This window comes from Megalobrama amblycephala, linkage group LG2 (genome assembly GCF_018812025.1).
Source record: "Megalobrama amblycephala isolate DHTTF-2021 linkage group LG2, ASM1881202v1, whole genome shotgun sequence".
Lineage (NCBI taxonomy): Eukaryota > Metazoa > Chordata > Actinopteri > Cypriniformes > Xenocyprididae > Megalobrama > Megalobrama amblycephala.
Genome location: NC_063045.1, coordinates 22704641 through 22776729, shown reverse-complemented (window position 1 = coordinate 22776729; position 72089 = coordinate 22704641). Strand labels below are relative to the sequence as shown.

The 72089-nt window shown below is 37.2% G+C and overlaps 1 protein-coding gene across 2 annotated transcripts; it reads left to right on the top strand.

Annotated features, from left to right (window-relative positions):
- The first annotated feature begins 24934 nt into the window (after positions 1–24934).
- dag1 (dystroglycan 1) lies at positions 24935–65208 on the top strand. Of its 2 annotated transcripts, none has more exons than XM_048167061.1 (3): positions 24935–25409; positions 51034–51564; positions 59336–65208. In XM_048167061.1, the coding sequence occupies exons 2-3, from the start codon at positions 51235–51237 to the stop codon at positions 61616–61618; spliced, it is 2613 nt and encodes an 870-aa protein (XP_048023018.1). In that variant the 5' UTR covers positions 24935–25409; positions 51034–51234; the 3' UTR covers positions 61619–65208. The 2 variants fall into 2 exon arrangements, with proteins under 2 accessions (XP_048023018.1, XP_048023008.1); XM_048167051.1 differs by lacking the exon at positions 24935–25409 and adding an exon at positions 25809–26258.
- The last annotated feature ends 6881 nt before the right edge of the window (positions 65209–72089 follow it).

Sequence of the window (72089 nt, the reverse complement as noted above, 5' to 3'; positions counted from 1 at the left end):
TTATGAAATGACATATGTGGCCAACAAATGTGAAAATTATCAGGCATAGGTAACTTTTATCACTTGTCACTTAGGTAATGTTAGGTCATGGTCAGTGTTGGGGAGTAACTAGTTATATGTAAAGGAATTACGTAATTTAATTACAAAATAAATGTAACTGTAATCTGTTGGTAAATGTGTCAGATTTTATTAATTTTTTTCCCAAATTGCATTGGCTGCTCTAAAATATGAGACATCAATTTTTCAGGAGTTTTTATTTCTTATTTGGATTTATGTATATGTTTTTGTCCCCCAAAGCATTTAGATGCCAGTATAGACCCCTTAATCACCTATGTCATTGTGACGTCACCGCTCTAGCTGGATGCAAAACATAAGGAAGAACTCATAGCAGCCGCGCTAAAAGTTTGAGGTTTTGACTTTAAAATGTCGTCTTGTTGTGTTTTTGGCTGCCAGAATAGAAGGAACAGCACTTTTGGTTCAAAACTTTTTGGTAAAGTTTTACCAGATCCCGGCAGACATTCCTTCACAGAAATCAAGTTGACAATTGTGGTTGAATGCAATACGACGTACAGACTGGACTGACACAATCATAATAAAATGCTCGTGTTTGCAGTGCACACTTCATATCAGGTAAAATAATCGATGCATATGTAATGGTGTATTGGTTTTATCTAGTACAAATCAGCAAGTTTCTGTTTTATTGGTGAAAATTCGCCAACCTTCAGCGCACTAGCTAGCTTAAATGTTAAACAAACATACAGCGATAGATGTGTGTGCCATCCTTTGAATGGTCTCTTAAAATAATCCAGATTGTTAGCCATAATCATAGTTAGCCCAGCGTTAGGTTACATTAGACAATAAGCCTTGACAAAATTCCCCGAACCACCCGAACGTAATTCATATGTTGTCTAGGAAATATCCAAAACTTAAGTTAATTTACAAAAATAGCTGTCACGGTCCCGCAGAGTCAGTGACTGTACATATTCGGACAGTTCTGAACCTTCTTCTGCATCCATGTTTAATAAATCCCTCCTAAAACATGCTAGCTTACGCTTGTCAACATTGCGTCCAGCGTCTCTTTTTGCCTCCAGCTAAGCCCCGCCCACCAGGAAATGTTGCTATGTTTACAAACTTTTAAGGGGTCTATTTCCTGTCGCAAAGATTTGATTTCAAAAACAGTATCATAGCTATTAAACTATATCCTGTTATGATTTTAAATCTGTATTTAACCTCAGAACTAAGTAAAAAGAGGTGCTAAAACCTTGCCTGGTTTAAATGTTTAAAAATGATTAACAGTTGAAAACATTCATTAGAAATTTAGAAAAGTAATCAAAAAGTAACCAAATGTAATCAGTTACATTACTTTAATAAAGTAATTGAAATAGTTACACTATTTATTACATTTTAAGTAGGGTAACTTGTAATCTGTAACCTATTACATTTCCAAAGTAACCTTCCCAACACTGGTCATGGTGTAAGGATTTTTTCGCCCATTTTATTGAATTGTAAACACGCAGTAGACGGACATCTTTAATCATTGTTTTTGCGTCATTTGCAGCATCTCATGCATAACATGGCATTCTAAAAACATGATGCTCAAGTTAAAAGAAGTTCAAAAATGTTTTAAAGGTGCCGAAGAACATGTTTTCAAAAGATGTAATATAAGTCTTAAGTGTCCCCTGAATGTGTCTGTGAAGTTTCAGCTCAAAATACCCCATAGTTTTTTTTTATTTTTATTTTTTATTAATTTTTTATAAATTTTTTTAACTGCCTATTTTTGGGCATCATTATAAATGCGCCGATTCAGGGTACGCGGCCCCTTTAAATCTCGTGCTCCATGCCCCAAGAGCTCGTGCTTGCCTTAAACACCATAAACAAAGTTCACACAGCTAATATAACCCTCAAAATGGATCTTTACAAAGTGTTCGTCATGCAACATGTCTAATGGCGTAAGTATAGTATTTATTTGGATGTTTACATTTGATTCTGAATGAGTTTGATAGTGCTCCGTGGCTAAAGCTAACATTACACACTGTTGGATTGATTTATAAAGAATGAAGTTGTGTTTATGAATTATACAGACTGCAAGTGTTTAAAAAATGAAAATCTCCGTGAATACAGTAAGAAACAATGGTAACTTTAACCACATTTAACAGTTCATTAGCAACATGCTAATGAAACATTTAGAAAGACAATTTACAAATATCACTAAAAATATCATGTAATCATGGATCATGTAAGTTATTATCGATCCATCTGCCATTTTTCGCTGTTGTCCTTGCTTGCTTACCTAGTCTGATGATTCAGCTGTGCACATCCAGACGTTAATACTGGCTTCCCTTGTGTAATGCCTCGATCATGGGCTGGCATATGCAAATATTGGGGGCGTACACCCCGACTGTTACGTAACAGTTGGTGTTATGTTGAGATTCGCCTGTTCCTCGGAGGTCGTTTAAACAAATGAGATTTATATAAGAAGGAGGAAACAATGGAGTTTGAGACTCACTGTATGTCATTTCCATGTACTGAACTCTTGTTATTCAACTATGCTGAGGTAAATTCATTTTTTGAATCTAGGGCACCTTTAAAAAAACTGGTTTTCAATTATTCCACTGACTTGCATCTTGTGTTTTTAACAACAAAAATGCGTTCTGTGTGAACCCCCCCCTAACTGATTGAAAGATTAAAATTACATTCTTATTTCAGTGTTATTATTTAAGCAGACAGTTTGCCTCATTCATTTTAAAATGCATCAACAGCAAGCCAAAGAGAGGAAGGTTTCAACTGAACTATGCATATGTATTTTAAACACTCACATAAACACTTACTCCGTCCATGCAATAAATTCAAGTTCTCAAATGAGCTAGGTTTTCTAATATATTTCAACTGCTCAGGTAATTGCAATGGTATAATCCATTTTAGTGGTGGCCAATGACATTTTAAAATGAGTCAAGAGTTATAGAAATGTATATAAGTAAATATGAAAATACATATTCATGAAGATGCATTAAACTCCCTGTAATTCACACCTTGATAGCACGCAACTATTTCTGCCCATTTTCGCTTGTGCTCTTTTCTCAGCCTCGGCTTTTCCGCTACAGACTGAAGCAACCTTGTGAGTGTATTACACGCCCCACCATTACTTTCAGCTAATAAAATTAAAATACAGCAATTACTGGCGTTGTTTTTTCATTTGTTGGGGCATTCTACAGCCCTTGATCAAATTTCTCAACACACAGCCAGCCTCATATTATTTTTAATCAATGTTTGAATCATAAAAAAAAAAAAAAGATTAACACTATCTGTGCCTAAATTCTGATTGGGTGGGCAAGATAGAGGATAGATGCCTAGATCCGGTCCCGATGTGCAGTAGCTTGTAAGCTGAGTCCATCTCTGAATGCCACACTGACAATGAAGTTTGAGGAACTCCAAGGTCAGGCTACAGACAAAAGAGGGATGTGTTTGTGTGTAAGTGAGAAGAGTAAATGCCACTTCAGCATGTGACAATTGCATTTCCAGCTGCTGCCCAGTGTTCAAATTAAGAAGGCTGGATCAGGTCTGACAACAAACCATTCATCTTAAAAGATGTAAAATTCACTCATTTAAAGTTCATTGTTTTCCTCTAAGCCGCAACAATTCATCACAATCTGGTTGATTCTATACCAATTAGCTTGTTGCAAGAGGTTCTCTGTGAAAATGGAAATCAATTAGTCCCTTTATTTGCACCTAATTCCAAACAGCTGGTTAGTGAGCCACGGGTGACAGTTTTCCCCTTTGCTGTAATATCCTGACTATTTGCACGGCTAAGTGGAGCGAAGCTACCTCTGTTTATCTTGCTCTCTCAGGTCGCATGCACTCATTCCCTCCCTTCCCTCCCAATGACCTTCCTACAGGTAGAGACTCTGGGCGAGAGTCAAAGCAAACACAGCAGGCTCCAGCTGTACCTGAGGAAAGAGCAAACTATTCATCGTGGAGTTTCAGCCTTAGCAGGATCTGGTGTTGCAGATTGACCTTTTTTATGTCTAGCAGAGGAAACATTGATTAACACTGTCTTGTTGCATCATACTTTATGTTGCTTGTTACCTTTTGTAATAGCTACTATAATTAGTATAACTGGTCATAAGTTTACATGCACCTACTTAATCTGCAAAATGTTAATAACAAACTGAAATAGCTTAATCAGAGCACTATCTGCTAAATAAAAAAGCAGCATGCAGATTCTGCAAGGTGTACGTAAATTTACTGTACTGTATGTATATATAGATTGTTTTAAAATAAATGAATATGCTTACATTTTTTAAACTGAGTGGTGACAAGTCACCAAAGATGAAGATATTTCAAATATATTTTTTTAGACATTTCATTATCACTGAACCTACGTCTAAACTCGCCAGTCCACCGCAATTTTGTCAATCTAGAAGAGCTACATTTAGCGGCCAGTTACACAGAATACATTCTTGTATCATATCTGATATATATTTTAATTATGTACTATATTAGTCATATAGTGTGATTAGTATGCTATACTTCTGAACTTGAAAGTAAATTAATTATTTGTCAGGTAAATGGAAGCAGAGAAAAAATTTGATCTTATTTTTTTATTTATTTCTTATCAATCCATGCTGCTGATAATTGCACAGAATGTAGTCGGCCTGATAGCGTGGAGTCATGGGAGTCTCACGGCGATATCATTGGTTAGCACCGTTAACAGAAAGCAATTGGCTCTTTGCATTTAGAGCCCACGGCGCCTAAATAGTTGATAATCTTTCCCCTCTGGACTCCTATGTCTCACGTTATCAGCCGTATTTGCATGTGATGATATATTTTCAGGCACACAGAGACCTGTTTTTCTCCCTCTAAATTTGTCTGTTGTGAGGCATAGAACAGATAGCTTCAGCTGACAGGAGCACTAACTAAGTAAGGATAAAACTGTTAGTGTCTGTGTGAGGAATATAAATAGGCCTTGTTAGTGAGTGGAGCTACAGTAACACACTGCTAATCTAATGGCATGTGCTTCAGGCCCAGCCTCGGTTTGGCTTTTTCCGAAGAAAAATGCCACAGTGACAATTGCCTCCAACGGAGACTTTTCCAGTTAAAAATGACTGTGATTTCATATTTGTCATTGCTGAATTGCAAAAACAAAGGCCATTTAATGTTTGCTAACAAGAAACCCAATGTATTATTGCAAGGACGGCATACAGAAAATTGAGACGCAGTTGCAATGCTTGCAACGTTTGATTGGTATTGGTATCAATTCATATATATTGTTCCCAGTGTAGATGGTCCTTGATTGGACCACCATAAATTGACCTGCACCCTAGATCAGCTGTTCTCAACTGGTTTTGCTTTAATATTAGCTTTTAGAATTGCTTTTTATTAAAAAAGGGCAACTGTGGTGGCCAGAACTTTACCGTAAAAATAGAGTAGCAACATATGACAGTATGGCACACAATACTAAAATATTGCAATAAACATTACTTTATCAACATAAAATTAACTTCAAATCCTAATGTACATAACTGTGAAGAGTCACGCAGAGAATTCTTGGAATGTCAATTTATGTTTTTTTTCACTGTATATTATACTGTAAGTTGATTTGTTTTGTTTTTTCACTTGCAAATACTGTACAATGTTTTACAGTAAAATTACATGAAATGTCCTATGAGATCTATTCCAGTTTTTCACCATGGAAGGTATCTTTAACAATCAACAGGCTTTTACTGTAGCATTTTAAAATTATGTTAAAATTACGATTGTGTTGTATCAGTGTATCAGAACAGATCTATGTCCCACTTTTATTTTGCAACCCACCAACTGAGAACCTGAAAGAACGCAATATGTGAAACCATTCAAAGAGAGATGCAGGAAATCGTACAAACCTCAAACATGTTTCATGATTAATTGATCCTCAGTGGAAAGATTAAAATCTGGGGAAATTAATAATGTTTTCGGCTTTTTAGATTAGCGAGACTGGAATAAGCGAGAAAGCTTTGGGACCAGGTCAGACTGTTTGGTGTTACAGGGCTTCTTATCAATCCGTAGGAGGTTTATAGTTATTTCATGAAGATTGCTGTGGTGGGCTCAGCGGGGCTTAACCTGAAAACACCTGTGAGGTAAGCTGGATTTCAGCCATGCATTCCTGAAATGGCCCACCTATACCTCAGTATTATCAAAACATATTTTGATTTCTCGGTTCCAGAAAGCTTAGATGAAAGGTACATGTACATTGTGCCATGCTTGTGAAGTTGAAGATTATTTGGGGTTTTTGTTTCATTACTTTAACTCGCCAACTTCAGAACTACTGCCGGTTTCTTTTTCCATAGAAATTTCATAACCTCAGTGAAAATTACTTGTGAGGTCTTGAATGAATCAACACAGAGCCTATTAATGTTCCACCAGACATTGTGTTTATTTTATTTTTTTTCCCATTGGCTGCTCACTGAAGCTAAAATCAATTGCCTCGTAGGGAATGCTTACACTGAGATACAAGGTTCAATAGACTTAAAGTGTGTCAGAGAAACTTCCCAACATATTGACGCCTTGGAGGAAGATATAACCCCTGTATGAAGAGACAATAGCAGAAGTATTTCCTGAAACAAAGATAAACGAAAGGCCTGCTCTCTGAAACAAGAGGATTACTGCAAACAACAGATTCAGATTCTAGAAAAGTAGATATTCCTCTTGATGCCCATATGGCTCTCAGCAAGCTTGAAAAACAGCCCAGATAAAAGGCATTGAAATTACACTGTATTTTTCCATGTCTAGCGTTCATGCCCAAAGATGTCAAACAAAGCAGCCTGCAACTGTCCACCTTTTTCTGTTTGTGTAAAGAGGCTTTCCTGAAGCTTTTTCCTATTGATTACTGTGTATGGAATTCATAAAAATTAACAAGGCATAAGTTTGCGTAGATTTTAGGAATTTAATATAATATAATGAATTATTTTATCTTTTAAGGATTTTTTTATTCCAATTAATTGCTCTAAATCATATGCTATGTTTGCTAAAAAAAATGATTATCCTGCTGTGCTTGCTCAGAATTAAAAAAAAAAAAAAAAAAGATATATTATAGAAAATTATATATTTACTACTTCACTATTTGTGATCTTGAAAGTTGTACATTTAAATATGTTAATATAATATCTGAAAAGAATACTTTTCTGCAGTGGCAGTGTGGTAAGTCTATTCTATGTTTTTTTTTTTGGGGGGGGGGGGGTCAAAATCATGTACAAAACTTTGTGTGTGTGTGTGTGCATATTTTTGTGACATATCAGGACACAAATGTGTATAATGACATGGGTATGACATAGGTATTACAAAAAAGAGGTGACTTATGAGGACATTACCCCATGTCCCCACTTTTCAAAAGGCTTATAAATCATACAGAATGAGTTTTTGTGAGAAAGTAAAAATGTGCACAGTTTCCTGTGATGGTTAGGTTTAGGGGTAGGGGTAGTGTGTGTGTGTGTGTGTGTGTGTGTGTGTGTGTGTGTGTGTGTGTGTGTGTGTGTGTTTGTGTGTGTTTATGTGCGTGTGTGAACTCACCAACATTCCAATCATGACAAAAGTGTGACATTGAATTCGGTTCTGAATAGTTTTGGTAAAAGAAATGAATATTTTTATACTTTCTAGTGTTTTAGTTGCATCTAATGTGAACGGGCTGTAAATAATGATGGTGCTATAGATAATCAGTGAACTAACTCAACAGTACATGTCACAGGCAGGTGAGAACAAATGAAAGGGTCAGTAAACATAGATGATTCACAAGGAAATAATATATTCCCCTGACTAGAAAAGAGAAGATTGTTTTGGCTATAGTGTTTACAGTTCTCCTTTCCACAAGAATTTCTTTGCAAAGTTGAATGACTCTAGTCTGTAATAAGGCAGGAAAATGAGAGCAGATCACACAGTAAGATATACATCATCTCCACAACCTTGTCACCGAACACCCCCAAGGGTCAGTGCATCTGGCGCTACACACTGAAGCCTCAATAATGAGACCGTGTCATCACTACTGAAGGGCTCGAATTTACTTAATGGTAGAAGTTCAAAGACTTATTTTACAGCAGAGATGACAATGAGACCCAGGAGATGACCTTAACAATGCTGCGGTAAGAGCAATACCAGGACTACCATTTGTACTGCTGACAACTGTTTCCTTGTTTTCAGTACAGAAGTTTTCAGAAGTGAGAATAATGAAACAAATAGCATAGAATAGCAGAAATCATTAAGAGGGGGAGTTACTTTGGTTTACTGTCAAGTCAGTGTTCTTTTTCATTCAGATTCATAGGAGCGTCTGTCCTACTGACATTGAAAGCTGTCCCTGCACACATTGGCAGCTCAGCACCTTCTTCTGTTAACACACTCACGTCTGTTGAATGAGCTGTTTGAAATGTTCTAAACAGAACACTTGGGTATTTAACCCTCTGGATTTGGAACTGGCATCATTAGAATGTTCTGCAGTGTTGTTTTAGAAAGGAATCACCAATGCTCCCTGTGCACCAAAGTAAAAAAAAAAACATAGAACCAAGGACTTTTCCCTCAAGGATGGGTGGAAATTCCATGCAAGTGGTGCTCCTGATGGATCAGACCCTTAAACGGGTGCTTAGGGTACTTGTTTTATTAAATTCATATTGCATGATAACGTGTACCATATGCCTGTCTAATCTAGTCAACCACTGCAGGCCTGCCACAGATACAAGCAATCATTCTGTACAGATTGGGCACTGATTTATCAGAGGTCCGGTCCACTTCCGCATCATTTATCCCTTGGAACGCCAGGTGAGATGAGCAAATGTCTTCTTCAGTGGTAATTAATACGTGCTACTCACCCCGCTTTGTGCGCCAAGTCTCAGCTTGGAGAGTGGTGAAAAAGCACAAGGGGCGTCATGACTAATGTCTCTCACTAGTAAAACGGGTACCTGTGAATGAGGACAGTGTGGTTCCAGCTTCTCTGTGCAAGACTTCCCTTTCCAGATCATTACAGCTTTAGGCATAGAGTCAAATCTGGCACCGGACCTGCATATTCAATTTTAACCAAAGCCAAGAAGTATGCCCAGATATTCTCAGTCAAATCATCAGAGTTCAATTAGCAAAAAGCAAAAAGGAAATTAACAAAATGTAGAGCCAAATATTTCATAGTAACCTGGTAGTCCTACTGTTCTGTATTTTGAGGAATACCACAGATGACCTGAATCAATTTTGGATCAATGTATGCAGGTTGTTTTCACGTTTTACAAATTTCATAATTTCTACGGACATATTGCTGATTTGTGGGTATAACAGGAATGTAACATGCTCAGTCTGACAAACCCTACATTTATGATTCATGAGTGGGGATCCATGTTGTACCCCAGGTTCTCACTGTAAACTGTAAAAGAATCTAAACAGACAGCAAACTCTGGTCAAACTGCTCTTTCTCTGTCTCTTGAAGGTGTTTTCAAAGCCCCATGCGAGTTGTTCTAGCTCGTGAAATTTCGAAATAACGCCTCTGTGTTTGGGTTGTAGATATCTTCCCTTTATACATCCCAAAACCAGCACTAAATTATTAAAGTGTATACTTTCTTCAGGGCCCAACCTTAGTCTTGTTGGTCCAACTTGTTCTCTTGTTAAAACAAGACCACCTATAAACAACACTCTGCCCAGCAACACCAAAATAGACTTGCTGGTCTTGCAGAGTTTAGCACAAACTCCAATTCATGTGAAAATGTATTGCTACATGTTCCCGTTCACTACTGCTGTTTAAAAGAAAGCTAAGGCTTGAAGCTGATTTGTAAGGCTTGCTTTAGCTAAGAAAGGGGTTGAAGGCATTGTTCTGGAAAAAAAATTAACTGCAGCTCAAGCGCATCTGTTTGGTCAAAGCAACACAATCGGGACTGTGGCATTAAAGGGTGGGGGAGCGCAAACCTGTCAGCACATCTAAATAACAATGACCAGCCAATAACAGTCTGGAACAGAGGTGGCCTGGTGGCGTAGGGCCAGTCTCTTCTCACTTTGCAATTACAAAGAGCAGAAGGTTTCGAGTAATCACACCATTGATCTACTTCAGAACATCCAAATTTCATTGATCTGGATTCTAAAAGAACACTTTGAGACGGTTGAGGCATGTTCATTTAGTATTCTACGTCTTTGTATCTCGTATGGAAGTCTGCAGTCTGTTCAAGGCCTTAGTCCCATACTTTGACTGTGGGACTATGTGGAATTCATTGGGTTGGATGGTAGGCGAGGTTTCAGTGGGGGTTGACCTTTTCTCCATGGTTCAATAAGTTTTAAGCAGCCGTGACTGAGTTACTTAGGCCTCAGCGCCATGGAGGGGGTGAACAGGTGGTCAATGGATTACTACAACCATGAAAATGTGCACAGATGCAATGTGAAATCAATGCATTTTTATCTTGAGCAGAAAATTACCCAAAAGCAAATCGTGCAAAAGGATTCATTTCTGAAAAATAGGTTCCTGCTCTTAGGCTTTTAAACATGACTGATGGGACAGAAGCAGTGAAAAGTGCCTTCTTAAGTGCTTTTAGAGACAGTATACTATATTTGTCTGTAATTCCCAATTACACAGTTGTTTAAGTTTCATTGGTTTCTTTCTTCACTAGCCGTGTTTAAAATGGGAATTAAGTACAACAGCATTAGCACATGTTGATTATTTCTGAATTTGATTATTTCATTTTGTTGATGTTTACACTGTCAAAACTGAATTGCAGTTGTTAACTTAAGGAACTATTTCCACCACATCTGACCCTTAAAATTAACTTTTTAGTGGTATAATCAAATGTAAACAGGTTTTTTTTTTTCAATGGTCATTTCTACGAACATTTTCATTAGTCATTTCTAATTATGGTTTTAATTTTGATGGTTGTAGTGCACAAGATTTGTTCATATAACTATACAGTGTAATGGTGTCTTTATTTAAATTATATATAATATTGTTTATATTTAAATTAGCTTTTATTTTTGTATTTCCAGTATTGTTTTAATTTTAGTTTAATTTTTAGTAATTTTGCTATGAGCTTTAAACATTATTTGTTTGTTTGTTTGCTTGATTTTTTTTATTAGTTTTAGGTTTTATTAATTTCCTGTTAGTATTTTAGTCCTTCAATTAAATTTTAGTTTACTTAAAAAAGTTTTCATTTAATATTTGTTTTATTTAAAAAAAAAAAAATGTTTTTAATTAATTGTTGGCGATAATAACCATGTTTTGCACAATAATAACTACACAAATAGGAAACATAGTGCTCACGTGATAAAAATGCCAGTACGCTTTCTATTGTTGGTGAAGTTGCATTTTATTTGGTTATGTGTATTTCAGAAGTGCAAACAATAATAAATCGATCACTAGATGTAGTTTTTTTTTTTTTTTTTTTTTTTTTTTTTTATCCACTTAGGCCAATCAATGAAATGTTCGAAAGACATTTTGCGCCCGTGTAACAAACAAAAATCTCCTACTGCTCTCTCCCATCCAACAGTATTATTGTACTGGTTTGGCAGTTATCCTCCATGACCCTCTTCATAAAACATGCACTTTTGGCCTCACATGATGCTGCGTTCACATGCACCAATTAAACATATAATTAGAATGTAGAACCATAATTTTGGGTAATGACATGCATGCAAGATAACAGAGCCAAATTATATGTTGCCTAGCAACATTCCATCATTTTAACCTCTAATGTTCACTTTTAGTCCTTCCCTTGACCTAGAGCAGTGTTGCTATCCCACAAAATTTGCATTGCAAATTAATTCCAGACATATTCAATTGAATTAAATTCAATTGAATCCCTCAAGTACAGCATGTACCTATAGTATTATGAGTCATATAAGCATCAGCATCCTGGAGGTCTTGAACAGGCATTTGGGAATCTTTGATAATAAGGTTGGAATTTAAAAAGTGATTTTGTATAATTAAATTGAACATGTATTTATTATTCATAATAACGTACAAGTGTACGACAAGAAATAGCCCTTAATGCAGGGCTAGATTTAATAACAGCGAAACAGCATTACGCTACCATCTCATAATGTGATTCATCTAATTCATTTAAATTATCACAATCTAATGTAATTACTGTACTACAAAATCATCACCATAGAAACAGAGACGTTACTCTCGGCTTGTGTACACGCATGACTGTAGTCTGGGCAAACTTGACATTCCCAGACAGCCGGTTTCAGCATTTTGCGTCATCTGTAGGGCTCCGGTGCAGCTAGAGCTTGGGCTTTATTGTGGTCTCAGGCAAGTAATAAGTCCTTTCCTATTGAGTGGAACTATGATTTGGGAATTGATCAGAAGCTTGATACGCACAAACAGCCCCGGGCTTCACTAAAATGTCATCGTGAGATAGCCGAGATCCAAGGCAACTGATTTTTGCCTTGCCTTTGGACAGGACTGCTGGGAGTGAGGCTGCAAATGTTGGTTTAACAAAATGTAAATTATGGCTCTGAGATGCTCTTGTTTACTCTCAAATCGATGGATCATACGCTTGCATTCAAAGAAGTGTATCTGCCACACTCCTCTCAAAGTAGCTCGTTCACAATCTGGTTGAAAAATGCATTTATGGCCAAGAATTCCCATAAAGGATTCAAAAGAGCCAATTACTTACTATTTACTTTATGGCTCATTGAATACGCCCAACACCCAGAGAGTCCCCCGAGTGTCTTTTTTCTGCTTTACAAAGATAGTGACATCACATAACGCAGAACAGAGTTAAGGGCTTTGCTTTTGCAACCCACTCCAGTGCACAATGACAGTAATTTTCAGGCTGAATAATGATATGCGCAGCTACAAAAACTCTAACCCCTTTCAGATGTGTCTCAGGGAGGTGACTATATTTTGCAACACCGTCTGGGATTGAATTTGCTGTGGAATGCCTCCATGGCTCGAAGGCTTTAGGGTGCTGTTTTTGAGGTTTCCCTTAAGGGATCTCTTGGCACTAAGCAAGCATTCCCTTGGTCTCTACTAAACACAGGGGAATGTTTGGGGATAAACAAGCTTCTTAATGAAAGAACAACTGATAAGCAAGGTGAGACGCTTCTAGTTTTGGTGCCCTGTGGACGTACATGCTTCTCTCAAAAGAAAGGCCTCAGGTGACTACAAAAGGCTGGAATTCCACAGATTGGCTGAAAATACCAATGTCAGGTCCGGGCTTTTGAAGGAATCTCCAAAACAAAAGATCAATGGCTTGGCTCCACATGTCGCCCCACTTAGAAACTTTAGTGACCCGTCCTTGTGCCCCAAGGGAACGAAGAGGAGAAGATCGATGGGTGTTACATGTAGGATAATGAGGGTCTTACCAATTTTCCCATTGCAGAAGGTACACAAGTTAGGGCTGATCCTGTTACCTCCAGGTATTTACAGGTACAGATGCATTTCAATAGGCACTAATAGTGTTAAGAAGGATCATACGAAACAGACCTTTGAAAAGAAAGATCATCAATAAAATCTTTGATATCTCATTTGTTTCCTCTGTCTCCTACTTCTCAGATTTGTCTCCTGGGAAACAGACCCTAGGTACCAACATACTGTAGACTTTAAGAAGTCTCCAATCACAAGATCTCAATATCAACTCCAACATTCTTGTTCTCCATGATCTAAGCTATACTACCTACATTCATTTTCTAGCTCTTACTGTATTTTATTTAGGGTCATGAACATGCCTGCAAATTTTGACCATCTGAGGTGTTGTGTAATGCATGTATAAAATTTCTGATGATTTTGACGTTCACGGGTCAATTTGACCCCCAATTTCATGGTTAACCACAGCTGCACAGACCCAAAATAAAAAAATAAAAAAATGATGTATTTTTTAATTTCAGTTTCTCAGCTACCCTCTGAGGGTATTTAAATCTATATTTATGCATTTTGCAGAAACTTTTATCCCAAGAAATGTACACTGCATTGAGGGCATACATTTTTGTCAGTTCAAGAATGTTAATTTTGCTGGTAGTTGAGATCACAGTTTGAGCTTCAAGAAAGCACATGCAAACACAAACATTTAAAGAAATAAAAAATACATTATAAATAAAAAATCGTTACAATACTGTTTGTAATATTCATACTTTAAAAAAAAAATTGTAAAAACGGTTGTTAAATAGTTTGTTTTTTTTAATTTTTTTTTTTTTTTATTGTTTTTGTTGTAATGTGTGACAAGTATTAATATTAAAGGTTTACAATTTTACCAGATTTTTTTTTTTTTCCTCATAGTGATTTTTCGTTAATTGTATTAAATCCAATTTGACCCACAACATAAAAATCGTACCCAGAATTCCAACATAATACAAAGGTTAAACTGACATTTTCACCCAAAAAATGGAAATTCTGTCATTATCTATGAAAATCAGTGGGGTCCAAAACACTGATTTTCAGTGTATGTTGTTAAATTCTATGATGCTCCACAGAAGATAGTCAAATAGGTTTGGAACAACATGATGACAGAATTTTCACTCCTGAGCAATAAAAATGTCCTCAAACCCACAAGTCTTTAATTTGCTAAGGAGACAGGTGCTGCCCCTTTAAAACCTTCTTCCAAACCTCCATTTCTTTTACAAGTCAACATGTCCAACTCAGATGTTTATCTTGGCCCCTTGTCATATGATATCAGAGCCTTCCAGCTACCTGAGGGTGACCCTCCCATTAGATGTCGTCTTTTGTGCGCTCAGGTTGCACTGGAAGAAACGTGAGGAACGTGGGTGTGAAAGTGGGTTTTTGTACGTGAGCGTCTGCACAGGCATAATCAGAGTGATTAGTTCTCATTGTTCCCTTGTTGTTTGCTCAGCTGCTCGAATGTATGTCTGGCAATGCATTTTCTGAACCCAACTGCTAATGTCTACAACTTGCTGAATGATATTAACACCTTTTTTTTTAAGAATGAGAAAACAGTTAAAAGCAAATTAAATCAAAAACAAATTTGTCTGAAGATTTTAAGGCCATGTATAAAAAGATATAATTTTAGCATTAGTGTTTAAAGCAACTTGAAGATCAATTGTTTGAAATACTCATTTAACAGTTAGTTCTAGTCCTCTACCAGCATGTTCTGATGTAGAACCTGGAAGCGCTGCACTGTCTATACAATGTAAACAGTGTAGGAGGGAAAAGAAGAAATTGTTGAATAAAGTCGTTATTTCTGTTTTGTTTTTGCAAGTATTCTTGTTGCTTCATAACATTAAGGTTGAACCACTGCAGTCACGTTGACTGTTTTAATGATGTCTTTTCTGGACCTTGGATGTGGTAATTACGTTGCATTCTCTTGGGGATCAGAAACATCTTGGATTTCATCAAAACTATCTTAATTTGTGTTCCAAAGATGAAAAAAGGACAGAAGTACTTAAGGACAGAAATTTCATTTTTGGGTGAACTAACCATTTAGGGAACACGTAAATTCTTTATGATTTTTAGTTTGGTCAATTCCCATTTTAATCTTCTCAGTTCTCACTTAACAACCGACAAAGAAAAGAAAAAAAGAAAAAAGTGCATATAGCTAAAACCAGTCTGTTTTTTGTATGATTCAGGAATATGGTTTAACCAATGATTTTTTTCTTTTTTTTTTTTTTCTCTCTTTCATTTAGGATTATAAACATAAATGCAAAATAAAATAAAAATAAATAAATACATTTTTGATGTATTTTGTTATGTCCATTTCTCAACTACCCTCTAAAGGGTTTATTTATACATTTGGCTGATGCTTTTATCTGAAGAAATTTACACAGCCTTGATGCCATATTTTTATCAGTTCATGCGTTTTAATTTTGCTGGAAATTCTACTGTTTGAGCTTCAGGAAAGCATACAGAATAAGTGCCACGCTTCAGTTTAAAATGTTAAAATGTTTTTAAACATTTTAAACATCACACCCAGATTTTAACATAATCCACATTCAACACATCCACATTGCCTGCATCTGTTTGACTAAATTTTCATGTCACAACAACACATTCTGATTCCTATGAGTGGTAACAAACAAAGTGCTTTTAAGTGTTTTTAACTAGATGAGTGATGGATTATGACAGCGTTTGTCTTTAAATATGAGTTAATGATGTAGCTTCTCTAACAGTAGGTGTGCGGTCTAATAGGATATATAACACAGAGATTACATATTTATGTGATTCGCTGGCCTCTGACGCACCATTTAGATGCTAATGTGATTCAATCTGTCATTTCCAACAGTGTGTGTGTTTTGAAAGTACCTGCTCTATCAAAGCAGTCATTAAATAAATGACATTGTTTTTTGTTACAATTGTTTTATGTATGTATGTTGAAATATTTTTTTATCAATGCAGTGTTAGTGTTTTAAAATAATTTTAAAAATCATTTAAATAAATGACTTACTTACCTCAGGCTGAATGTTTTTCCAAGGCAGTGTTAGTGTTTTAAAAGAATAGATCAATATGACATATATATGATAGCTAGGTTAAGAAATAATAACTTCAGGCGCCACATTGTTTATGTTCTAAACTGATATTATCAGGGTTATAATTGATGCCGAGTGCTACATTTTCGCAATTGCATGTGGAATATATTGCATGTCAGGACAGGCCACCCACAAAGCTATGATAATTTCATTTATGAATCTGAATGTGTTTTTGTTTTTTTTGTGTGATGCATCCGACTAAACTGTAAGAGGGAAGCCGCACAGATTGACGCTATATGCATTATGGGCTTGCCACATTGCATATGTCAGCATTCATATTTTGCAGCTGTTTTTTCTTTTTCAGACATGGATGAACAAAGCCATGTCCTCCCATGCTTCACTGAACTCATTTAACCTAGTAATTGAGACATTTTTGGCTACTCTACAAATAAATTGACCAACAGAGGCGCCTTTAAAAAAAAAAAAAACAGATGCCATCCTGATGACCGTAAAAGATGTGCAAATGTCCTAATTGGAACAGTTGCTATAGAGCAATGATGCCAAGTTTTTGGGGTGTTCAGCTGTCTTCTTTGTCTGTCTACTAGCTCTCCTCATACAGCATAGAGCCCATTTGTAGTGGCAATAAATTATTAATCAGAAAGACATCATGTTCATCGAGATGTCCTAGTGTGACTGGGTTAATCGCCTCTGGAGCGGAAAACAAAGCAGTCCGTCGCAGGTAGGCATGCGCAAAATGAATGCAGACTTCTTGCCCATCTGCATCTAGGTGTGTGCTCAGCTGTGCAGCCAAAACTAAAGCAGACACACGCATTATGAGCAAACGTTCATGCGTCAAAGCATGTAGATGTCATTTTCTAGCCAACGCATTTAAACATAACCTGAGCAGTAAACATATCCTCTGTATTAAATATTCATGGCACTCTATATCCCAGGCAAGCAGATGCTTAATGCTGAGTGCTGCTGCTTTCTGATTTCAAGAACTACTGTGAACAAACTAAATCCTTTGGCAGTGTAGAAACGTTCAGAATCCCATACAGCCAAACTAAAGATGTGAACAGCTGAGACCCAGTCTGATGGCTGGCTTTTATGATACAGTATGATCCGCATAACTAAATCGCAATGGGCATGTTTGTTTGTCGCAAATCTGATGTTTCACAGTATTCAATTGTTTATTATAGATGGATAGAATTGTGTGAGCTACAATTGCAGTAATTTTTTATCTAACGATATTGAAATAAAGTGGGTGAATCTCAGGGTCATATTTCACACACAGTACAATAAAGGTAAAATAAATTATATATTGCACAAAAGCTCCTTTTTTTAGGAGGATTTATATATTTTGTATATATCATTTTGAAAATAAAGATGTCATATAATTATTTTCATAAAACAATTATTTTGATAATTAAGCCCATTTTATCCAACCATTCTTATTACTGAAGAGTTTTCGGTTGGTTTACTTTAGAGTTTGCTTCTTAATTATTTGCTTTGATGATTCTCATTACTGATGATTCTCATTATGATATATTTTTTACTAGTGGGTACAGGACACTATAGTTCATTTATGTAAGTGAGGATAGCAAAATAAAGTAAACTGTGACATATTATACCCAAACATTCTTCATACAGTGGACTACCAGAAAAATTGATAAAAAAAATTTGGGACCAAAAATTATTCAGACACTTTGACCTGAGCATGAGCATGTTTTGCTTAAGTGTTATCTGACATAATTAAGATTTTTTTTTTTTTTTTTTTTTTTTTTCTGACACAGTTTTACTCTGAGATCTTGTCATATTTTCTCACCATTTTTTCAAACTATAGTGAATAAACTGTATTAATAAATGAAATGTTCAAGGTGTCTGAATAAATTTTGGTTTGACTGTATGTGTATATATATATATATATATATATATATATATATATATATATATATATATATATATATATATATATATATATATATGGCTAATGTTTTTTCCAAAGTTACTACCCCTCAGCATTTTCACTGGCCACAATTTTGCTGTTGGGAAATTACATTTTATATGATTAAAGTTGACTTTGGCATGCTTAAATTACTTGATTTTGAGTCATTTTACTTGATTCAGAAGATTTAAAACCCTTTCAAACTTTCAAATGCAGATTGACCACCCAAATCAAGACTATATTGTATATCAGTTGGTATGCACTATGTGGGCAAGGGGTGGGCAAAATGAGCATAATATGAGAAAGTTATTTTTGTTAGGCTATATAAAAAAGAACAAAGAAGCAAATTAGCAAATTACAAATACAATAGTAAATAAAAAAAAAAAAAAAATCAGATACAGTAGGTTTCTTTTAACATGTAGCCTATACATTTATTTAACATCTTGTTTAACATCTTGTTTAACAAATGTTTGATTAACATTTATGACAGACAGGTATTCAGTTGGGCTGCTGAATGCATGGACGTAATATATACTACTGACACATAACCAGTTTTTACCCACCTGTTTACGTCCACTTAAACCATAACCAACTGTATTCACGCGAGATACTCCGCACGATGGGCGTTTTGACATCTGTGTGCGCGTGTATTTGAGTAGGCTATTCGAGTATTCAGACGCAAGGAGAACAGAACCGATGGCGCACGCGAGAGAGCGCTTATGTTGTGTGCCATTCAATGCGATTCCACCTGTCCTGCCTTCACTAACTGCAAGTTAATCGATAAAGAATTGTGATTGAAATGTAATTTTGTGATAAGACGAGCTTGGCTACCTTTCATTTGGTTGTAGGCTGAAATTATATTCAACCCGCCAAAGTGGCTAGTGGGAGTGGCTGTCTTACCTGCCACATCTGAAATCTACCCGCATTTGGCGGGTGTTAATGTCAAGCCCTGTAAATATATATATATATATATATAATGTATGAATGATCATACTACAACATGTATACGGATTTAGGATTTAGAGTTATGTTTGGTTTCATTGTGTTTTTGTTCATGTGTTTCAGTTTCCTCTATATCCTTTAAGTTTAGTGTTCTCCTCACCTTTGTTAGTTTCCTTGGTTTCTCATGAAGGAATGATTACTTTCACTTGTCATCTAATTAGTTACCTTGTTACTCGTCTAAGTACCCCCTGTTTTGTTCAGTTCTTTGTCAGTGCTTTGTTAACATTGTTAACATGTGTGGAAAGAGTATATGTTTCTCCTGAAATTCTTCTACATATTTCTCTTGTTGGAATAAAGTTGATTTAGACTGAATTCTGTTTCGGATAATCCGGATATGCGTATCCTCCCTCACCGCGGGAGTAGTTGAGAGTGACACCACTATCTCAGACTCCCACGCACATATTCCAACACCAGTAGCAATCTCTCTGCCCGCTCCAGAAGGGATTAACTATCCCAGCACGGAGTGTCCCAGACAGCAAGAGAAGACCTTCACCACAGAGTTGATGACGACGTCCCAGCCCGCCAAGCCACAGACCACGAGCGTGAGCCCCATCCAACCACAGAGTCAGAGCCAGACAAAGAGTCCATCCCAGAGCCAGAGCCAGTCACCACATCTGTCCAGAGGCCGGAGCATATGGCCAGATCCAGCGAGGATTTAGTTCTAGCGCAAGAGTCCACAATTGAGCCTTTGAAACCATTGATTAATTTCACTGCAGAGCCAGCTCCCACCCCTGAACTCATTCAAAGTCACCTGTTCGATATTCCAATCCCACCCTGTTACCTTCCCGTTCCGTTGTCTCTATCTCTGCTGGCTCCGTCAGGTCACAGTCACTCACCTGCTCCACTGGTGTCTCACAGCTTCTCAGCTCAAACCTCACTGGTGATTACTGCCAGCTATTCAGCTCTGCCTCGGGCCACTTCACCACCAACTCAGCTTTGTGAGGTAGATCTCCTGACTGAATCTCGGGCCTCCAGACCGGTGTCTCCACCCTGGCCGTTCAATCCTTCGGCTCCGCCTTGGCTCTTTGCTCCCTCAGGTCCGCCGTGGTCCACCATCACTAAAGCTTGGTTTATACTCGCTGTGCGAGCGCGAAGGTGCATGTGGCAAAAATTACATCATCACAGTGTGGGAAGCCATGCGCAAGACCCCATTTGGCACAGCAACTCCATTTCCAAAGATGCCCGACTTCGAGCCTATTCTGCCCGAGCAGTTACGTCTGTACCGACATGTTACCTCTATCCCTCTGTTTCCGCCTTGGTCCTCGCTCCCTCTGTTGTCACCCCATTCTGCCAGGCCCCCGTCCTCACCTCAGTCCCTCAATCAGGTGGCATTGCCTTGGATTTCGGGGCCTGCGATGTCAACCTGGGCTATTGTCCCTGCGGTTTCACTGTGATCTCCACCTCGCCCAGCTCCGCCTCCATCCATCAGCCCCAAGGATCCGTCCAGGAGAGCCGTCAGTGGTCCCTTACTCATCCTCCTCAAGAGCCCCCACCCTCACTCCAGTCCAAATGTTGACTACTATATATATATATATATATATATATATATATATATATATATATATATATATATATATATAGTAGTCAACCTTTGAAGTGGATCAAAAAAGTTGTCCTAAGAATTAAGTTGTCCTAAGAAGAAGGTTTTAGGACAACTTTGATGAAAGGTTTTGATCCACATCAAATGTTTACTAATATATATATATATATATATATATATATATATATATATATATATAATTAATATAATTTTTTTATGATTTTTTTTTCTGAATTTACCCTAGTACTTCTTCCAAAGTCTACAGCTGTCTTTTATGGTCTAGTTTGGCATATTCATTCTCTGTGACTCTGTAAAATGTTATTAGTAGGTTGCTGGGACATGCATACAGTATAGCTGTACAGTATTAGTTATCACTACCTCAAAAATCTGTATCGAAAAGAGCCAAGAAGAGTATTGTTTCTGGCTTGTCATTCCTTTTTAATACCTTAAGTGAAAAAACAAATAGGATTTGAAGCCCTGCAAACGTGACTGCTCTCAGGGACATTGCTTTGTCACTTTACATTAGACACACTCCTCTGACTAACCTATAACTGTGCTCCACTGTAGTTTGTGTATCACAATTTGGCATATATATATTATTAGCAAGAAGAAAACATCTGATAGAGGTATTGAATGAGCTTACCAGTCGTTTATTTTCCTCAAATACTTAACATTTCTAAAGAAGATTAACTTACCTGTGCACAGAAAACTGATTTGGTGCATCTGAAATTATTTAAAGAGATAGTGACATTTACTCATCTTCATGTCATTTCAAACTTGTAAAGGCCCATTCACACATAATGTGTTTTTGCATTTAAAAATGTGAGACTGTCAGGGTAATGGTCATCTTTGTGTTTTTGTTCATGTTCCTGTGTTTCCTTTCAGATTAGTTCCTGTCTCCTTATTTTCTAATTCCTTCCTGTTTGGTAACTATTAACTGATTAGTCCCACCGGTGTCTAGTGTATTTAGTGCACGTTTATATGACAACGATGTACAAGGATTCCAGGATTGTTTTCCCTAATAGTGGACTTCAACAGGGTTCAACGGGTTGAAGGTCCAAATTGCAGTTCCAGTGCAGCTTCAAAGGGGCTCTACACGATCCCAGGTAGATAAGGGTCTTATCTAGCGAAATGATCAGTCATTTTCTAAAAAAAAAACCCATAAATTATATACTTTTACTTTTACTTTTAACCACAAATGCTCGTCTTGCACTAGCTCTGCGACGCGGCACACATTACGTAATCATGTTGGAAAGGTCATGCATGACGTAGTCGGAAGTACCGTGGTAGGGCAAAAAACTGTCATCTAATTTTTTCCTCCAACTTCAAAATCGTCCTACATCGTTGTTTTACCTTGGGAAGTTTGTGAGTGTATGTCTAAAAGTGGAGTTAAATGCAGCCCTATAGCCCTATTTCCTGCAGAGTTCAGCCCCAAACCCAATTTAACACACCTGAACCAGCTAATCAAGGTCTTACTAGGCATACTAGAAACTTCCAAGCAAGCTAAACTTTGCAGGACAGTGGCCCTCCAGGACCAAGACACAAAAGAAGATGTTTAGCAGAATATCCAGTGCTAGGTAACTGATTAAGCCGTGAACACACTTAATGATCGTAAGACCGATTAGGAATGTCATTTGATACTTACAACTGATCATGCCTAAACACGCCAAGTCAGAGCCAGTTACATTCAGTCGGTGTTTAGCGTTGCTGTTTAAATGCCGTGTAAGTATTTAAATCTGCTTCAGTCCAAGGCTGCAAGCTGAAGGAAACGTTGTGTCTTTGTGTGTGAGCTCTGGCTTAGAATGCTAGTCATTAAGTGTGTCCCTGGCTTTACATGTAATCTGGATTATGTAATCAGATTCCAAAAATGAAATACTTGTAATTAGATTATATTACATTTTAATATACTCATAATCAGACTACAGTTACTTTTTACCTATTAATTACACAATATTCACAAAATGGCAGTAAATTATTCAAAATTTATTGATTCTTCCTAATTCTTCTTTTTTTTATCTTTTACATTTTCTCTACTACCCCCCATGCATTTTCTTAACAAAGCCCAATTTGGGAAACCCTGGCATAATGTATTGTAATGTTTAATGCACATTGTGTTGTTGATGACAAAAAATTGAATAAAAATTCTTTGTTTTATATCAATATGGCACAAGACTATCCTATTCAAATCAATGTGATAAACAAGTTATTAAAAGTCATCAAAAGTTATCTTCTTCTTTTTTTTTTTTTTTTTTAATCATGTAATTAGTAATGTAGTAGTAGACTACAATTTGTAATTACTCTGACCAGAACTGGGAATATCTAAGATGATTTTATTTATTTATTTATTTATTTTTTGCAGTACCACTAATGACATGCAGTTGGAGCAGTTCTAGAGCAATTCAGATTTTGTTGCAAAAAGCTTTGAATTTAGATTAAATAGGTCTACTAGTTATTTGTATAATTTTTAGGCAGAGATATCTAGCTACTATTAACTATGCAGTAAGGTTGCTTACTGGCCAGCTATATTTTTCTAATCAACCTTTCTGGAAGCTTCCAGGTGTTACCACATCAATCAAATGTCTGGATGCTTTTGGACTATTTCCTTTAAATGTGATCTCAGGTACTGCTTGGGGACATTCGCCCTTATTAAAGATGGCCTTTATTGATCTGTGATAGCCACCCCAGGTTGTCTCTTAGATGGCCCCCTTTATATCCAGAAATTGCTGGATATTGATTGCAGAATGAGAAACTGTGGAGATGTTGATAATCTTATCCTCTGCAGAAAAAGCATAGAAACACCATGGACCAATGGTCTCCTTGCTTCCCTTCAAATCTGGGTATTCACCATCCAATTCAAATGTTGGCTGATTCACTAAAAAATGGCTCTAGCGCCAAGGTGTACTGCTGATGATATCTTACCTGGTATTGAGACAAACATTGTGTATATGATATCTCTGTGTCTAAGGGGATTATGTGACCTGTTTGAGACATATAGGGGCCTGTAGACCTCATGAGGAATGAGAAACCTTATCGTACTCTATCCTGGTAAGACATGTCCCGTCAAAGTCAGGGAAAAAGTAAGGTTAAGCTTTAACATGGGATAAGAAAGTGTGAAAATATAGAAACACAATATCAATATCTATTTATATATGTTAATAATAATTATCATTATATATATATATATATATATATATATATATATATATATATATATATATATATATATATATATATATATATATATATATATATAAAACATGTTATTATATAATATATTTATTACATTAATAATAATAAAATAATAAATCATAATAATCAAATAATAAAAAAGCATTTTTATCATGTGATATATGCTAATGTTATTAATCATATATATATATATATATATATATCTATATATATATATATATATATATATATATATATATATATATATATATATATATATATATATTATACAATATCAAAAACATTTACCATGTAATCATCATCATATTTATTAATACATATTAAAATGTTATATATAATTATATATTTGCTATGTTACATAAATATTTCAATAATAATAAGCATGTTAAGCATTTTATAACAAATAATAAAGTATTTGCTGATTTTTAAAGTTTTACATAATATATATATATATATATATATATATATATATATATATATATATATATATATATATATATATATATAGTAAACATTTGGACTGGAGGGAGGGTTCATATATATATATATATATATATATATATATATATATATATATATATATATATATATAAAAATTAATAATGCATAGGCTATATAAAATATAAAAATATTTATAAGCACTGTCATTTTTTATAAATATATAATAATATATGTTGAATGTTTTTTCTATTAGCATTTTAATAATGTAATATTTGCTAATCTATCTATCTATCTATCTATCTATCTATCTATCTATCTATCTATCTATCTATCTATCTATCTATCTATCTATCTATCTATCTATCGTGTGCTTTGTCATGTCACGTCAGTGGACAGTAGCAGTGAGGTGGAGTCGTGTAAGGGGTGGGGTGTGAAGGTACATGCCTCCTCCTCCTTCTTCTCCTCCTCCTCCTGCAATACCCCTTCAAAGCCCAGACACTGAGTTACACAGCAAGTGCAGAGCAGCTCACACTCCGATAAAATACGCTGAGTAGACACCATTTCTTCAAGAACCCTCTTCATCAAGGCGCGAGCCTGCCGAAACCCTCGACATGTGACCGCTCCTGACTGTCGTCATGTAGTTTCATTTTTATCTTTCTTTTTTAATTTGATTTTCTTCGTCATAAAGACTCAAAACAGAACTTGCAATCAAGCGCTGCGCAGTCGTCCTGTGGATTTGCCAGGAATAATTCATCCTCATTTTCCAATTCCTTCTCGTTTGACGAGCGTTAAAGGAACGAGCGAATAAACAAACGAATGAAAACATCACACTGACCTACAGCAATAACCAGACGAGAAGAAATTTGGTTTAAACAACAGTCTTATACGCCATTGAAGAAGCATTGAAACGGATTTTACCTCTTTTGGAATCGAGTCTGTTCATCTCCACCGGTAAATATTTTTTTTTTTTTGTTTTTTTTTTTTTTGTTTTTTTGTGTGGGAATTGAATCATGGTTCATCTCTATTTTAGTGGTCTCTGGAATCGAGTGGACATACTCTGCTGGTCGAGTCTTGAAGCTGAACAGTGAAAGTTTTTTAGCAGTACAGTAGGCCTACTTTTACTATAGAAAAGACGTTGATATGCAGTAAGGACACAATAATGATGATGATGATGATGATCATACTACTACTACTACTAATACTAATACTAATAATAATAATACTATAATAATTAATAAAATTGTTAGTTATTATTATTAATTTATTGTTATATTAATATATTATTATTATTATTATTATTATTATTATTATTATCTAGTGAAAGTTTTTTATATTTTTATTTTTAGTCAAGCAGTACAGTAAGTAGGTCCATATAAAAATAGTTCTTAAAGAAGTTGAAAAGCAGATAACTAAATATTAAATAATAGAAAAATAATGGTGTTAAATAAACATAAATCTAATGTATTTAACCCAGAAGCAAAAATGGGAGGATGTATAGGCCTACTGTAACAAAAAAGAAAAAAAGGTCAAATTAACGTATATGAATCTGGGCTCTGCTGGTCGCGTCTCGTGATTGCACAGTGAATTGTTCAATCGATGTATCCGACTCTGCGCTCGGCTGGTCGGGTCTTGAGGCTGGACAGTGAAAGTGTGTGTGTGCAGATTGGTTCGTGTAGATGGAGAGAGAAGAGGGGTAGAAGGGCGAGATTTTTTTCTCTTCCTTGCGCTCGGATGCGTCTATAAGCTTGACATCAAGATATTATAATAGCTGCGATGTGACTCCGATCTATTCCCAACGAGGTAAGACATCGTGTAAAGTGCATTTGAGGCAGTTGGACTGAATTATAGCTAATATTTTTAGGCTTGGCTGTGTATGTGCTGCAGAGAGACTGACGCTCCTAATGCAAACCGAATGCAAACAGGTGTAAGACCCCCATTTACACCGCAAACGAGCGCCGACGCGACGCGATCAACCAGGGCGCTTGATTTATAACCGAATAAGCTCTTTAGGGTCTTTTAGTTTTTCCGCGTCGCGTCAATCGCGTCACGTCATGAGATGGGCTTTAACGCTTTTACCTTACAAAAGCTGTAATGGTCATATCGCGAATCACAGGATTCACATATTCATAAGATTCGAATCAACGTCGCTTTTGTTCCTGTTCCCCCCTCTAATGAACCCTATAGCGAGCTCAGTTTTGGTACAGTTGTGATGTCCATCGTTAATGTTTATTTCAGGAGGTTTAGATGAAGGTCTCGGGCGATCGATTAATTAATCTGTCACGTTGGTTATCATTCGATATCAATAACCTGAATTTTGAATTGATGTGCTGAAAAGCGTTAAAGGGAACTCGTTTCCGGTATAGCACCATTCTTATCACTCGTTATTATCATCATCTGGTTATTTATTTCGCTTATTGCCATTTCAGAGGACATTATTGGGTCATTTCAGATGTTATTGTGTTATTGATTACCAACAGATAATCAATAACGTCCGTCTAAGCAAAAAAATAAAAATAAATCTGTTATTGTAAATGTTAAATATGGGACAGTCACATTTAATTTCCGCGTTGAATTTGCTTTCCGATGTTGGTTTCGTCGTTTCTTTCTTGAGTTTTTAACCGTTTCTGGCGCCCTTTCAGACTTTTGAAGATTGTGTTGTTTTAATTCACTGTCTAATTTTTCGTGTTTACACATCATGTTTGGCTTTGATGTCTTTGTTGTACGATGTAAATAATATAGTGTGTTGTGTCTGACATTTTCGTAAAGAAATGTTGATGAAAGAGGTTTGCATTTGAGTTTAAATCAAATTGTAACGCTCCCATGGTTATGTGAATTTGTTTTTGTCTCTTCGTCCTCATATAGACATAACAAAGTAACCTCAGTGTGTAGCACTAATGAACCAGGAGGATTTTTTTTTTTTTTTTTTTTACTTATTGGCTTGTTTGGCTTTTTAGCATGTTCATCACGTCTGCCTCTCCATGGAGACGTTTTTAAACCTTTCAGCTGTGTGAGGGGTTTTTTCCCTTCTTGTCAAGGGACACGGAGACCTCCATGCACATGCCAGACATTTGGTTTCCATGCTATCCTTCAATTTTTCGTCTTCTGCTCCTCCGCGAACAGAAAAATGCTCTCCAAGTGCAGTCAGTTTTAACTGAATATATGATTGACTCTAAAACAAGGCAGTGGTGAAATTGTGTTTGGGTTTGGGAGGAAAAAGCCTCATACAAAGTTTATAATATTAGTCTGTTAGTTATAATGTGTCTGTGTTTACAGTGATTTTAATCAAAGGAATCTGAAATAACAAAACACTTGAATTGCATTGTGTCCACATTTAATCTAAATATTAAATATTGTTTTTTTTTAAATGTCTTTGCAAACCTGATAATTGTAATTTCTGCTTTTTTACCCAATAATATCTAAATAATCATTAGTTTCCAACAATAAAAACATGTCACATTACTATTGGAATATTTATAATTCATATCATTATTTTATTTATGCTATATTGTTTTACTTTGTTTTTGCTTAAGTTGTTTTGTGCAATGTTAGTAATATTACATCATAGCTAATGGTTACGTTTAAAATGATGCATTTGAGAACAAATGGATGATGCATAAAAAGTTGTGCAGTTTATGCAGTCAATACAAGAAGTTACTTTACCATTGAGGGGGTAGTGTCAAATTTGAAAAGAAATTTGAAATTTGTTCAAACAGACCATCTGACCAGAAACTTAACGTTATATACTGTACATCCAGTTTTTAGTTTATAAAACAACAACAACAAAAAAACTCCCACATTACTTTCTCAGTGTTGAGTCGGTTGGTCGTTTAGTCACTGAATAACTCGTATGAACGAGGTTTAAAGTGAGTTGTTCTGGAATAAGGCCATATCTCTGCCTTGGCATGTAGTTGAGTCTATTTTCTGCAACCCCCTCATTCCTTCCCAAGGGAAAATCCAGTGAGTAAAGGGGGATAAAATTAGAGGACAGGTATTTAGTTTCCTTCCTGCCCTTTTTTCTTGTGTAAGTTCTCTAACATCTTCTGTAATTTTCATATTCTTATTGTCATTTCAAGATTGAACTAGGAACCCTATTGAAAGTCTGTTGTGGGAGGCTAATTTAGTCAACAACAAAAAAATCTCAGGTGCCCTTAATTTAATTGCGATTGCAGGTATTGCAATACCCTTTGGGCTGATCATCTTGCAGAAGATGTACTGGCCTGTTGTACTGTTGCACTTGTCAAGGGTTATTGATTCACTTGCCCCTGAGAAGAACTCTCTTGGCTCTGTAATTGCATGTTCATTTATGCCTTAATTTGTTTGAGCTAACCAGTGCACGGAGATATTTATTCCTGGTGTACCTTGTAAAAACGTCCTTTTATGGTGCAATCCTTCTGGAGGAGTGCTGAGAAAATGTTAGTAGAGGATGACAATATTGATTTATTTCCTGCACATGTGACTAAGTTGTTTGCTTTTAAAAATAGACAAAGTATGAGGTGCTTCCCCCTGACAGGTGCCTGAAAGTTTATTGTAGATGATTGCATGGTTGAGTCTGTGAGGTACCTATTTGGGCTTTGCACAAATATCTCCGCACAAATAAAGCCTTAAACTTGGATTACGCCATACCGGTACTGACCGTGAGGCGAGGCTGAGCGGAAAAGGTGCACCCATGAGAAAATTCCCAGTGTGCAGCTTGTGTAGAGTCATGCACCGGACCTCTCATAACTCCAGTGCTTTCGTAATCAGACACGTAATCTTGTAGGGTGATTGGATTTGAGATGACGCCGCAGCCCGAGTTGATGGCTCACTGCTCCTACCACAAACTTGTCTTTTTTTTTTTTTTTTTTTGCACACACATACACATGCAGATCTATTGTTTATTTTCCAGTAAGCTGCTTCAGTCTTTGGAGGCACTGTCTGCTGCAGTGTGCAATAGTTCACACTTCAATTGCAGCCTAACCTAGATTTCTGTAGCACTGCTTGTAAATAACCCTGGGGCTCTGTTCTGAGGGAGGGGGCTTTAAAGGCAGCGGGAAACGGCTCTAATGCAAGGCTGCGTACTATCGGTACTGTGATAAGACTTGCATCATCAGCAGAGGTGTGGAGCTAAGAAGAAGAAAGCTGAGAAATATCCATGTTACTGACTGGCACCGAGCAAATAGATTTTCCGTCTAATACCATGCACTTCTATAATATGCAATAACATGCAGTCCCGCTGAGGAGATGTGCGTTTGCTTAATGAGTTAATGTTCTGCCACACTGCTTTGCCCATGTGGCCCAAGCTTAGTTTGCAATCTCCTAGTGGCCATATCGTCAGAATTTACCAGTTCTTTCACAGGTTTAAAGTTGACAGGAAATCAAACTCGACTCAGTTTACATTCTTAATACACGTTCTTGGTCTTATTGTCAATGATTTAACGGTGCACATTAATATCTTTCAGCTGATGTCAGTAAACCCTCATGTTTTTCAGTGCTCCCATTTCAATTGTTTGTCTAATCAATTTCTGTTAAATTAATTTACATTGAATATTCTCATCGAAGAATTGCAATTCTGTTATTTACTCACCATCATGTCATTCCAAACATAGACAGACAAATATTTTGTGAAAGGAAAACACTGGACTCCATTGACTTTCATTGCACAGTTTAAAATAAATTAATAAAACACTGAAACATTTTTTAAAATGCCTAATTTTATTTTCTGTAAATGAAGTGCACATTTATAATTGATTAGTACACATTTATCAAGGATATTGGGCAATGTGACAAATCATATTTCGCAATGCAAGTCATTTTGTTAAACAATAATATTATTTTAGCTGGAAATAAGGTTGTTACATAGGCAAAATTTTAGATGACTTTGAAAATTCTCAATTCATGCTGTGTGACTTGTGACTTTCTGTGTACATGCTTATTTACATGTCATATAAACTTATTTTTTATTTCTTTCATATAGGGCCATTGCTCAGATTTTGGGTCTTCTACAAGCTCCACATAATTTTATCCTGCAGAACTGTAATGGCAAGGTTCAGCTGTGTAATTCGTAATTGGCTAAACCAATATCAGCAATAACAGCTTTACACTTAGTTTTTAAGAGAGAGATGGGAGAGAGTGAGGAAAAAGCAAAAATAGTACAGTGTTGGTTAGGGGGAAAAAAATGTTTCATGTAGTTGTAATGCTGCAGTACAACTCAGGTCAAGACTTTCTGTGGTGTCAGAGGCCTTTAGAATAAAGCTGCACTTTGACATTTTGGAGGAAAACAGCTTTGAGTACATCATGCGACCTTCTCCTCCGTGTACCTCGAACACAAAGCAGCGATTTAAAAAATAGCAGCTTTTCATCGACGGTCGGCATGCCGAGTTCTTGTGGCGGCATGCGCAACAGTGTTTTTCAGGTGGATTTCTATGGGCTCAATGGAGACGTCCTGGCCTGTGGTCTCAGCAGAGGGAAACCAGGAAGGAAGATTTGTCTTACAGGGAAGGCAGCGTGATTCACTAGCTCAGCATGCTGTAGAAACGCAAGTTTAATGTAGCATAGGATGTTAACGTGATGGCCTGGAGACAGAGACATGTCAGCTCTGGATGGGAGAAACTGGGCAGATAAAGGCCACCTCACACAGACACACTTAAATTATCTGCTTACAAATGCAATAATATTGATTTTTAAAGATGTTGTTTACATATTACCATGTCTGATGTTGTGTCTGGTTGATCGATAACAGTTGGGGGTTGCGTCTAAGCATTTGAGAGGAAAATGAAACATTGGGCCTGTTTAATGTTTGCAAGCACCAATTTGTGTCCAGCAGCCTTTTGGATGAAGGGAGGCTTTCTGTTTACCCCTTCTGAGCTGCTGCTTTGAGTTGATCTTTGACTCCCACGCAAATTGCCTGCTGTTTACCGAAGTGTGACTGTGTCTGTCGTGATCTTTGCGAGAATGCTTTAGGAGGGTAATTGTGGAGTTGTCTTGAGTGAGCTTAGAACTGCTACTACCTTCAGAAATACACCTAGACAGGAGGAAAGCCCTCAGTTTGTTAACAGATTAGCCTGGTAAACCGTAAAGAGTGAGGTTGGTTTTGGACTAGAGTGCCAGTTGTATTCAGGCCAGCTGCACATTCACAAAAGTGGTGGTCACATGAATGACTTAGGCCTTGAAACTTCTCCTTGAAGTTAGTGATTTACAATGTGCTGTTTAAACAATGATATATTAATCATTTATGATTTGGCCAGGATGTTTTTTTTTTCCATCTTCAGCTACTTATTGCATTTAAAAGCTAATTTAAGCTGAAACATAAATCTAGGCCTTAGTTTAAGCATACTTGCTTCTGATCATCTTGGTCATGTGTATTGTATGTCCGCTTATTGGTTCTCAACCAGGGGGCCTCGGAGTCAGCAATCTTCCAAGGGAGCCCTGAGATGACGTAAAATGATTAAACAAAACAACTAAAGATCAAGATATCTTATTTTAATTCACCCCTTCAACAACTCTGTTATTTCTATGAAGAACCAGGATTATTTATTAAAGGTTCTCTAAGCGATCCTGAGTGGAGTAACTTCCTATTGACGTTTGAAGTGTTGTCAAACAAAACAGAGGCTAGCTAGACCCTCCCTCCGCCTCCTCCTCCCCTCCCATCCGTGCTTCCTGAAACAGTCATGAACGCGCATTTAAAATCATTCTTGTCGGTTATTGGCTGGAGCATGCTTATTATGATTCGTAGTCCAGGCTATACCAGTTTGTTTTTGTTGCCCGTTTTTGGAGCTTGTGGCGACTACAGAGTCCGACTACGTGTTTTTTTACAGTGTGTTCAGGGGACAGGCAGCTAGTGGATAGTGAGGAGATGTTTGCTGTATGTGACAAAAAATGTTTTGGCCTAAAAACGTGTGACATCGCTTAGAGCACCTTTAATAAACTAGTGTTTTCTGAGTCAGTGTTGGCTGCAAAGATGAAGTTGACGATGCTTCCACGCCATCTCTGCAGTATATTGAACATGCCTATGGAGAGAAATGCACCTTTCATACAGATTACATAAGCAGAAAGTATTTATTTTTTAAAAGTACACATTTCAAACTTTTTATAGATATATTTCTCATGTCTATGAGGCAAGTAGCCTATACGCTGAGTTTCGGTTAATTTTTGTGACGCGCTCCGGTTCATAGAGACCGAGACGGCAGAAAGCGCATCCTGTTTGTTTTCTTTTTACAAAGGCACATTGTTTTCTTGTTGTTGTGAGTTTACACAAATAAAGTGAGTTTGCACGAACGCAATTGGCTAGCAACTGCCCTAGAGTGCATAAGGCGATCTGATTGGCTGACGCCTGCGTTAGCGATTGAAAAGTTGAGAAATCTTCAACTTTTGCCGCTTGCAACGTGAGTGAAGCGACGTGACGGAACCCACAATTCAATTTAGTTCACAATTCGACAACGCATGACGTCACCCATTCAAAGTAAAGAAGCGTTAACACCAACGCCCCGTGTGAATGCAGCATTACAGACTGTGTGACTTTGCCACAAGTGTTTTTTTTTTTGTTTTGTTTTTCTGTGACTAACCAACTACAATTTTGGTCGACTAAGCCTCTTCTAGTCAACCAATCATTAGAGGGCAGCCCTAAAAAATAGGACTTGTTTTTCCCCGGATTGATTGGAACTAGAAAGTGGTCATTCCATTCAGCTCGCTGTCAAGGCTTGCAGCAGTCTGACAGTTGGAGAGGATGTTCTACCCAAGCTGACAAACTGACCTCAGACCATCAGAGAAGGAAGGCCATTCCAGTAGGGAAGTACATTTTCAGGCTTTCATCAAAGATTACAAAGACTAAAATAAAGTAAAATTTGTGAATCAACTTGCACGGATGAATTGTTCACCACAAGATTAGTAATGTGCTCTAAGAAAGTAAGTAGGGTCAATTTTGATTTCATGCTGACAACATTTAATAACGTTTTTACTCCAAACTCACTTCATAATGACAATTGAGCATCCTTCTGTAAGAAGATATGGCTTCTTAAACAGAATAAGGCAGTTGTGTGTATCAGTCATGTTTAATCAAAGCATTTTAATCTTCTGTTTGTTCAGCTACAACAATATGATGTGTGTTATCTTCTTCTGCTGCCAGCAGGGCATATTTGCAGTTTCTGTGCAAGAGCGCCCTCTGGCTTTCAGATGGAGAAGCACTTACTAATGATCACAGAGCCGTACAGCTCTGACAAGCTGCATAAAAGAATCGCAGCCTTTGCCAAATCGTGTGCGGTTTAATCGCGATAAATCTTGCAGCCCTAATGTAGGGCTCTGGAGTCAAAAAGGTTGAGAATGACTGTAATAGAGCGGAAACTCTTAGCCCACCATTTTCAGTGGGTTGTTTTTACGACATGCAAAAATGGCACCCTTTACTGCCCTTGTACAGTCTTGACACTCTTTTAGCTGGGCCTACTCTGGAATATTCATCTTTGGTCTTTCGCTTGTTATTGATCTCTGTTTTAACATTCATACGTTCTTTAGTGTAGGTCATTTGCTCTTTCTTTGCTCTTTCTTCTCACATTTAGAGATGATCTTCTCATTAATCTCCCTATTAATAAAAAATGAATAAATGTTCAGTAGAAAATGCAACACTAAAAAACAGACATTTCAAAACAAAAATGCTTTTGTTATCTTTCCCGAGTCTCTGTGTTCTGCTACCCCACTTCCACCACCAATTGAAATCAGTGTCTGCAATAAGCAGGGGGTCTGATTAGAGTTTAAAATTCAGGGCATGTGCCAGGCTGCGCTCTGTCCGCTCCTTGTGAATCTTAAATCCGTCAATTTAATTTTCCTTGAATGGCACTGGTGTGGAGGAGGGGGTGTCCTCGTGCTGTACGACTTGTCAATTTGTGGATGCTTTAAAGAATCATATCAAGTGCCTAGTGGATTTTACTGTAAACCCACCTTCCCATGAATTCCACAAACAAAGATGTCTGTTCTTTTGAAATAATCATGCAGCATGCACTATGAAAAACAAAATTGTTTTCCTTTTTCATGGCTCATTAGAGATGTTTGCTAAACAAGCATCACTATTATGGCTCATTATTATACCTAACCCTAAGTATTAAACTTTGGGGATGTGTCTAGCACAGAAGCTAAGCTGTAAAATGTGCTGACAATAATTATTAGTTAGGCCTCATCTAACCCAGCAGTCCTTAAATCATTAAACAACTTGGACAGCAAACATCACACTGGCTAGAGTGTGCTTTTCACACTGGCTTTGGTGTCAAGATCTTGGCCTCTGATAATGTATACTCTAAAGAGACGCATAGAGGTGGGGGAAATGGGTCAGACCAGGTGTGTTTGACGCTGACAAACAATGTAACCTTCCAGCTGGTTCATAACTTGTAGTGCTGACCTAGTAAATACACCAGAACCGCTGTGGAACTTGAGGAACGCATGAGTGTTATTTCTTACAAGTCAACACTACTGTGTGTCTTCTCACTGCTTGGTGTCTGCGGAGTCAGTGATGGACATTGTACTCATGTTTTTAGACCACCGAACTCTTGAGTTATTTCATTTTGGTGGATGTAAGTGCTCCCTCGCAAAGTGTAAACTAAAACCCAACTGATTCTGATCCCAGTAGCTTCCATGTGTATGTGTAGAGAGCCTGCAATTGCAAAGGGTGTATTCACATTGTTCAGATTGTCAAATGGGTGTGTGTGGGAAGGTAGTTACCTTGGCAAGGTAAGTCTGCTTCAGGAATGCTTGTCCTCGACGAGAACGACAGTATTGCTTTGAGAGTATTATCTCATTTATGAATGAAATGCACAAAGTGGGTGGTTGGAAAAAAAATGAAGGCAAGGTCAGAGGTAGGAAAGAAGAATGGGACGGAAATAATGATGTTCTATAGCTCCATATAACAAAGATAAAGACTTTTTTCACATACTTTGATTTTTATTCATTTATTAAGTTGAGGATCTAGTTCAAGGTTTTCAGATTTCCAAACATCAGTCATTGTTGAATATTTCCACCAACGTACCACTTATGTAAGCTGTAGTTATTAAAGTCTTTTTAGTTTGTCCTTTTGGTTACAGGGCTCTTTTTTTTTTTTTTTTCCTGCTGGCCCTTTCAGCCCTCAAATCTCAGGTCATCAGTTTTCACTAATTTTGGTGCTCTCGTGAATGTGCGTTGGAGATTAATATTTTGTAAATAGAGATTTATTTATTTATTTTTTTGCTCAAAGTAGTCGCATCACTTCATAAAACTGAGGGTAAACCACTGGAGTCACATGGATTACTTTAGTAATGTCTTTACTAATTTTCTGGGGCTTGAAAGTGTCACTTGCGTAGCCGTTAATGGAGGGACTGAAAGCTCTCAGATTTCATCAAAAAGATTGAAAGTCTTGCGGGTTTGGAACGACATGAAGGTGAGTAATTAATGACAGAATTTTAATTTTTAGGTGAACTAACCCTTTAATACTTTTGTTGGAAAACAATGGCATGTGGTGCAAAGCATTACTAATTTATGTAACTGATTCTTATTTAACTGAATATATAACTGATATTTATATAACTGATGCTTCTAACTGAATCACATGTCATTCACACAAATATGACAAATCCTGTGTTAATCTTTTAACATTGGCTCGGTGACATTTAAATCGGCACAATTTAACAATACATTGTTAAAATGGCAGAACTAGTATCTAGATTTTTGAATATTTTGTGTAGGGTGTAATGAATCATAGTGGATCCATGATCCATATGGACCAGGCCCCACAGTTTGGCACGCATGTGATTTGCGGATTAATTGCAAAGTTTAACCATCATAGAGTGAAAATTTATCATTTGCACGTTTTGTCTTGCCAATTCACACATTCAAGCAATTTTAAAGCGTTCCAGTGCAAGAAGAGGGAAAAGAGAACTCATTTCAGTGCTTGTGCACTGTTACCTTTGCCTGGCAAGGCCAGACTGTTATATCTTCTACAAGAGTCCGCCCTCCATCGCGATTCGAGTAAACTCCAAACCGTACCGTGCAATCAGATTAGTTTATTTCAGTGATGCAAACAGCGTCACTCTAGTGCAGCGAAAGTCCCTTCAATATCAACAAAGACTGCGCACGGGAGACCCCAGAGTTTGTTCTATTCAGCCGCGAATTCAGTTTTAAATGACCAAAAACACTCTCTTGTCGCTTTGCTAACGTCATATCCGCCCTTCTCTGATTGGTTTACTCCGCTTCCTGTTTGCTCGGATTTGCTCCGCCCTAGAAATCGAATTGATTCAATGGCCGACCAGACTCATCCACTGGTACAGTGGTGAGGCTGGATTTCTCAAGCAACTGTTACCTGTGCGCACAGCCACACACACTCAAAGCGTGCACACAGAGAGGCGCATTTCAGATGCACAAACACTGAATTGATTTCTTTTTTGCATCTCCTTGTGCTTGAACAGACACATAAACACAAAATTATCAAAGTATCCATGTCGGCAAGTATTCTCGTAAACGCTGGCAGTTATTCAATTCACATTTATTTGTATAGCACTTTTCACAAAACATATTGTTTCAAAGCAGCTTTACAGAAAATGCATGTCTACATAGTTATGCCTTAAGTGAATGTTATCGGTTGAGAAAGAAATCAGAAACACTCACTATAATGAATCCAATGCGCTAGGTCTAGATGTGACCTGCTGTTGTAAATGTAATGTTAATCCAAACAATAAAACACAGCTTTAACAAAGTTTTATCTATTTATTTTATACAGTGAACACTACAGTGTTATTTTACATGTAATTATTACATTTCTGTACCTGAGTACTACTGTTAGACATTATTTTTAATTTTGTTATATTGTATTTATCTATGCTTGTCATTTTATCTATTCACTTGTCTTTAGGCTAGTGGTTTTTGCAGTGGTATCAGAGTAACAGTGTAAAGTGTGCTTTAAGTAAAATGGATCAAATGTTAAAAAAAAAAAAAAAAAAGAGCAAAGTTTTTTTGTTTTTTGCTAATCCCCCCTCCCCCAAAAAAGATCCAATCCGTGACTCAACCATAATATGATCTGAACTGTGAGTTTTGTTATCTGTTGCACCACAAATTTTGTCAGTGCAACAGAACATTATAAAATTTTAATGTTAAATTTCTTAAGTGTAAAGTTTATAAAACAACTAAAAAACAATATCACACGAGCTGCACAATTAATTGTTGAAAGATTGCAATCTTGATTCAAACACCCACTCGATCTTATTCCTAAATGAGAACTATTCGGCTGTGTCTATTAAAACTTTGACAGTACAATCAAGTACAATCACAGGCATCGGAACGTTCAAATCTGTGTTTGCGCTGCCGCTGAGCCAGAGAGAGCAGATGTCATGTAGGCTGTAGGTATAAAACGGCTTCACAAACTTCAACCACAAGGTATCATTATTTCTGTTACAGTAAAAAGGCTGATTCATCTAGTAATGAAACGAGTGAGGTCTTTGAGTGAGTCATTGAATCATTCATTCAAGCCAGTTTTTTTTTTTTTTTTTTTTTTTTTTTTAATAAATCAAATTGAAATAAAATTGTGATTTTCAATTTATCCAGCTGTATATCACACCTAAGACTGAAATTATTTACACAATGAATTAATGAGTCTGTAAGCGGTTTGGGCTGATTTCATTGCAGAAATGTGTGGAAAATAAATTAAAGTAAAATTTCAATATAGCCTTCTGCCATCAATGTAATGAAGAAAAGTCATTTGGTACAGTGAATTAGTTATTTTATGCAAATTTTTCAGTTTGAAACTACAGCTGTCTTTAAGCATATGACAAGAAGAATAGGACCACTGGGTGTTCTCATACAAAAAGAGTCTCTCAATGTAATTATTTTTCATTTTTGTTCACATTTGGCTTCTCTGTGGTTTTGTAATATTTCAGTGTGTTTGATTTATGTGGCTTATTTTTCAGAAAATGTTTTCCACAACAAAAATCTATGAGATTTTCGGCTGCTGTAGTCTTCTCAATTATCACAGATATAGGAAGATCTCTCAGCACAGTGTTATCAGTGATTTGCCCTGTTTTGTGTCCGTAGGGTACAGTTCCAGCCTTCTTGGTTTCATAACAAAAACAAGATATCCTTGAGAATTATTGTTTAACCCAAACCCACGTGCATCTCAGCATCTACGTTAAATACACAGTTGGATTGCTGATGTCTACTCTGAGGTGTTTTGTGTTAAACAAATCAGTGGTTATGTCTCTCAGGCCATCTGCTGCCCCTCTGTTTTGGGTTAAGGGCACTACCTACTTCTCTTGCCACATTGAGTCCGTTTACTGTTTTGAAAAACAGTGGCTTTGATCAATTCTTGCCATCAAAGTTGCAGCAAGTAAAAAATGGTTCCTTGTGTTTTGCTGTACTGTCGTTTTGTTCTGAACAAACCATTGATCTTCTTTGAAGAGCTCTCCTTTGGTTGCATCTTACATACGCATATGCTAGAAAAACATGCACGTTTCTGTTGTGTGGATAAGCAGCCCCTTGTCTGGTGGGTTTATAGACTCAAAGAACAGAAATGCTGATTGTTATAAGTGCTGAATACCCTTGTTGGCCCCTTGTGAGTTTTCCTTCATTTTCACACATTAGCAAAGTCCAGCACCCCTCCTCCTCCTATTCCTCACATCTGCCAACCCACCACCCCTCCTGTCCTCCCTGGCCATCCATATTGGTGTGCTGAAAGTGACAGTCCTAGCATTGCACTGCTTCAGTCCAGCACCTTGAGACCTTGCAGCTCATTCACAGATATTGCAGATTCACTCCCTCCCTTTGCTGCCAAGTGGCGTTAAGTCCGGTGTGTGTGTGAAGGAGGGCCATCTGGCCATCTTACGGTTTCAGCCATGATATTCTGAATCTTGAATGAGATTTTCAATGCTGATAAATTCGTAAGGCAGGATATGCGTTTTGGGTTTGCTTCTGTCAGAAATAAGAGCTGTATCATTCACAGTTTCTTAAGTCCTTGAATGGGATTTTATTACTGGATCTAATTTAATCTACCACTCGTTCCCCACCCCACTTTTTTTTTTTTTTTTTTTGGGGGGGGGGGGGGGCAGTTTCGGGGACAGTATATCGCCATTTCTGATTCATTAGGGCAGGTGATTTGGTTCCCCAACCACCTTTTATCCATTTTATGTTTTTGTGCTGATAAGGTGCTGGTGCCTGGCACTCTTTTGATTTGACCTTGTAGACACTATTTCTGTATGTGCGTTTGTTGTTTAAAGCCTTCTCAATGATATAAAAGTGAAGATTTTAGCAACAATAACCTTTTGTCTGGGTGGCCATAGACAGTATGGCACGTTTGAAGTATGCTGCTTATGTTACTTACCAACAGGTTAACATCTCCAATGATTGCAGCTCTGGCTTCTGGCATGGTGACTGTTTAATTGTCTAATATTTGAAGTTTATATTAGTTAGGCTAGTAGTTCTTGCTGTGGTATAAACATTGGAATCTAGTACTGTGACATTTCACTGGTGTCTGAAATGTGGTGTCATAACCTTATAACCTCATAACCTGCATGGGTCAAGCACAAAAAAAAATCAATAACTATTTTAGTTAATTTATTTATTACTTTGTGGTAGGGCAAGTAAAAATTTGAACCACTTGGCCAGTAGAAAAAATCCTTACCGCTGAGCCCTGAGAACATAAAAAAAAAAAAAAAAAAAAAAGTATGTATATATGGAAGATATTATTTATTGGTTTACTATTACTTGAGAAATCAGAAAAATAATCATGTTATTTCGATTTTTTTTTTTTTCTTTTTTTTTTTTTTTTTTCCCCCACATTTAATCTAATTGGAAAAATCAATAGATTAATTGATTTGAAAAATAATTACTTGAAGCCTGACTTTTTAAAGGTTAGCTGGTTGTCATCTACCATTGTAAGTTTTCATGAGGAGGAAATTAAATCAATTCCTGCAATCATGAATTGTGTCAATAATTGGGGGGCTGCCCTTCTAGCAGTGTATCTCTTGAGTGTTTTTGGGTCAGGATGGTGTCCTGGTACATGTTAAGAGCCTGGGGGTTCCCAGCTGTCACTGGTATCTTTTACCAACTGGTCCCAATTGTCTATCTGCTCAAAGTTTTTTTTTTTTTTTTTTTTTTTAACTGGTGGTCTTTAACAAAAATCTGATCCGCCACTAAAAAAGCACCTGCCTGAGAACCAGCCCTTTTAGATCCCAGAGGACCCTTAATGGTTTACAGGGCTGTAGAGTGTGACCTAATTTCTCAATGGTGCGACTAAAAAAAATGTGAGGTCGCACCGGTGCGACCAGCCGTTCGAGGGGAAAAAAAAAACATTTCTCCACGTATTCCTGTACGTGTGTGTGTTAATAAACAGAATAAACAGGGAGAAGTAATCACGAGATGTTTCCTCAGTACTCGTATCTTTTTATGTTAAACACACTTAACTCATATTCACAAAAGGGTGGTCACAGTAATGCATCTTCTTCCTTTGTGTTGCAAATAATTAACTTATAACCATACCCAAAGTTTCCTTAAACATTTCTCATTCTTTTTCTCACTATCAGTGAATAAAACATGAATGCAGTTGAGTATACTTGTAATATACAGGGAGAAATAATCATGAGATGAGACGTTTCCTCAGTGATGGCATGTACTCATATGAGCAGCTCTCGTGATCTCTCCTGAGAACGTTTGCCTGTATGGAGAAACTCTCGCGATACCTTCTGAGAAAGCAAGACATGAGCAATCGATCTCAGATTAACGGCTCTACTACAAACATTACTACAATAAAGAATCGATATCAGACTAACGGCTCTATTATAAACATTACATACATTACAAAATAAAACAATGAAACAATTAATTAATTGACTATTTCCCCATTCCATTTTCATCTCTTTTAACCACAAATAATGTTAAAACGAAAGTTACTTTGTATATTGATCAGAACTATGACCGTATTAACTGTCCCAACGTTAATCACTTCTGAATAGTGATGAATATTATGAATACTTGGTATGATGACACTAGAGCATCCCTTCATTCAGACAGTGGAAGATCTGATAAGAATCAGTGTAGAGGGGCCAAGTCTGGAAGATTTTGATGCTAGAGAGAGTGTGGCCAGCTTGTTTAGCCAAGGCCAAAGATCAAGAAGGCCAAACTACAGGAGTTGGCCATCCGAGGGGCATGTGACTGCAATGGAGGATAGTCCATAAGACATTGAGCCATGAGATGTTCAGTTTGAAGCCCTTAAAACACTAAATTTAGATTTTCTTTTTATTTCATTTATCTTGAGATGTTTTAAAGGTGCTAAAGAGGATGTTTTGTTTTATACATTTTTGCAATATTACTTGAAACTGTCTTTAAGTGATAAAAGACTATTTATTAGGTGCACTGAAAGGAATATTATTAATATACATCATCTGTGCACAAGGTAGGGCCTTAAAAACATCAGCCAATCATTTACGCGATCATCGCGTAAACGATTGGCCCTCTGGCTTGTCAATCACTGCCATTGTGAGAGACGTGCGTGGATTGGCCCTCTGGCTTGTCAATCACTGCCATGACGTTCCTTGTGAGAGACGCGCGGCTGCGCGCTCTAGTAACTTTCATGCGCCGCATGCAATGTTTTTGTCACGAGACAGGAGTAACAACTGCAGATTATGAGGTGAGTCCGACATAATGAATCCACTAAGTGTGTGCGCGGCTTAACGATTGTAAGGCCGATTATGAATGTAAATTGATACTTATGACTGATCGCGCTCAAACGCGTCCAGTCAGAGCCAGTTGCGTTCAGTCTGCGATTACAGTCGGTGTTCAAATTCCATGTGAAAGTATATAAATCTGCTTCAGGAGCAGGAAACTATCGCTGTATGTTGAGCACAGTCAGAATGTTTTAGCTAGTCGTTGAATGTGTATCATTTCAAACGCTCATTTCAAAAACTCAGTCGACGAAAACATCCTCTATACCACCTTTAAGTTTAAATTTCAGCTCAGTGAAGCACTTTAAGCACCAACACTTTTTCAGTAAGTTATCTTTCTTGTAGAATTGTACTTCAAATAAAGAACTTTATATTGACCAGATTGTTCGTCAATCATTTACATGTCAATATTGCCTATATGGACAGCAATTAAAAAAAAAAAAGTGAACTTGTAAAACTGCGGTGTTAAATTCAATGCGGTCGAAAATTTGGGTGCACCTAACTTTTGTGCTTGTGCACCTAAGAAAAATAAGTTAGGCACACCAGTGCAACCAGTGCAAAAAGTTAGTCTAGTGCGGCAGTGCCTTGGTTTACTCTTTTTCTATGTGGGAATTCTGTAAAGAGTAGTTATTCTCTCAAGATGGTCACTTTAGGTCATCAAAGTATAGCGAAGCTCATCAGACATGATCATAAAGGTCTTCCTACAGAGGCCTGTCTTGCCCTATGTGATTTTCATTTAATGAAGCAAATATTTTCCAGACTTCAGGTTGCATTCTTGTCCCAGTGTTTCAAGCTCTTCTTCAAAATGACTGACTGGATCACCCGAGGACAAATCATTTCATTAATCAAATTAATCAGACAACTCTGGGGCTGGACAATTAATCGAAAGCGAAATTCAGAACCTCTAACCGACGTAATTTTCCCATGTTTTTTTTAAAATCCTGTTAATACATTCCCCTTAAAAACATACGCCCCGTCCAATCAACACGCTGGTGAATGCCGAGTCAACACACAGAGACGGTGCGTGAGCGGTGAGCTTTGCTGCTTCACTAAACTTTGTCAGTTGTATGTTTTAAGGCTTGCCAGTTTGGACATTCAAGCGATTTTAGACCATTAGATGTTGTATTATTATTTCGAGCTACCGTGCTCACACAACTGCATTGTGGCACGAACACTCATACAAACAGTAGCTGCACAAAACGTGAAGATTGCGCGCACAGAGAGGAACGCAGAAACTAGTTGTCAGTGCTGTCCTGTGATTTATCACTAAAGTATCTTATTATAGCATATATTTTTCTACTTTTGATGTAACTATTTACAACCCACAGCTTCAAAATTAATAGAGAGACCGTATGGCTAATTCACACAAGCAATCGCTCTCATTACTGGTTCTGTGCTAATTTATCTTTATCTGATTTACAACAAGCAAAAATCTGTAAGAAATGTTACGAACCATAGATAAAATAACTGCTGAAAGTGAGCTATTATGTCAGATCACTCTTTCAATAGGAAAAAATATCCCTTTAATAGTCAAGCATATTTACTGTACAAACCTTGAAAGTGAACTATGGACAAAAAAACAAACAAACAAACAAACAAAATAATCGTTCATTAATCGTAATCGAGGTAAAATGTTCAATTAATCGATGTTTTGATTTGAGGTCATAATTGTCCAGCCCTAAACAAACTTCTGAGAATACACCCTGTAGTCTGAATGTAGGCATCTTTAAATACAGTGCTTTCTTTTCTTTTCTTTTTTTTTCTTTAAGTGTCTTTAGGCAAGGTTTGTAAGTACAACTTTATGCTGAAAATACATTATCCTGTTGCCTACAAATTCTGAGGATTTGAAAAGTATGACCTTTTTTTTTGTTATAATCTCGTAATTTTGTTTTCAGATAATTACAGGCAATGAAGGAAGCTTTAAAATGGAGCACAGTCAGACAAGCCTACTGCCATCTGAGAGAAATAGCTGACGACTGACTTTACCGAGTTTTAATCAAAGTGAACATGCGTTCCTTCTCGTTTGGGAAAGCGGCGCAATTCCCTAAATTGTTTCTCACGATTCATTTTAGCTTGTCATCAAATTAAAAACGCGTTAGAGAGGTGTATAGCACCACTACCCTGGCTTTTTTTTTTTTTTTTTTTTTTTTTTCACATCATAAGCACAGAGGCATCAAATGCTGCTTTCCATGCAAGATACAAGCAGAAAAATCAAGTTATGTCATTCCTGCATTGCCACTATTATGCGATAGCTTTGTTTTCACAGCTTCTAATGCGTTCAACGTTTATTAACATAAGAGAATGTGGGGGTGTACATAACTGCAACATAATCAATTTAAGAGCCTGGTTTTTAAAAACATATTTTCCAGTGGCCTACAGGTGGGCGTTGAAACTCGAGATAGAGTCACTGTAATAAGCCGGAGGCACTAAGGACTCCCATTGTGGCAGGCATGCATGTGGGGTCAATATGTCTTCCACACCCTTTTCTCAAGTATCGGGATGCTGACAGGTCGTCCGGTTCATGTTTGATCTATAAGCATGGACCTATGTTTTTGCGAGGGCACTTTCCTTTATAAAGGAACCCTGGGTGTGATGGTCCATCCCCAGCTGCAGTAGGCCTGCTGATGGCTTTTTATACGTTCTGTTTCACTCTGTTGTTTTAATATGGGTTAACCCCATACTGCTCTTTCCTGTTGTGGACCACAAAGGCTCACCCAGACTCACTCATACATCTCATAAATTGAATTGTTAAGGGACATAACATGGCTGCTGCTCTTGGCGTGCCTACACACTAGCGTTTACTCTGCATTAGAGAACGCAAATTCACTGATTTCGATTTCGGGATGGCGAGTCACAAGGACAGTGACAATGAAAAATGAAATATGCCTGCATGCAACTGGTATTTTCAATTTTTGTCCTAATTTGTTTCTGTTTTCTTTTCTTTTCCATCATTTTCCTATTGTCAAGGGATCAAACCTCAATTTCATGTAATTTTAAAATTGATTTTTTTTTTTATTTTTTTTTTTTAGGTCCAGCAATTAATTAAATCATGCAAAAATTTTATAAATATTTCTTAAAATTCTGAAGCTAATATTTTATTTTATTTATTTCTAGTTATTCTCAGCTCTAAAATATTAAACACTGTAAAAAATAAATAAATAAATAAAATCCTGTAAAATTGATGGTAAAAAAATGGCAGCTGTGGTTGCCAGAACTTTACCGTAAAAAAATATGGTAGCAACATTTTAGGTTTTATGGGACAGCACTTAGTTTACAGTTCAAAACCAAAATTTAAAAATCGGTAAATTTACGGTAAAAAAAAAACATATTTCATTAACTGACATAATGTTAATTTACCAACCTATTGAAGTACTAATATCTATTTTGTACCTTTGTAATACTTTTGTACCAAACACAGTGGTCAAGAGAGTCACATGATGAATCAAAGCTCTTCACAAGCAGCTTTTCCACAAGCTGAGAAGGACAATACTAATATATAGAAAGTGTACACAGTGTCATTCACACAAACACTAAACCATCATGGTAACATGCATGAAATTTTAAAAATGCAATAAACATTAATTTAACAACATTAGGTGTAACATGAAACCTTAATGTACATAACTGATTGGGGAAGAAAAAAAAAAAAAAAAAAAAACTAAGGAAAACTAAAACAGTTATTTCAACGAAAATACATCAAATGTGAATTGTTACGCAGAGAATTGTAGGAATATCAATTTACCGTTTTTAAATTATACAATGACTTATTTTTCACTTCCAAAAACTATAAATTTAACAGTATTTTACTGTAAAAATGTACCATTAGCTCTATTACAGTTATTCACTGTATATAGTATGGAAACTTTCTGTAAACCAATTAACTGTTTTTCACCATAGCATTTTTACAGTCTTTTACTGTTAGTCACGATTATTTTTTACAGTGAATATTTATCAGTAAAATTCCTCTGAAATTTGTCACAGATTCATACAAAATGTTTTGTATTTCTTCATCTGCTAATGACCAATTGGTGTGAGAACCCTGACTGTCCTTTTAAATATACAGAAACTTTTAATTGTTTCAGTCAGAGTAAAATGAGGGAATGAATTATTTCTATTTATATCATTAACTGTCTTTGCTCATGTAAACTGGCCAGAGTCTGGGCTGCATTGGCGACTTTTATCCTGTTGCCAGGGTCTGCTTGGTTTTCCAGTCGTGAATGACTTCTTTAGCCAGCCTCTATCTTCTTTTCCTCATGCCCTGCAGTTGCCATTAATAGAAGGCTCAGCTATATCAGAACAGGGTGGGGAAGGAGTACAGTGCGAAGTGGAGAAGGTCAGCTTTGAGCTGACCAGGGCTTAGGCAAAAGCAAGCCTTCTGATTGGCTCCTGGAGGTTTTCCAGGGGCTGCGGACATCCAGGCTGACTGCTCACGCGTACAGCCTGCTATTGATGGCACCGTATCGGAGTCATTAATCACCGCAGTCAGTCTCTTCAGGGAGAGGCCCACTCTCCGTTACTCAATCGCCAAATGAGGAGTGTGGTTATAACCTCTGACCCTGCTGAGGGTGCATACCACACTATAATGGGAAAGAGTGAGGGTACTGCTGAGGGACTCTCCAAACTAATACTATGACACTGAGAGCATTGCAGGATTTTAATGTTTTGGCAGTACTTTTCGGTTGGTAGCTATTTTAAGTCTTGGTATCAAGTGGCTTGCCAACACCAGTGAGGAAAATACAGACATGCAGTATGAACTGACCTAAGTGAGCTGTTGTCGATGGCTTCTAATGTAATTTGTGATCTCTCTTTCTCTTTCTCTTTATTTTCTATTCAATTCAAGTGTGCTTTATTGGCTTGACAAACTACATACATTTGAAACAAAGCAATTGTTGCTGGGCTGCTTACAAATATGTATTAACAAAAAAATTAAAACATAAATAAATAAAAAGAAGAATAGTAATAATAATACATAAAAGTATTAAGCATGTAGTGCAAAAATAATTACTAATGTAAGTATGTAAACTAATAAAAAAAAAGAAAAAAAAGATGAGGGATTAGACAGATTTATAGAAGCAAAATGTACATCTAAGTAATATAACAGAGTAATACGGTTTAATATAATCTATATGTGCTGGAAACATCAGATCAGGGCAGATTGAGTGTTTTCTCTTCTATGGTGACAGGTAGACACACATTGAGTAGCAAACTCAAACTCTTTTTTTTGTCTCTCTCTCTCTCTCTCTCTCTCTCTCTCTCTCTCTCTCTCTCTCTCTCTCTCTCTCTCTCTCTCTCTCTCTCTCTCTCTCTCTCTCTCTCATATTTCATGAATGCTTCCTTCTCAAATCAGAAATGAATAATTTAAAAAAAAAATCAAGAGGGTGGCTGGTGCACACCTTTCTGCTCAGGTCCTTCCTACAGTTCAGTATAACTATTTATTTGCGTTTTCGCCCACAAACAAGAAACTGACAACATAAATTCAAGGCAGTTTACTCTCCCTGCTTGTTCTAAAAGAAATCAAGTCTGTTTAGCTTGAATAAAATTCCTGTTTGAGATCACCTTGCCTGTGGTCACATTCTCAGTTCTCAGCTTGCAGAATTTTAATTGTCGAATATTGCTTGAATTTTTGTATTTTGCCAGGCTCTAGTTTTAAATTTCTGAAAATAAACCTGAAATTACCTTTCTACGTCAAGTTACTGGGTTTTCAGTCATTGATTTATTTATATTGTATTCTTCAGATCTCTTGTGGTGCATTTATATTTTAGTTGAGAGCTGTGAGCATTGGTAAATGTGGTTTTATAGCATCAACATTGAATTCTGTATTTGTTCTGAGGGTTGGAGAAAAAAAGAAAAAAAAAAAAAAAAAAAAGTGTACGGACTAGTCTATACAGTTACAGATGAGTGCAGAATAGTTCTAATCAACTATGAATTTGTATTTGAGTAGATAATGTTTTTGACTAAATTAAAGGTGGTCTGTCTAAAAAAAGACATTACATTGATAATGTAATGAAAAAAAAAAAAAATGCTGTTGGATCCAACAAGGCACCTTGTCTTATTTTTCCATGTTGAAGGTCGTAAGTAAACATCTGTGACTTGCTCCAACTGGAATACGTGACTCAATGCCTTTTTATAAGCTTGTCCAATAGCATGGGCCCCTTGGGGGGTGATGAACAAGGGGGGTGTCACCATGGTACCAGGGCAAAGGGCATTCTTCCCCCTTTGCCAACTAAACTGTTGTCTGCAAACCTATTACTGCATGCCCTCTCCCCCAACCTATATACATCCCTGTCAAATCCTAATCTCCCGGAGCGTCCAGTGGACTATTTCAGCCCTCCAACACAATGGCCCTCTGTAGTTTTGCTGGCATGTAGGGACTGGCCTTCAGGATTCTAATTTTTTTTTTTCCCACGCATGAAATGATTTCCATTTTGTCTTTGGAACAGAATGGTCCATTTCAAAGACTTTTCTGGACTTTGACTGCTGAAAGGGTCCGAGTCTATTGCTAGTGAGTCTGGCGGCAGGGTTCCTGTGACCAATGCAGCTTCTTGTGCCGGACTGATCAAGGGAGGAATGCTGTGATAGGCCCCTTTTTCCACCTTTTTGAGATCAGCCCGCCATTCCTGAGAGCTGAAAGGCCGTCTTTATCCGTAACCGGAGATGAGGTTTAAGTTCTTTCATGTACCTGCCAATTTCATCTGGCTCTTTGTGAATGCTCAATGGTGGGACTGTAGTGGAAAAGTGCGGAAAGCTGAAGAGGGTCATGCTACTGACTGTACCTCCAGCCATACCTTTCAGAATAAATGATGTGCGATAAGACTTCAGGCATTCTGCAGACTTCTAATCAAAGCCTTAAAAAAAAACCTTGTCAAAAGGTGACTGGGTTTTCAGCAAGAGTAACATGAGTTCTCATCTTTAGTCAACAATTCATGTCAAAAAAGATTGACTTAAGTTTAAAACGGGAGGATTGGTGGCTTTTAAGGCACGTGTTTGGCAGGTTTTGATAATTTGATAATTTGTCTTAGATATGGAAAGTGATTTAAAGAGTGAGTGTTTATTTTTGTTGTTTTTGTTTTTTTTAAGAGCCTGTGGTCTGTGTAATGAGGTACATCAGCAGTCATTATAGATTATCCACTGGCATAAAGACAGTTCCTATTGGAAACTAACAAGTCAGGGACTCTGGACTTCAGCGACTCTTCCCAAATGGCTCTAAACCTGAGAGTAAGCACAGATTAGAGTAAGACACTAACCCCCAATGATTATATCTGTGGTGACTTGAAATGAATGGCTTATTGAATAAATGAATCTGATTTGAACATTTTTTATATATGAAAATCAATGGAGAAAGCATCCCAGCAGTTTGTTGGCCATTGATGTTCCTTGGCCTGCACACTGTCAAGTAAATATGAAATGTTTTGTTAAACATTCTCTGAAATTCCTGCTCATAACCTGAAAACACGCCTTATGTTCTATCTCCACATCCCAATGTTATTTCTCTCGGTAGTATCCATGTTTTTCTGTCAACCATGTGTCTTTGATTTTCATTTGCTGTCTTTTTAAACATTCAAGGACAGTGTTTTGTCGGCGTCTGGTTGAGACTGCAAAACAAACCTGACTTTGAAAATAGTTGTTGATTATTTGGACTTTGTTATAGGAGTAACTTTCCTGCTGGCTTTCAGAATTAATGTCCAAAAGAGATAGTGAGTTGGACCTACAGTGTTGTTGTTGTTTGGGAGTCTTCTGAAGAAGCTCCTCTCGAACCCCCACCGAACACAGGGAGTGTTAGAGAGCGTGAGAGACTGCCCCACCCCTCTCGTATCCGGTTCCCTCGTTCATAGGTTGGACATGGGGACTAGAGAGCAGTTCTCGGGGGAAATCAGCTGCATTGTATGGAGCTGCTCCCTCTTCAAATGCATAAAATCTCTAGCCCACCCTGCACTAAACCCATCCCTCTTTTCACCGCAGGCTTTTTCTTCTTCCTCTCTGAATGAAAGACCTGCATGAATAACAAACCTCTAGAGTGTAGAGCTCTCCCTATGAGACAATTCAGATGGGGTGTGCATTCCTCTGAAGTGTTTGAACCAGTCGGTCGCTATGGACTGACCCCCTGTCTCCGACCATTTCTTTCGATACTCATGGAGCAGGTTACTCTTCCAGTGCAGGGTGTTTTTTCAGGGACATGTTCGGTGATGAATGAGGCAGAGCGGGAATGAAAAGCACAGTGTGAGAGGAGAAAAGGGAGAGAAAGCTGTGAATGGTAATCAGATTAGTCTTGATCCACCTGTGTATGTGTGCATGTGGGTAAGCAAGGAGTGTGAAACATCAGCACTGGCAGAGACTGAAGATCTGGCTTATACCATTATCCTAAAGTGATTTACGGCACCATCATGATACATCACTTATTAGATAGCTTGGTATTTGAAATGGCCGTGATCTAACTGACTAATCAACATTTTAAAAATCAACTAGTGGTCAACAAGTTTATCTCTTGCACATACTTTTTTGCATCCCAACGTACTATTTTATTTTATTGTTTTGCGTCATGAGCATTTTTTTTTTTTTTTTTTTTTTTAATATTTGTCAATTTAAAAATCATTGTTTAAATGGTTTAAAAACTTATAAGGTACAAAAATAGCTTTGACAATGCATCGCAAGTCCTCTGACTGTTTTCGTCTGCTGCATCTAGCTGTTTTCAAACGCAAGAATGTGTCTTACGTAAATGCCCCCTCAGAAATTGAGGGTCAGGTACTCCTGAAATGGAAGTAGTCAGGTAAACCCTGTAGCTAGTTTTGCACATCTCTAGCTTATACCAGTAACCCATTTCAGGCCATTTGCATTTGTCGACGTGATGCATTACCCTTAAGATGTGTTGGTCAGACATGCTAGTGTTGTCTTTTGCTATTGAAATGTTTGCTAATGAATTCCTCTCTTTCTATTTCTTAACACAGGTCTTAGAGGCAGCCCCTTAACTATGGGATTTCAAAACTACTGAGGGCACTTTCACAAAAGGAGGGAAAAGAGGCGTAATCAAGAACAAAAGGAGAGGATTGAGCTTTTGAAAAGAGGATCAGTTCTTTCGGACTCTGTGGGGTGCATGCTGCCCCCTCAACTGAACGTCCTCTTTTGTGCGAGAGAAAATAAAAGCAGGCATGCGCAATAAACTGAAAGAGTTCCGGGATGGGGGACGCCCCATGTTGGGGCAGAGGGACAGGACTCTTCTGGTGCTGCTGATTGCAATGGTGCTGACAGTAACGGAAGTGCGGGCTTCCTGGGATCAGAACCCCATGGAAGTTCTAGGCGACGTAAGGCAACTGGAGGCGTCTATGCACTCAGCGGTGCTGTCGGACCTACGTGAGGCAGAAGCAGCGGTTGTGTCTGTGTCTCAGCCCAGTGGCTTCCCAGACTCCTCGGCGGTGGTGGGCAGGGTGTTCCAAATGCGGGTGCCCATCAAAGCGAAGGACTCCAGGGGCATAGTAAAGGTGAGAAGCTGTTCCTTCAAAGTGCATGGCATTCTTCAAAATGTGTTGCAAATGTATGCAAACAAATTTGTCCTCTGGTGCTCAGCGGATCGTCCCTGGTATATCAGATAGCGCCACATCAACACTCCCCAGCCAGTGTACTCAGTCAGTGCAAAAGACGTGACTTTGCCCCAAGCACTACTCAAATCTTATTCTACGCTTTCCTTATGACTGATGGACCATAAAATGTGTTGGTCCCTGTAATAACGCAATACTACTTGCAAACACGTGGTCTGCATGCTTGATGGCATAGAGCTCTCTGGGAACTGCGAGCATGGGGCACTTTACATTTAGATTAACACCATAAACAAATCTGTTTGTTTACCAAATTTTTGTGAGGGCATGCCATTTATTTTCAGCTTTTTTGTTACAATTGGTTATTTTGTTACACTTGGTGCTACAATATTTTTTTTTCTTTTTTTTTTTATAAACGAAGGATGCACTGATACCACTTTTACCAAAACAAGTCTGATATCAATACTTTCATTGCCTGTATATTCATTGTATTTGTATTTTTAAAAAAATACAGGGTAGAGAAACCAAAAGAATATGAATCAAATTAGTTTGCTTAATTCGTTTAGCAAATAGATATTTACTTGAGTTATTTTCACGCCTAATTATGCCTGTTAAAGCATATTGTATGAGCTTCTGTTACTTTCACTGTTCATTCTATTGCTCTGTCATATTTTCTTTCATTTAATAGCACATTGAATATTTAGAGCTTCTCCAGCAGGGCTTAACGCTAAGGATATTTTTTCTACTGGCCCTTCAGATTTTTGGATACCAGTGAAACATCACAATTTTCAGGTACAGAAATTGAATAAAGTTATCAAATGTCAAATAACACAGCATAGTCTTAACTTTTAATAATGATTAATAATCTATTAATCATTAAAGTTACAAAAGTCATTCAGTCAAGACCAGTCATTATACATAAATCATGTAACTGCTCATGTTTTTACTTGCGTATACGATTTAGTTTTAATCCAAATGACGCATACTGAGTGTGCTGTAGCAACCTAGAGCATACAGCAGAAGTGTGCTCTCTCTTTACCATCAGTTGACGTTAATAATATGCTCCTCGTTTTATTTTCTTTGCTATTAACATATCCGACCAAACCACAAACTTTCCAGTGATGTCTATAAAAAAAAAAAAGGGATGCGCTCAATCCACTCCATGTGATTCATTTATTAACTTGCAAACAGCATGCTATGAGTGAATTATTTTTTTTTTTTTATTTTTTTTTTTATTCTGTACACTCTACACATGCCGGGTGGTATTGTTTTTCGGTATCGGAGCATCCCTCGTATAAACCCCAACAAGGTGTGTGTCTGTCTTCTGTCAGCTAGCATTTCTTGTTTTCTGAAAACCAAGCAATGCGCTAATGGTACAAACACAATGCAGCCCTGACCAGGCACCTTTTGTTGACCACCCAACAGTTGATGAGATATTTTTAACCAACCAGTCCATGTCAACTGTTGTTAAAAGCTTGACCCCTGTCTGAATCTGTTCATTGTGTTTCTCTGTCTCGTCTAAATGTTGGGCGGCTCTCCCAGGCCTTCTGTGTAATCCTACATTCACTGGATCATTTCTGCCCTGTCAAGCGCATTTTTTAAGTTGAAACCACAAACCCCTTTGTGCACTTTCGGAAAATCTGTCTTGACAGCTGTGCCAAAGAATCTAACGCCCAACAGTTAAAGCTGCCTACAGCTGTTCCCTTCCATAGCCATTCAGACCTGTCCAAACTAATAGCCTACAATGAACTTCCCCTTTCATTCCTTAACAGCATTTAGCATCAGCTTTGCAAACTATAAATAATTTTGAAGTCTCAAAAAAATAGAGAGCCAGGACAAAAATGAATTACAACTATAGAGCAGTGTTTTACTACTTGGGGGTGGTGGTACGTGCAAACTGTGCAACAAAAACTGGCCACTGAAATGGTAGAGTGTTAGTTAGTTGCTTAGTTGCCCTAAAATGGATAGGGATGCAACGATCCAATACTCGGCAACGGTATCGGCTCTGATGCTGCCTTTTTTGCCATTTTATTAAGCGTGCACACAGTAAATGGATTTTACTGGTATCTGTCATATCTATTATATCTTGTTGCCCCATTAAAAAGCTTCACAATACATTTAAAATAAATCTTGGAATTTTATAGTACTTATTTTCTATAAATATATATTGTATATATTTTCCTGAATATATTTTACAAATAGAATAGTAATTTAGTTTTTATTTTAACATTTTACCATATTTAGCATTAGACTTTCACTTATTCTTTTCACTAAATGTTTAGATTTTATACAAATTGTGCACCCAAGATTTTTTTTTTAAATTACTTTTCCTGTTGTATTGTCATAATATACAATTGCATATATTTATTCAGTTGTTGTTTTTCTCTATAGTAGTGTGTATTGTTAAAAGAGTGATCATCAGTTCTACACAAAGAGGTATAGATATTGCACAGTGATCAGGAAAAAAACAGCACTGATATTGTATCAGTTTGTATATTAGTAATATATAATGTAATGTATTGTAATGTAATATAATGTAATATATAAATATATATAAATATATAAATTGGTGTATAGTATTGCAGTAGGTCTTTGCTGTTAATTCTATAGTATCTGAAATCAGTCACGTCCAAAGCCCTCTGTTCACACCAGACCCATCAGCATGATTTCCACGAAATACTTGGACCCTCAGATATTCATAAATAACCTACTGTGCAAAAGATCCTTTTGAAGTTACTGACCTACTTCATGCTTTTACATTTCTAGCCTCCATTTTATCAAAAAGGAACCAAGGGGATATGCTTAAAAGAGAGAAGAGCCAAGCTCATCTTAAAAAAATCCCTTTGTCCTGTTTTGAACATAAATAAAAAAAGCACACAGCTCTAGTCTTAAATGCCAAAGCCAATTGACGAATGCTCAATCGTCTCGATAAATAGAGGCAGATGTTTTAGTTGCTGCTAATGTTGTTTCTTTTTGAATGAAAGAAACGGCAAGCTTCTCTCTCCCTTGTCTTTTCATTTCTCTGAATTCCTCTCCTCCTGATCCTTCACTCTCGTCCGTGATGGCAGGATTCTTCGTATTCTCCCCAGCCCCTCCCTTTTTCAGCACAAAGACTGGCACTGAAACCTAATTAGCCTCAGCAGTGAGGCAGTGGAAAGTTGTATTCCTGCAGCTGATAATAAAATGCCTTTGGAAATATGAGTCACTTTATGTTGACTGGGAGATGTATGTAACTCAAGATCACTCCATTTAGGGCTTGTGGATGCTTATTCACATTTATTTGTTATGATACTGTCTGCATAGCAACCAGCTTTTGCGGTGCCAGTGTCATTGCAGGCTAGAATTACTTTGCCACACCACTGGCCTTTCACAGTCTTATGCAGTCTTGACAAGTCTTTCGTTTTCAGTAAAAAAAAATAAAAAAAAATGGTCCTATAATTCCTCATTTTAGGTGGGTTTGGAAACAAAGGGAGCAAAACACAGCCCTCGGCTTGTGTGAATGAATCGACAGAGGAACCTGTCATGCGGTTCCTGCTATGTCCACTAGAGGGCAGTTAGGGGTTGACTAGTTAAGTGTCCTTGACTGTTCTCCTTGTGATTGTTTCAGGAAATGGAGCTCTGTGGATTTATACCATAAATAAGCCCCTCTTTTAGTATTTATCCCTCTTTATTCAGGTCCTTATTTTGCAGAAGCCCTGGTGGGTCCTATCAAATAGGTCCTATGTTGAATTCAAATGTCTAGTTACTGCATATGCCCATCTGTCCGCCACAAATGACACGGCCCAAGGAGCTGTAATTTTCCCTCTTTCATAACGTGACAGTGTTTCGATACCGATCCACGTTAAAGAATACTGCTTGCCATTCATGAGTTTTATCTTCACTGCCCTTTTTTTTTTTTTTTTTTTTTTTTTTTCACATCTACTGTTTTCTCCTTTGTTCATGGTTGTTCTGCAGCATGGATCAAAAGCTGACATTCCCTCCTCACTGAATAGCAATTTAAAGTTTTGTCATAAACAAACAGCAGGTCTCCCGGTGAGCCTTTATTCTGTTACCTTTTCTTTCCCTGTCTGAAAAATGTCAGCAAACAGAATCGGCATTCATTTGATAGCTTTCATTTACCTAGATGAAGGTAGAAGAAATGGACTGCCATTGGCAACTTGAAGACCGTTTTGATTTCTGCTACACGGGCAGCTCGGTCGCACATTTTGCAAATCCCTCTCTCTAGTGACCTGAGCACACCCCACATTTCATTTGTAATTTTCGGCAGAAAAATGGGTCATGTTCCACAGTCCGCTGAAAAAGGCCTGCCGTTTTCCCTAGGTAAAAGTGGGTTATTTTCAAAGATCAGTCTGTCGTCATTCTGTCTCAAAATTAGGAGTGCAAGTGCTTCGCTCCTGAAAATGTTATGTTTTTTTTTCTTATTATTATTATTTAAAGAAGCATGTGTAAATGTATTCAGAGACCAAGATGAGTAGAGTTGCATGAATTTTTAACCAAAGAAAATGGGTTAGTCATTTCTTGTAAACATCATCTTGGCCAAACTAAAGGGCTCTTCAAATGTTTCAAGCCGGTTCCCTCATCGCCGCCTTTGTCTCCTTTTCTCTCTCTAATATCACAAAGACATGCCTGAGCCTACTCCTTCAGAACTATGAATCTTATCTTTTCAGCTGTCTTCATATCCCAACAATGGGATCTATTCTTCTTGCAGACTCCCCCACAAGCATGCTCTAACAATGAGCAGCTTTATTCGACCCACAACGAAGGGAGTTTCGATTCATCCATGTAATTCCTTCATTTCAGGTGGAAAAAGTATATTCTTCTCATTAGGTCTTTTAAAATTATAATATTACAACCCTATCACTGAGGTCCTAGGGTTTGTTAAAGGGATAGTTCAGGTAAAATTTTGTCATAAATTTCTCACTGTCATGTTTTTCCGCACCTTCTTGACTTTCTTTCTCCTGTGGAGCATAACAGGTTTAATAAAATGTTAAAAACTGACAGTCGCCATTCACATTCCTTGTATGGAAAAAGATTGAGTGAAACTGAGGCTGTCGTACTGCTTAAAGGTGCTAAAGAGGATGTTTTGTTTTATACATTTTTGCAATATTACTTGAAACTATCTTTACTAACTGATAAAAGACTATTTATTAGGTGCACTGAAAGGAATAATATTAATATACATCATCTGTGCACGAGGTAGGGCCTTAAAAACATCAGCCAATCGTTTACGCGATCATCGCGTAAATGATTGGCCCTCTGGCTTGTCAATCACTGCCGTGACGTTCCTTGTGAGAGACGTGCGCGGATTGGCCCTCTGCCTTGTCAATCACTGCTATGACGTTCCTTGTGAGAGACGAGCGTGGCTGCGCGCTCCAGTAACTTTCCACACTCCACAGGCGCCGCATGCAATGTTTTTGTCCGGAGACAGGAGTAACAACTGCAGATTATGAGTTACATGCGGTGAGTCCGACATAATGAATCCACTAACACAACACAGTGAATGCCGGTGGTAAACACTCGTGTTCCAATACGAGTGTTTACGAGTTTTGGGAGGCGTTCCTTCGAAGGAGGGGGGTTGTTCTTACGCATGCTCTCATTTCAAAAACTCAGTAACAGTCTTTGGTTTCTCAGTCGACGAAAAGATCCTCTTTAGCACCTTTAACATGACCGTTTGTTCTTAAAAAGGTTTGAAACAACATGAGGGTGAGTAAATGATGACAATTTTCATTTTTAGATACCCTGTTGGTCCATTGGTTTTGTGGCCCTGGGATCTGTGGAAGGAATATTTTCTTTCCCATTCTACATGTGCCATTCAGAAGCATCCCAGCAGGCTTGCCGCAGCAATTGAAATATGAAAGAAAAAAACAACTCCCTAATATTCTTGTTGTTGACATTCTCTCTGCACTCATTTCTGCCTTTCCTTGCTTTCTTCACTTAAGTCAAGAGAAACATGCCTTTGGCAGAAGTTATACTGTCTTTAGTGTGGGTTGCATGAATCATCACTATGGAAACTATGTGGTTCCCTAAATGTCAGTGTGTGTGGCAGTGGCTGTGTGTGTTGCCACTGATGCTCTAGTTTCAGAAGTCGGCGTTGAAGACTTGCCTTAACCTTCCATTTTATTCTAAACCAATGTCTGAAAAGGCACAAAGTAGACACATGCCATCTGTACCATATGTTTCATTGCAGGAATGCTATCAATTTGACTATAAACAGAATAAGTAAGGTATTTTTTGTCAATGCTGTATATCTATTAGATGTTGCTGGTTGCTTGGTTTTTACAGATAATGATGATAATGATAATTTTCACCAGATAATGAGGTGAAAAGTAAATACAGATGCAGTGGCATTGCCGAATCAATTCTCTAATTGAAGGATAATTCCACAATTGATCGTAGTTTGACACATTCTGTAATTGATAGCTATGGCCCATTTCTGTGTTTTAAAGGAATAGTTCACCCAAAAATAAAAATTCTGCCATTATTTATTCATTTATGTGATTCCAGTTCTGTTTGACATTCATTCATGGAATACAAAAGATGTTCAGCAGAATGTTCACACCACACTTTTCCATACAATGTAAAATAATTGGGGTGGACATCAAGACTGAAAAAAAAAAAAAAAAAAAAAAAAAAAAAAAAAACATAGTCCAAACAAGTTATACGATAGCTTAGTATGATAACTAAGTTGTCATTTCACTTTATGGTTTATGGCCCCTCATAAGGTGTCATATTTAATAATATGCGGAAGCAAATATGATTTGAGAGCTGCTACTGTGTAAATTATGACAGAATTGTAATTTTTGCATGTTAACCCTTTATGCCCTCAAAATACCACTGTTCTGTGCAAGCTAAGTACCATTTGAAGTGCAGCAGTGTTGATGTTTCAAGCACACTATCAATCAACAAGACTATAGATCAGCCTATAATTAGACTCCCACCTGAATTATTAATGTCTCTAAGCGATCAAATAGGTTCACAACTCGCATACATGCTTTGACTGGTTGATAGGAATATTCAAAAGCAGGACTGCAAAAGCCAGAGAGGGGTGTGGTTCTGGTGGATTTTTGTCTAAACCTTTTTTGTGTCTAAACCTCAATTGGAGAAAAAAAAAAAAGAAAGAAGGAAGGGGGAAAAGCCTAGTTGCTGATACCATTGCTCCCTTAGTGACTGTTATGTTCTGGTTTGAGTTTTAATGACCCAACCCATGAGCACTGGCTCTACATAATGTATGAACCAGGATGTATTAACAATCAAATTAAGGGGCTGGAAGCACAGGGTGTATTTTTGAATTTGCAAAGAGACTTATGTTAATGGATCATCGCAATGCCATTGATTCATTATCGGTTATTTTTGACTGAGAGCTCATTGAATGGCTCTCCAGCTGGTGGAGAATCTCATGCTGCAGGGAGCTCTATCCCACTCTGAGAGCACTCATTCATTATAGTCTTCACTCCTCCTGTCTTACTGAATTTGAAGATACTGAATCTGTGCTCACAACCAGGAAAGATTGAATACAAAAACTAAAAATGATGTGTCATTTGAGAGACAACTTCGATTTATGTGATTAGTCACATTATAAAGTGGGATTTACTTTGAGGTTTTACATGTTTTACTTGGCAGTGCATATCTGGCATCACTGTAAGCTCATTTGTCTTGTTAAATTTCAGATGCGAGTCATTCAGTTGCAGTAATCGTTATTTCTCTTCCCATTTTACAGATCACAGAAGCAAGCAAGGATGTGCTCCCAGCATGGTTGCATTGGGATGCAGAGATTGGCACACTTCAAGGCCTTCCTCTTGAGACAGACAAGGGCGTTCACTACATATCTGTTTCTGTTTCCAATGAGAGCCAAGTCTCCCAAAGCCCAGATGTGTTCTCCATTGAGGTGCACCCAGAGGAGCATGCTGATACAGACCCTTTTCAGCTTGCAATCCAGCAATCAGCCAGCAATGTTGTCCAACCTTTCATCTGTGGCAATGAGGAGCCCGTTACTGTGCTTACGGTCATTCTGGATGCTGACCTTACAAAGATGAGTTCAAAGCAGAGGGTGGAACTACTTGCAAACATGAAAAAGTTCTCTGGCATGGGGCTTCAGCACATGAAGATTTTGCCTGTGGTCAACAACCGTTTGTTTGACATGTCTGCTTTCATGGCAGGACCGGGAAATGCCAAGAAGGTGGTTGAAAATGGAGCCCTTTTGTCCTGGAAACTTGGCTGCAGTCTGGATCAAAGCAGCATTCCTGATATTAGTAGTGTTCAGGTTCCGGCAAAAGAGGGGACCATGTCTGCACAGTTGGGGTATCCAGTCGTTGGATGGCATATCGCTAACAAAAAGCCCCATATACCCAAAAGGGTGCGAAGGCAGCTCAACAACACCCCCACTCCCATTCCCTCATTACTCCCCCCAACAGCTTACCCTGAGCCCCCCATCCGTATTGTTCCTACACCAACCTCTCCTTCTATTGCTCCTACCTCAGACAGTTCTGCCCCACCTGTTCGTGGTCCTGTCCCACTTCCTGTGAAACCTACCATTCGAAACAAAGATCCTATTGCCTACACTCCAACCTTGGGCCCCCCTCAGCCAACACGTGTAATGGAGACCACCAGCACTATCGGCATCCAGCCCACCATGACCAGGCCTGTATATGTTGGAACCTCTGTGACCCCAGCAACACCCACCACCAGGAAACCGACAAAAAGACCTACAAAGAAACCCAAGACAACACCAGTACCAAAAGAACCCAAGTCCACCACAGCCAAGCCACCAAGACGCACCACTCCCTCGGTTATTGTAATTGATGGCAATATAAAACCTCAGCTGCGTAACCCAATCGATCAGGTGAATGCCTACGTCGGCACCTACTTTGAGGTGAAGGTTCCATCTGATACATTTTTCGACAAAGAGGATGGAACTACAGATAAGTTAAGGCTCACCTTGCGCAAGGGCAATGATGTGGTTGGGGATGATTCCTGGATACAGTTCAATAGCACAAGCCAGTTGCTGTATGGATTACCAGACCAGGAGCATGAAGGGAAACATGAGTATTTCATGCAAGCGACTGATAAAGGAGGTCTCTATGCAGTAGATGCCTTTGAGGTCCGTGTCAATCGATGGGGAACCAGTGTTAAGCCACCAGTGTTGTTTACTGCCGTATTTGACGGGGATGCACGTACAGTTACCAATGACATTCACAAAAAGATCCTTCTTGTCAAGAAACTGGCCCAATCTTTCGGTGATCGTAACAGCAGCACTGTTACGCTAAAGAACATCACCAAGGGCTCCATCATAGTGGAATGGACCAACAACAGCCTTCAGCAAAACCCCTGCCCCAAGGAGCAAATACAGTTTTTGAGCAGAAGAATCTCTGATCTTGAGGGTAGACCTTCTTTACAATTTAATAATATCATGGCACCAGACTTCGTGGCATCAAATATCACTGTCAGAGGCACAGGAAGCTGCCGTAACTTCATGTTTGTACCGTTAGGTGAGATCCCAGATCCGACCCAATCTCCTGTTACTCCTGCTGTGGGTGCGGGAAGACAGAGCACTGATGATGTTTATCTTCACACCGTCATACCAGCAGTGGTGGTTGCAGCTATTTTGCTGATTGCCGGAATCATTGCCATGATTTGCTATCGCAAGAAGCGCAAAGGCAAGCTCACTATCGAAGATCAAGCAACTTTCATCAAGAAAGGAGTGCCCATTATTTTTGCGGATGAGCTCGATGACTCTAAGCCACCCCCATCTTCCAGCATGCCCCTTATCCTTCAAGAGGAAAAGCCTCCGCTTCCTCCACCAGAGTATCCCAACATGGCTAGTCCAGAGACAACACCTCTGAACCAGGACCTTTTGGGAGAGTACATACCTCTACATGATGAGGATCCTAATGCCCCTCCTTACCAGCCACCACCACCCTTCTCTGTCCCAATGGAGGGGAAAGGATCCCGCCCTAAGAACATGACCCCGTACAGATCTCCTCCCCCTTACGTGCCACCCTAATGTTTGCTGAAACCTCCGGAGCAGGAGGATGGGGAACTTTTGTAGTTCCACACCAGTGTGTTGTCTCTTTGCATTATGGGATTTTTAGAAGGGGGGCACTGCAAATTGGGGTTTTGGGTTTGAATGTGATGGGATGGTTTTTGTTAAACAGGACTCTTAAAGAGATGTGGGAGGGTGGGGTGAGTGGATAGTCTGCAAAGGACAGCAAGAACAACCTCAGCCTCTGACTACTCTGGTTATTGCTAAACTGTTGGGGATGTACCCTCCAGTCCTGGCGCTTTTGTGTCTAGATGGGCTTTATTATTATAAACTAATTATTGGTTTTGTTTTATTTTTTTATTTTATTTTATTTTATTTTTTTTTCCTTTTTGACTCAGAATCAAACTCCTTGCCTAACAGCACTCTTTCTATCTTCTGAATTCGTTAATCTTGAATAATATAAGCGGACAATAAAGCTGACTGCAGGTGCAAAAGGTTTCATAGAGAAATTCAATAACAGAAGGGGAATAAAAGAATGGCCTTGAGAGACTTGGACAGCCATGCAGACAGTTTTGTGGGATGTCGATTCATTATGGTTTTGCCTTTTAACACAAAATTAAACTGTTTATATTGTTATTCACATGTCTAGTTAAATCACTACAAGAGGTAGCCAAAATGAAAGATTTGTTTAATCCACTGTATATTTGAAAGTTATGCTAGAACATCTTTAATTTTTATTATATATATTTTTATTACTTTTTTAAAGTATCACACTGAGAACACTATTTTCCACCCCTAAATTCTGGAAAAAAAAATTAAATCACTGAGTGAACATATCGCAGAGTGTGTTCTGACTTGAGATATGTGCTATAGTTTCTTGCCAGACATGTGAAACTTTTGGAGGAGGTAATCTCATGAGTGAGTCGTCTATGCAGATTCTGCCTATGACCTGGTAGGCTGAAGCCCAGTATTGATCTCACTTAATCATATTTCCCATAGGTCATTAAGAAATCTTGTGATTTAATTGGATATACAGATTGGCGGGGTCTTCGCATCCTTAATTCTCTTATAAAACAGCAGGAACAATGTTCAGCACCCTCAAGTCAAAACCACCAATATACTGTTTCACCAGTTAAACTCAAGCTACTGACAGTCATTGAGACAGATTGCTCAATTTCAAAGACTTGATTTAATCAGAACAAGCTCTGGTTTCAGATGATTTGTAGTTTCTTTGTTTCTTTTTCTTTTATTTTTATGTTATGTTATTTTTAAAAATATATATATATATTTCAGTGATGATTATGGAGTATATGCCTTGGATCTACTCAAAATAATTCTAAATAAAGACTGAAGATTTTGATAATGGTGACCCATCCTCTACACGACAGCATTGTTTATTAAATGTCATGTCATAATTATATATATTTGCAGTTGAATGCCATATTTTGCCTTGGTGGTATCGCAGCAAGTGTCTTCTGTACATAATATTCTGCCTGTGGATATAACTGTATTTATAGTCCAAACGTGTGTAAATCAGATATGGTTTAAAAAAAAAAAAAAAAAAAAAAAAGAAATAGAGAAAAAAATATTACCGTTTTGTTTTAGATGAGGGGTGATTATTTTTTATATATATAGTGATGGTTATTAAAAAGTCTTTGCGCAAGACCTGGAATAGAAGGAGCGAAAAGATCTGGTTTCATTTACAAAATCATCAAAAAAAAACCTAGGGAAAAAAAAGAGAAAATCATGATCTAATTTTTTATAAAGTTTTTGATACAGCCTCAAATTGTTTATTAAGAAGAATCAATATATAGTGTACTGCAATTTGTAAATCTTTAGTCTTGGTAATTGATTCATTATATAGCTTTTCCTCAAGGGTCTTTTTTAGGTGGTTCTCTTTAAGTTTGCTTTAAATTTATTTAACAAAATAGAAAAGGTGGACTGTGTTGTCAGGAAAAATGTTGCCCTTTGTAATAGTTTTTTTTTTTTTTTTCCTCTGATTTATGTTTTACGCTCATTTGTTTTGAGGTTTGATTTCAAAAGTGACATTTGCAATAATAAAGGTGTGGCATAGTCGCGGCTGCAGTATGAGTAGTCTGCAAGATATGTGTGATACCTCCTCACATCTGAATTGTTTTGCCACGTAGGGGTTATGTATGGATGTATTTTTGGGGTGTAATCGTAACACTTCTTTTTTTTTTTTTTTTTTTTTTTTATGCTTCCATTTAGCCTTTTAGATTTTTTTTTTTCAGTAAACCAAAATCCATTGAGGTTTGATTTCATGTTTCTTTCGTACATACCAGCAGTTTGAAGGTGGAAATGTTGGTCTTGCAAAGATACAGTAGGATAGTAGGATTGAGGTACAAAAACATTGAAACATTGAAACACGTCATCTTGGTGCGGCATTGACAAACTGCAAAAATAATTTTCCTAATCAGTTTTTTTTTTTTCTTCTTCTTTTTTCTCAAAGAAGCAAATTTGTGTATTTTGTTAGATTAGTATTTGAAACTAAAATTTAAACAATTTGTCAGTAAGGTAAGAAAAAGGCTAATATCGTACACAATTTTGCTTCTCGAGTAAATATATCTTTCCTTTTTACAGGAATACAAAATCAGCGAGGAAACGGATTCTTTTTTCAATGTTATAATACATTATTTACAGTATACATTTATGTAGCAATGAGTCTGTTGCAGTAAAGCTACTGCTTTCTCATTAGCACAACTCTGAATAAATATTTTAGTTGGAAAAACCAAAGATGCAGATTACAAAATGGATGTTGTTTGCTAATGTCTGCTGCTTTAGTTAAAATTGTTGTCTTTTCATTGATTCATTTTTTTAACAGTTTTGAGTTAACAGAATGATGAATAAGTAAAAAAACACAATAGTTTCCCCTTTTTAAGAATGTTTGTTTTTCCTATAAAGTACAAGCTCAGTGTTGTAAGTCAATGAAGAATATGACATATATTCAATTTTCACAAACATTGAGCTAAGGATGAATTTAATCTCTCACAATATTCTTTTTCTTTGCACAGACATGTCTAGATTTTTTTTTAAATGTGAAATCAAGTCAGCCTTACATGTTTTTACAGTATTTCAGCCTGCAGAAAACATTTCATCTGCAGTTTGTTTGATTTTATAATTACTGTATTACTATAACTTTAATCCTTAAAAGTGGAATACCATGCTTTTATGTTTGATATGGATTATACAAGAGGGGGAAATGGTCAGTATGTTTTGTGTATATGAGTTTTGTTTCTTTTCATTTTTAACATTTTGTCCAAGTTTTATCAATATTTCAAAGTGTGCAAGCTGTATTGCAAAGAGAAGCTGAGTTGACAAAAGATTGACGTTGAACATTTAAGCAATTCGTTTCTAAAGGTGCTGAGGTTGACCTTGGGGGCCAGGTGTAACAAATGACAGTGATGTGTTAAATGAGACACCTTTTGAGATCTGACAATACACAGATTCTGTGAAGTGCAACCTAGTAAAGAATTCTACACCAACGTAAAACCACTTTATTCATTCTCTTTCATGTTAAACAGCGTTGGTTAATTTATACCACCAAACACTGTATGTTTGAATCTTGTATTAAAAAGTGTTCTCACCGGTAATGTGTGTGGGTTCTTTGATAATTCATTATTGAGAGATTTGCGATGATATGCATGAGAAGTTCATGCATATCATTGCATGTAAAGTCCTTGTAACCATATCATTCATATTTTCGGGATTAAAGGAATGTTCTGGGTTCAAACAACTAGGATATATTAACAGGTTATATGATTATTAACACTGAATATAATTTGACTTGTGGCTAAGTTTGTTAAAACGAACAAAAATCATAGTTGCAGTAATGCACAATACCTACACTGGAAGGCTATATATGGAAATACAACAGTCAGGTTCCGGAAGTAAAAATGCCATTAATTTTCATGTTGTTAACCAATAGTTAACAGCCCGCATTATTTCAACTTGGTCTTAAAAAAAAATCATCTTTAGCTTTGGGAAATTGATGACAAACTACATTAACCATGATGCTGTGCTAGAAAATTGCACAAATCAGAAACAAACAAAACATGCCAAAAGATCTCATTAGCTCCGCCCAGTCCCATGAAGCACCTCAAATGATGAGCTGCTCTTCCTATATATATATATCAAAGTTTGTAAATGAGTAGTTTTATATTTCTCCATTGTTTTTAATTCGATTATGCTGTTTGCAATTCTTCATGGGATTGTAGTTCTTTGGGCGGGCACTGTTGCACTCTATTAGTGAATGGGAGCCATTTTCATGAATAGTTAAGTCACATCCATTAATGGTACTTTTTAAAATTGTTTGTGCAGAAATGGCCAAGTTTACAAAATGAAGTAGAAATCAATATTTTCTGAAGTAACTGGCTACATTTCACAACTCAAGATGTATTGAACATATAACATTTCTTTAATTCTGGTTTCGCGTATACGGTTTCCATTTCACATCACTTTTGGAATTTCCCAGTGTCTCTTTTTTTTTTTTTTTTTTTTTTTTTTTTTTTTATATTTACAGCATTTTTTTCAAAGGATCCTCCTCAGCAAGACCCCTCATTACCATCAAAGAACATGAACCCTCCAGCAAGTGACCTTTTGTGTAGAGCACTCTTCATAAAACCCTTTCGTTTTTGAGGATCTGAAGCACCCTCAATGGCATCACGGCCTTTAAAACCTCCTGACAGCTGGAGATCAAGAAGAGAGCCCACATTTTTCTTTTCATTTACTGCTCATCTATCACAAACAAGATTCACCTGTTCTTCGAGATAAATTATACACGCTATACCTGTTACGTTCCCTTTGTCTTAATTTAGAATAAGGAACAAAGTAGACAAGGTGTCTCTCTTGTCAGACAAATTGAGAAGGCAAAAGATGAAAGACGGTAGATGTGTTTCCAACGCGAGTCTTACGCTTGATGAATGTGTCTTTATTTAGCTGTTTTCCCTCGCAGCCTTGAAAGAGAAACTTTGTCAATTACTTCCACATTATTTTCAGAAGATTTCAAGATGAACGAGAGAATTGCCTTTGCAAGCTTTCCTAGAGATTTGCTTCCCTCACCATTGTTGGCTTTAAAAACATGTCACATTGTGTTTTTCTCAGTGGTTCAGAGCTGAAAAATATCCAGTTGCTGCATGTTCAGTAATTTTGGGCATTCAATTATTTTAATAATGTTCTCCCAATTCTCTGAACTGTTCAGATCACATTAGGAACAATGTTTTCTCGTCTCCACATGGGATGCGATGTTAAGCCCTTGAAATTTCTAATAGGATGCAATGTAGCAGTTTACAGATTGTAGTTTTAGTGCAGAGTACACATGAAGATTAAAGGCGTTTTGCCTCTAAGGACGCCTCTTGTTAAAACGTACAGATGGTTCTGTCTCCAAACTCTTGTGTTTACTTAGCCATGGGCATTAGGATGGATGAGCCTTTTACTCTCTCCAGATACTGCAATGATATCCTACAAAACAAACTAGAGATGGTCGGGTGAAGGTCTTGGTGTATTTGTTGCTTTTCACTATTGAATTTTAAAATGTCAAACTTGCTATATCCAGGGAGCTTTACACCATTTTGTGGGCATTACTAGGCTTATTTGTGATAAATGATGTTATGATGTTTATTTGCGATAAGAAATGGTGCATTTTGTTGTTGCGGTTTAGTTGCTCCTCCTCAGAACTCTTCAAATGTATCAAGAATACGAAGGTCATATTTCACCCCACAATCTGAAGAAATGAGAAGATTTGCATGACAATTACCCCTACTTCTCATTTCCATAATGCAAAAACATAAACATAATTAATTAAACATCACGGCAGTAGCCGTGCTGCTGCTTTATGCAGATTAATGTACAAAAAAAGTTAGTGCAAAAATTATCGTTTCACAGTAAAGAAAATAATTGTGGGGAAAATGTCTGGACACATTATGGTAATGACAATTTTGGGGTAAAATGCAAATTAATGGTCCTAAAACAGGCTTCCTTTTTATGAAAAATATAATTTATTTATTTATTATTAATTTATTTGTTTTAGGGTGAAAGTAGCCTGCATTTTTGTTAGATTCACCCATTTACCACTATAAAAAATAAACTATAAAAATAATTGACTGCCACTGTAATATTTTTTTATTTATTATTTATTTATTTATTTTGTAGCAGGATATCTATGAGTAGCCTACTCTTTGTTGTGTCATTGCATTGATCATGGGTGATATCTGATGTAAAATGAGAAAAAGTCTTTAACTCAAGAAATTGTTTTCTGAAGAGAGACTGTTCCCATTTTAAAACCAGAACATAAATGTAGAACTTAGTAACAAATGCAGAAACAATGTTTGTTTTTCTCCAATTGTTCTCTCTTTTTCATTTGACAATATGCAGGCGCCACGCAGTAGACGGTGGCAAGTCATCATCTCATATGCGTTTGATGCAGCATCGAAATGCATGTGGTTGAGAACATCAAGCAGAGCATCTAGGACTCCACGTGGCAACACAGCCAGGATTTATTCCCAAGATCTGCTTGCAACGTGCTGAAAATCTGGAATGGAGTTCCGTTGGGTCTTAGTACGACATCTGTACTGAGTGCTTCAGCAATACTGTATGTATAATATAGGAGAAGGAGAAGAGTTTGACTTTACTATGGTAAACTGTGTAGGGTACAGCTGAATAAAGATTATTCTAATGGATTTGATTGGCAAAATGTTGGATGTGCAAGCTTTTAATAAATTATGTTTTATTAACAAAGTTCGAGAGGAACACATTCAAATGATCTAACTAATCATCACATCACTCCATCCAGCAGTCATCAATCAGCAATTAACATGTCTACCCAATCAGCATAAGTGGAGACCTATTATATAACTACTAAACTGAGAGTACACTTCAAGGAGTACTTTCATAAGCTAAAAAAAGTACATGTATTAAAATAGTAAACAACTACTAATGTACTTGTAAGTGAACTTGTAGTACAGATACAGTACAAATATGATACATTGTTGTGAACTAGTTGTGCACTTAAAGTTTACTACTGTTAAACTTAAATGTATACTTTTTATATACTTAAAGCTGCTGTCCGCAACTTTTTTTGTGTTCAAAATTTACAAAAATTATATAATGAGAATGTACAACATGAATCCATTTTCCAAACCGTGTTTTTGTCTTACCCTGAATCATTATGGTACACTTATAATAAGTGTTTATATTCGGACTATTTCAGACTGGACTGGTAGGACTCGGCGCAGAGTATCACAGTAACTGCGTGACTCGCCATAGACATACACGGAGAAAAGTAGCTCCGGCTACAATGTTCTTCCGCAAGATGCGTGCAGTTCTGTTTATTAACCGCTAGAGGGCCAAAAATCACGGACTGCAGCTTTAAAGTGGGCCAATTTAGTCCCAAGCAGTTTTGAAATACTTTGAAGTACACTTACAAGTTTACTACTATTACATTAATAATGATAAAAAAATACACTTGAACATTACTTAAGTAAACTTCATAAAATTAACTTGAAGTATACTTCCTTTTTGTAAGGGTGGACATGCTGGTTTCGGTGTCATCGGCAGCTCCTCATCTCATATAAAACAATAGCGATTCACAAATACTTGCTAATGCACTCCCATTCACGTAAAGTAGCCTTGTAGACAAGTTTGGTAAGGAAGGGCAGAACACACACAAGATGTAGTACTGCCAGTGCCCTGTAGATGGCTTATTTCTGCTTCTTTTGTAGCAGAATGAAACTTCTGCAGAAAAAGTTAGGTGCCATGCAATATGTGATGAGTAATTGCATTGCTCATTTCAAAGAGTAAAAGTTTCTAATATTTTTGATACACAGTAAAACTATAGAGTAGCCAAAATGATACTCAAGTACAACTAATTACATTTACTCAGATACTTTACACCTCTGAGATGTACTGTATGATAATCAAGGTAATTTTTATTTAGCATTATTTTTTGTTATAAAATTGGTTAAGTATCTTGTAAAAACCGTTGAATATCTTTATCACCATGTTTATTTGGACATACTGTATAATGTATTTTTTTTGTGACGTACCATTTAAAAAACATTTGAATATGGTAAATATTCAGTACCATGACATATATCAAACTGCTATGATATCATGTTTTTAAACTAACTGTAGTATTACCATATTTTTATTACAAGTACCATGGTAATACCATGGTATTCTTTGAAGTACCGTGTGAATGCCATGGTTAATATGCTAAATATGAAAATATGGTAATGTCATTACTGTAAATTTTTATAGTCATTTAATTTAACATAAAAAGGTTAAAAATGTAATAAAATCAACATATGGCAGAGCTCAAATGTCATTAGTTGTCGGCCGCATAAATGGTTTTTTTTTTTTTTTTTTTTTTTTTTTTTTGGCCTGATGCATTTTTTAGATTTCCTGGTAAAAAAAACAAAAAAAAAATGAATGAATAAATAAATAAATAATACCAGACTGTTAGACCTAAAGGGACAAATCATTATGAGTCGGAAATATTCATGAAGTAAATCTATGCAAATTCTAATCAGACATGCACTGTGATGGGAGAGCTTATCTCAAGGACCACGTAGACAGAAATTACCCAAGTCTGTTGTCAATTTAGAGCAGACGTGTGAATAAAATCCACATGCGCCGCTTTAAATCAAGGCTGTTTGCTTGCCGAACACGGTCTCTGTTCGGGACCTCACCATATGAGTGGGGAATGCCAGTGGTAACAGATTTAGAGTAATATTCTCTTCCATTTATCCTTTTGAAATGTGAATTCTAAAAGATGCCTGTCTTTTTTTAATCAGTAGGAACTGCTTTGACTTTCCCACTGTTACTTAAGGGGTTTTCCAGAGAAAATTAAAAAAGCGGTTTCTCAGCATCTGATGAAAAACCTCCATTGCCTGTATGTCATCTACCTGATGGCAAATCCTAAAACGACAGGCTTCAAGGCCAGATGACACCTGGCTTTTTTTTTTTTTTTTTTTCCTATGAGGATATGTATTCTCCAGAGGAACTCATTAAAGCAATAGGCCTGCTTCAGAATGTCCGGCTGTTTTCTTACAGGAAAAAGCAACATAAAAGTAGCTCATATCATTTGAGCACCATTTTCCAGGTCTTCTGGTGCCATAAAGTACAGCTTTGTGGAAGTAGAATAACAAAGTTTATATCAGTATTCTCTGAAAATCATCCCAAATTGTTCATCTCCATGCTATTCACAATGGACTTTTTGCCCACAAAATTTCACTAATGTACCTTAAGTATTTTACATTTTGGTGGGGAATTTATACAATCTCAGTCATATTTTTTCGTAAAATCTACTTACGCCCCAGTGAGGGTTAGGTAGGTTTAGGGGTGGACCTTCATGCTTAGTTTTTTCCTCCAAAAAAATAAAAAAAATAGGGTCCCACTTTATATTAAGTGTCTTTAATAACTATGTACTAACATTTAAATGAATCATTTGATACAACACTTTTATTGTTATATACATGTCATTACATTGTACTTATATTTTAAAATACCTGCATGTAATTACATCTGTAATTGATTTTTGAATTATACTGTTGACCCTTTCCTTGCACCTTAACCCACCCTTAAACCTAACTATACCACCTAACCTGTGCCTAACATTACACGTATCCCACCTCAATAGCAGCAAAAGTATTTTGCGATATGACATTCACACAATAAGTACTTGGTACCTAACAATTATTTATTTTTATACAAGTATATAGTAGCTAAAGACACCTAATATAAAGTGTGACTTTATTGGTATTTAAATATTATAGGCTTGTGTTGAACTTCATTCTTGTACATAAAGTATTTAATGAAAAGTGTCACTGTTGCATTCTTGTCCAAAAATTTAATCCTAACCATATCCCTACCCCTAAACCTAACCTTACCCATGAGTTATCCCTAAAATCAGAGGGAAATGATGGGTGAATAACACTGATGTAGAAGCACATAAACCTGGTCATAAGCCTAAACTTGACATAAACTGTCAACTTGTCCCTCCAATCTGGTTAAATCCATTCACACACACCTATCAAAACTTGCATGTCATTTGACCAACTGTGCAACGTTGCGTTAAAAAAAACTCACTCACGAATGAGGTTTGTGAGGAACAGGACTTTTATTAGATCATGCATTGTTAGTAAAGTACATAACCATATGAGCCACAGGATTGTTCCCATACAATTACATGTATGGAAAACAGAAGCTCTGATATTTTGCTAACTATCTCCTTTTGTGTCTCACAAAGGAAAGAAGATCATATTGGTTTAAAACAAGATGAGGGTGAGTAAACTCCAACAAAATCCTTATTTTGTGGTGAACTATCCCTTTAAGAATACTATTTTTAACGCAGATCAGATGTGTCGTTATACTAGAGCATAAAAAAAGGTCAGCTTGGATGGACTTGAAGATAAAAGAGCAGAGGACATCAGATGAGCATGTTCCTCTCCACTCTTGCGAGCTCATTCAGATTCGT

What these genes read in the sequence shown, in the direction of transcription:
- dag1 (XM_048167061.1), top strand. Translation starts at nt 51,235, where the DNA reads ATGCGCAATAAACTGAAAGAGTTCCGGGATGGGGGACGCCCCATGTTG. An exon ending in ACTCCAGGGGCATAGTAAAG is followed by an intron (nt 51,565 to 59,335) that starts GTGAGAAGCTGT and finishes CCCATTTTACAG; the next exon opens with ATCACAGAAGCAAGCAAGGA.